The 60,948-nt window shown below is 39.4% G+C and overlaps 5 protein-coding genes and 1 non-coding gene across 7 annotated transcripts; 5 read left to right on the top strand and 1 right to left on the bottom strand.

The window, feature by feature from the left end:
* The first annotated feature begins 3,013 nt into the window (after nucleotides 1-3,013).
* Nucleotides 3,014-5,429, top strand: LOC116209179. Its single transcript, XM_031542742.1, has 3 exons — nucleotides 3,014-3,426; nucleotides 4,371-4,586; nucleotides 4,833-5,429. The coding sequence occupies exons 2-3, from the start codon at nucleotides 4,416-4,418 to the stop codon at nucleotides 5,235-5,237; spliced, it is 576 nt and encodes a 191-aa protein (XP_031398602.1). The 5' UTR covers nucleotides 3,014-3,426; nucleotides 4,371-4,415; the 3' UTR covers nucleotides 5,238-5,429.
* A 1,350-nt stretch (nucleotides 5,430-6,779) lies between these two features.
* LOC116207335 (GDSL esterase/lipase At5g45960-like) lies at nucleotides 6,780-8,757 on the top strand. Of its 2 annotated transcripts, none has more exons than XM_031540241.1 (5): nucleotides 6,780-7,093; nucleotides 7,251-7,381; nucleotides 7,682-7,897; nucleotides 8,017-8,284; nucleotides 8,406-8,757. In XM_031540241.1, exons 1-5 carry the CDS (start codon nucleotides 6,802-6,804, stop codon nucleotides 8,606-8,608), a joined length of 1,110 nt encoding a protein of 369 aa, XP_031396101.1. In that variant the 5' UTR covers nucleotides 6,780-6,801; the 3' UTR covers nucleotides 8,609-8,757. The 2 variants fall into 2 exon arrangements, with proteins under 2 accessions (XP_031396101.1, XP_031396100.1); XM_031540240.1 differs by having other exon boundaries at nucleotides 7,664-7,897.
* A 10,054-nt stretch (nucleotides 8,758-18,811) lies between these two features.
* LOC116208716 (GDSL esterase/lipase At5g45960-like) lies at nucleotides 18,812-21,330 on the top strand. The gene is made up of 6 exons (XM_031542264.1): nucleotides 18,812-19,129; nucleotides 19,291-19,353; nucleotides 19,543-19,673; nucleotides 19,968-20,201; nucleotides 20,321-20,588; nucleotides 20,875-21,330. Exons 1-6 carry the CDS (start codon nucleotides 18,901-18,903, stop codon nucleotides 21,075-21,077), a joined length of 1,128 nt encoding a protein of 375 aa, XP_031398124.1. The 5' UTR covers nucleotides 18,812-18,900; the 3' UTR covers nucleotides 21,078-21,330.
* A 2,594-nt stretch (nucleotides 21,331-23,924) lies between these two features.
* LOC116209102 (GDSL esterase/lipase At5g45960-like) lies at nucleotides 23,925-24,919 on the top strand. Its single transcript, XM_031542659.1, has 3 exons — nucleotides 23,925-24,180; nucleotides 24,409-24,512; nucleotides 24,719-24,919. The coding sequence occupies exons 1-3, from the start codon at nucleotides 23,925-23,927 to the stop codon at nucleotides 24,917-24,919; spliced, it is 561 nt and encodes a 186-aa protein (XP_031398519.1).
* A 9,121-nt stretch (nucleotides 24,920-34,040) lies between these two features.
* On the bottom strand, nucleotides 34,041-34,147 carry LOC116209724. The gene has a single exon (XR_004157317.1). It is a non-coding gene; the product is annotated as a small nucleolar RNA R71 (small nucleolar RNA).
* A 15,487-nt stretch (nucleotides 34,148-49,634) lies between these two features.
* Nucleotides 49,635-54,822, top strand: LOC116209101 (GDSL esterase/lipase At5g45960-like). Its single transcript, XM_031542658.1, has 9 exons — nucleotides 49,635-49,658; nucleotides 49,863-50,030; nucleotides 51,456-51,497; nucleotides 51,614-51,689; nucleotides 52,751-53,032; nucleotides 53,162-53,292; nucleotides 53,454-53,687; nucleotides 53,834-54,101; nucleotides 54,224-54,822. The coding sequence occupies exons 1-9, from the start codon at nucleotides 49,635-49,637 to the stop codon at nucleotides 54,430-54,432; spliced, it is 1,434 nt and encodes a 477-aa protein (XP_031398518.1). The 3' UTR covers nucleotides 54,433-54,822.
* The last annotated feature ends 6,126 nt before the right edge of the window (nucleotides 54,823-60,948 follow it).

Genomic DNA, 60,948 nt, shown 5'->3' with positions numbered 1-60,948 from the left:
TGTTTGTCTTCTATTAGACACTACTTATTTTTATTTATTCAAATTCATTTCTAATATGTACATAACGTAAAGTAATACGGTATGTGCTATCTCAAATCATTGGATAAAGGCTATTTGACAGTATTTAACGTCTCATGATATTTTGATGTCAAGTAAATATGATATGTGCTATTAATTGTTTCTGTTTTAGTAGGTAGATAATGTTTCATAAGTTAGATTATACGCAATAGCAAGGTGGTAATTATTAAATTTTATGGCCCGATATAAAATGACAATTTCTTACACAAGAACATGAAATTATAAGATGACAAAGCAAAAAATCCTTTATATTGTTCTCTCACGGTCAACACATCATGCACTATCGTCCTCCTAATTATATCTCTAGTATTGTCTATTTCAGTATAAAAAATGTGGGATATATATCATTATCTTGATTCGCTTCAATAGAAAGGCTCCGTCTTTCCCCAGCCTCCTAATCAGATGAGTAATATGTACCAATAATAGCATCAACAATAGTAATCTACCTTAATTTAATTAACAATAAGTACGCTGATGGATAATGCACCTCCGCTGTGGTGCGGTATGAGCTATTTTTGTTTTAAGCATTGTAGGAATAAGAGAAATTTAAACCTCCAAAAATACCAAAAGCTAAGATATATTTGAGACCTTGTGGAGAATACGTTCCAAGACTAATGAAATAGAGCTTACCCTTCCAAGTAAGGGGCCTTGCAATAACTTGGTCTTCTAGTGTAGCAATAGACATTATAAATTTTAATTGACAAAAGCAAATAGCATGCAGATGTAGAACAATAGCAAAAAATAAAAATAATAGCATTTAGGTTCGAAGCCAGGATCAATAAGAGCAAGGTTGTTGGTTAATGTGTGGTTTTAGCAAAACCTACTTAGTTTAAACATCGTATTTGGTGAGTCACTATGTAATAAAATTCCGCATCGTGCAAAATGAAAAGTGAGATTCATAAAGCAACCTAACATGCAAACATAAAGGTTATACCGTAAGCAAGACCTGCAAATGATAGGAAAATCCTACTGCTGCCATCACTAAAGCGGTGTAGTAGGCCAACTGGAAACACGAAATCGCACGTAGAATCGAAACTTACCATCATTCGAGATATCAGGGTTGGCTGCGTCGTGGTCATGGGAAGGCACCGTGTTGCGGCGGGGCATGAACTTTTGCGCCTCCATACTGCCTGTAGACACCACGAATTCCTGGGCAGAAAACAGAACCCAGTTAAGAAGTACATCAAAACCAGGCTAAAGCATTTTGTCAAGCACACAGCGTTCATGGGAGTAAGACGATGTAGGAGCAACTTTTAAAGTTTTGCAAAGCTATATGTAATGGCAAGCAATTAATGGCAACCAATCAATCAATGACCTGTAAAAGAGTACAAGCAAATCTCAATGTCAAGGCAGAGTTTGTTCTTACATGATACAAGCGGTAGATCTTAGGTGGAGGTCCTCCCAAAGCGAGCACGGGCAGATTTGAGTGGGCAAGGATGGCGGGCACGGTGCAAAGCAACTTGGCCACGATGGTTCTTTGTAGCAACGTCTGTCTAAGCAAGCCAGGTGCGAGAGAAGAGGGAGAATTGAATCGAAATGTGACGCAGCATGGGAGAAGAGCAGAAGCTCAGACTGAAGCAGTATATACAGGGGAGAATGGAGGAGAAAGTATCGAAAAGGCAAAGGGAAACGTCAAGATTGGCTGTGGCGGGCTGTGAAGCGCGGGCGGAAAGATGAGGAAGAGAGAATGCACATCTAGAGAAAATATTGGTTGCCACATTCTAATTGCGTGTTACACTAACAAGTAGCTATATAATACTCTCCGAATATTTGTTCGCACATCTGCTGTCGTAAAAGCATGTCCGAGCATGAAAGGACTGTATTTTGGCGAGGAAATTTTCTTTTCTGTGTCTTTCTTTCTTTTATCTTTTTTTTTTTGGAAAAGTGTAAGACAATTTCTTTTAAGTCGAAAAGTCACAAAAAGGGTCCTTTTATGTGAAAACATACGCAAGAGCTTCTCTTTTTTTATATAGAGTGGCAGATTAGAGTAAATATTTGTTTGTTGTCATGATTCACCTCTTTTTTAATCTCACTAATAATTTATATTGATATGTATTAGTGGTATATACATTTTTTTCTATTTATATTTCTTAGTTGGATATGATTAGTCATTTACATTCAATTATACAAATTAAATATTGATAAATATTACCGCAAAACGAGCATGCATCAACTAGTTTTTAGTCTAAAAATTGAGAACACCTTACAAATCTATCTATATATAATACCAAAAGCCGGGATGATGCGTTGAGAAACGCCATGTAGGACGGACCGAGCTTCTCTTTACATGATCTTTCATGTAACCCCAATAGCAATGTATCAAGTGGCATCACAACACCATATTGTGATGCCACCTCAATTCTCAAAACCGAAATGACTTGCATTCATGAAAGAGGAAAAGACGTTAATGATGAACCTACTAAATTATCACATTGGGTCCTCCAAAATGCAAAATCCTTACAAATTTCTTGAGAAGTTAGAGCCACTTGCTTTCTAATTACCCCGATCCCTTTCCTAAGGGCCCAAATGGAAAAGACCCTCGATGCCCTACAGTTTTGCTGACAACGTCATCTCCGATAAGATAAGTTCGTTGTTCATTTCTTTCATTAATTCGAACCTGATCATTTTCAATGGTTTTCTTCGACTCTTTTGAGCTACAAAATCCCAAATTAAAAAGAAAAAAAATTGAAAATCACAACTCCCCCAATTCCAATCAATAAAAGCTTAAAGATACTTGGGCCTTGTTTGGGAAGTAAAATATGTTTAACTTTACTTATTGTTACTAGTATCAGGACAAAGTGACCCGTAGCCTTTGAAGATTGTGGGCCCCACCGTTTGACTTATTTGACTTGGACTTCAGATAATGTCACACGGTGCTTTGATATTTTTTTTTCTCCTTGGCCAATTATGACCGTTGGGTAGGGGCCATCGTCATACTGTGCAGAAAGCATCGTCCCCTTCTCCCTTTTTCCAACCTTTCCTCAGTTTTAGGGTTCTATTCAATCAGTCCCATTTTCCTCCCAAATCGAGCACATGAACCAACTAATTGAGCTCGGAAACTGCCAAATAGTGACAATCAAGACACTATTTCACAAATTCGTGGAGGTTCGGCAGTGATTTGCAGAGTCTACAGGCGTGAGGAAGATGGGAAAATACACAGTTCGAAGAACAGAGAAAGCTTGCCTTTGTTAGGAGAGATTCTAGGAGTTACTGAGGTCTGTCACTAAAGGACAGGGATTCCCCACTGAGGTCTTTGTCGAGGGCCCCCATCTCCATGGCTTGGTTCACCTGCACCGTTGTCTTTAAGAACTGGTCCACCTCTACTTCGGAGAGCCATCTACAGGCGAGGTAACTTCCCCTGCCCTTTTTCTTGATTTCTCCTTGTCGGTTGCATAATGATGTTGATGTTTTTTCTTCTCTGGTCACTGTGTGTATTTGTGAACCTGTTTTGTTTATCTATTTATTTTTATGGTGACTGTCACCACCCAAGTTGAACACCAGGTTCAATCTTTGATAGTCAGTAGGGATGCTTATCCTTGTTGTTGCCTTTGTGTTGCAATGAACTTCGTCTGAAATTTCGAAATGCTCTAAAGCAGTCAACATGAGTAGTATTTTGGACTGTAATGACTTGTGGTTTCTGCTTTCGGTTTTTTCCTTCTTTGGGTTAATCTGAGTAGGCATGGGCTTGTAATTTTGTAATGAGCCTGTAAGCCATGGGGTAAGTGTTGCCATATTTGGGTGGACCTGATTTGTACTATTTTGAGTCTTTCTTAGGTCTTGCAAATGCTTTATGGTATCAAATTATCGATGAAGAGTAAACGGTGGAGTTCATCCAAAAAATAAACTCTCAAAACTGTACACTAGTTTTTGTTGTATTGCTAAGTAATTCAAATCCAACGTCTAATGCCATTGTTCCCCACTATCTAAAGCAACGTTCCATAGAATATATGGGAAATCCAAACCCCTTATATATATATATATATATATATATATATATGCTCTTCTTTTTGGGGCACATGATGCTTTGCAAATGCAAGTGGCTTTAATTGTGCTAAATGGACACTTTATATTTGTGCTTTTTCTTAAGTTAATGTGAATGTGGTTGACTTCTTATAAATTGCATTATGTTTTGCTGCAACTTGTTTCTGTTGTGTTATTCATGTTGGCTGTCTGTTATGTGTGGAAGTTCTGCTTCGACAAGTGCATCCATCATGGCTCCTAAGGGTGATAATATCCTCGAGTGAACTAATCAGATGGAGTTGGCTTTCATTCATTTCATGCTTGACAAGTAGAAAAGGAGCAACACCACATCTTAGAAGCAAAGGGATTGGGATGAGATGACGGTGGAGATAGGAAAGCAATTTTCCGATGAGCATATGTACTCCCAGAAGATGAAGGAAAAGGCGACAAGACTGAAGACCATGTACAAGCAATCCATTAGAGTCAGATGGGATGAAGACACCAACACTATCAATGCGAGTCCTGATGTATGGGATATGTTTATCAAGGTACAATCTTCGTTTGCCGACTATGCATAACATCATATCAATCTTTTTCTTGTCTTTTGAGCGTGAACTTGAATTCCTAATAATATCAATTGAAAAATACGACAGGTCTTTTAAGGTAAAATGCCGACTATATCACTACTTCATTTTAATATATATATGCATGTCCTTTGTTTATACGTTCTCTTTGTATGGTTGCTTCGTATGTAATGAAGTGTCTCGTTCAATGATCATTTTTTCATCGTGCAGAAGAACAAGGCCTTCAAGACATTCCGAACTAGAGGCTGCAAGCACTACCGCCTGTTGAATGAGCTTTTCAGTGCTTCAACTGCTATCGATGCTCTCCGCATCTCCTCGACCGATCGACTGAGGACTTCAGATGAGGAACGACAGCTGCATGAGGAATTCCTATCAATATCCAAGAAAAAGCATAAACAAACTATCAACCTCGAAAAAGGCTCCGATGAGAGTGACGACCCTGTTCAGGTTCAAAAGCCTATTATATCTGGGTCCCGAAGTCGAGTGCGCAAAGGCCTTCATCGACAAGCGCACAACTATAGGAGTGCATGGACTTGTTCAAGGTCAGTTTCAAATAGAAGCCAAAGAGCACCCCACCGTCGTCAAAGAGAAGCAAGTTCGTTTCAAGTCTCTTGAGCAGCCTAAGAGGAATAGCATTGAGGAAGTCATGGCGGAGTTGGATAAATTGAAAGTGACAATCCCGCTTAAATCGTATATAGCTGGTAGCTTGGCTCTCCTTAATGACAAAATGAGGAGGCTTTTTATGTACTACGTGGAAGACACACGAAGGGAATGGCTACATATCATTTTTTTAACTTTATACTGTGTTTGGGAGTTTTTAGGGGAGGGAGAGGAGAGGAGAGGAGAGGAGAGGAGAGGGAGGGGAGGGAGGAGGAGAGAGAGGAAATGGAGGAATAATGCATAACTTGTTTGGGAGATTTTATGGAGGGAGAGGAATGGAGAGCAGAGTTAATGAAATAAAAGTATATTATAAGACAATTATACATTCATTAATTTTAAGTTACATTATTTACCTATAATTTAATTATATCAAAGGCCACTTTACAACTAGTATAAAGTTATTGATATATATATATAAAATAGTAGTGTATATATATTATAACGGTAGTATATACATACACTATTACTGCTATATATGTAAACGCCAGTAAATAACAGTAATATAAAGTTAAAAAAATTATTATAATAAGAGTTGAGTAGTAGAGAAGAGAGTCATAGCAAATAACACGAGTTCCTACAAATTTCTCCAATTTGGAGAGTTAGGAAATTTTATATCATGGAAGGAAATGGAAGAAGAGTATTTCCTTCCAAATCCCCCATTCTCCTTTCCCTCTCCCTCAAATAAATCTCTCAAATAAGAAAAACACCCTAAATTTTCTCGCTTCAAAATTAACTCCCAAACACACCCTTATAGCCATTCAAGACATTAATTATTATGCTTTATAGTTGTAGATTTAAACAAAAATACCCATTTATCTAGTCTCATTAAAGAATAGTTCTAGCCTCACAAAAAGCCAAATTACTATCTGTAAGCCAAATTAATGTCGTTCGATATCTGTGCTTGGGCAGTTGGCGTGCCTGGTAAGGTATGAAAGACAGTGGTAGGAAAATAAATGAGCATGTACAGTACGTACGAGATATATATGAATCATACGCATATATAGATGCACACGAAAATCACATGCATCTTATTAAGATTTCTCAAACAGCAGTGCGAGAGAGTTTTGAAACAGGAAATTAAAGAAAAATCAGCATGAAAATTTATTATAAAAGATAGTTAAGTTAAGTTATAAAACTACCGGGACAAGCTCTAGTATTACGGTTGGAAGATGCTCTATATTTTTTTTTTTTGTTACAAAGGAGGTATAAGGCTCAGTACAACGAAAGAAAATCTAAATAACTAATAAAAGGATACGGATAGTGTACTAAATATCAAACGTGCGACCTCTAAGTTAACAGGTGAGGGCGAGCGTTACTGCGCTACACCTCTTTTGATTTTGATGAAGACACTCTAATTTGGTTGTAAAACTAATTGCGGTTGTTGTTGTGATCTGTAATTTCATCCAATTAGGCCAAGATTTATTTCGAACATTTAATACTACAGGGTCCCAATGTTTACATATAAACGAGTCACTCACATCTGCTCCATGTATCAGCGGATCTCAGCAATCGACGAGAAATGAAGTCTTCCACGAGACAATATTTTCAGTTCGCTCACCACCACATCCTTCTCTTGACTCTCGTTTACTTCTCTGGTCGAGTTTTGGATGCTCATGCCGTCCCAAAGCAGAGGCCTTTCAACAACACGATCCCGGCCATCCTCGTGTTTGGTGACTCTACCGTAGACCCCGGAAACAATGACTACATCAACAGAGTCTTCAAGGGCAATTTCCCACCCTATGGCCGAGATTTCGCAAATCATGCAGCCACTGGAAGGTTCACCAATGGCCGACTCCCGAGCGATTATATAAGTAAGCTCTGCATTAATACATAGTACAATTTACTTGTGCAGACATTGTGCAAGAACTGAAGGGTTAGGAATGATCAATGATCACCTACCCGGGAAGAATTGGTCGATATGCAGTTTAGTAATTGATCATCATCAATGACTTGTGTTTTTCTTTTCAGTCTTGTATATGGGGATTAAGGACTATATACCTCCCTACCTGAACCAGAGTTTGTCCATAGAAGAACTGATTACGGGAGTTAGCTTTGCCTCGGCAGGTACGGGGTATGACCCGCTCACGCCCACATTGAGTGTATGTTCCCATGCCTATCTGCCTGTCCATATATTTCTGTCCATCACATCATATGGCTTTCCATGCTCTTCTTTTGATAAAAACATATGCTTTAAAAGTGCATCTACAATGACACGTGGTTCCCCATGTCGCCCGTATAGGCGCGCACATTTGACGATTAGGATGCGCGCGTCCTCATGACCATGTGTCATGCTAGAATTTTCCAAGCTTAATAATCAATTAATGATCTGTTATTTATTAATCCTGGCAATTAAGATCTCACATGGCTATTGAATGTTTCAGAATGTGGTATCTCTGCAGAAGCAGCTGGAGTATTTCCAGGAGTACAGGGAAAGACTTGAGGGCGCAATTGGAAAGGAAGAGACCGGTGATCTCATAAAAAGGTCGATTTTCTTACTTAGTGCCGGCACAAACGATTTCGCGCTAAATTATTTTACTGAGCAGTTACGAAGGTTGAGCTTCTCCGCCTCCAATTATGAGAAGTTTGTGCTCCAACATTTCAAGGGGTTCATCCAGGTAAATTATTACTTTTGACCGCTCAATCCCATTTAGAACAGAAGTTGGTCCAGATAGGAACTAATACAATGTGGCAACGACTTTTGTAATGTGTTGATCGACTATTTTACATTTGATAGGGGCTATTGAGCCAAGGCGCAACCAAGATAGCCGTGGTGGGTCTGCCTCCGATGGGTTGCTTGCCGGTCATAATAACCTCAAACACCATCCCCCTTACCGGAAGGCAGTGCGTTGAGAGGATTAACTCCGTTGCAAGAGACTACAATACACTTCTTCAGTCCGAAATGCGCCACCTGCAGAGCACCCAACTGAATAAGGAAACAAAAATCTACTATGCTGACATTTATGGTCCTTTGCAAGACATGATCCAAAACCACCAGAGATATGGTAAGTTGGATCCATTCATCCCCGTTGTTCGAAAATTGGAAGTCCTCAACGGTTTTATCCTTATGGAATATGATGTCATCCGGATTTCAACGGTATCTAATGCTGAAACATATACCTGCAGGATTCGAAGTAGTGAGCAGAGCATGCTGCGGGACTGGTCTTGTTGAAGCATCGTTTATGTGCAACGCGAAGACGCCAGTGTGCCCGGATGCTTCCAAGTACATATTCTGGGACGCAATCCACCCAACGGACAGGGCATACTACTTGATTTTCCAGGCATTTCGACCTCTCATTGATTTCATCATCAAGGACTCGACTAGTTAGAGTCTGTAACCCACTAATTATGGCCGAAAACTAAGATGTATCATATCATATATTAACTAATATGTCCTTGTTCCTCTCGTGTATATATGTACATGTCACGTAATTATCTCATTAGTGTGAAATATCTATGGTTGCTAAAGAAGCAAAGCCACTCAGACCTCAGACTTTCTAGTATTGGTGCTACTTGTAATAACGACTTCTAATTCGTAGAATTGTCCACAACATCTCTATATCTTGATTATATTTCTTTTCGGCATGCACCTTAGTATTCAGAAGTCGAACAAGTTCCGATTAATCTAATTTGAGCAGAGTCGGTCCACTACGAAGTAAAGTAAAAACAAGAACTGCTTGATGGGAAAAATGGAAAACAACACAGATGAAAACAATGCGCGCACAAAGCAGTCATATGAGCTAAAAAAGTGGATTGCCTAGGCGAAGGCTTGTGATCGAGAAGCAACGTACATCAGTTACATGCAGCAATTTCGTTCTTTTTTTAAAATCAATATATGTAACTTAATTTCAGTAAAATTTTATATTTTTTTTATTATAAGAGTGACGCATATAATTAATTGAGGATACAAAAAGAGAAAATAAAAGGATAAACATGTCAAGAAAATAACAATTTTTTCATTAAAAAAAACCCATGCATGACCCCAGCATAGTGTAAATCTAACTTAAATGTAAGCATTAGACTCACCAATTCGGTCAGAACACTTTGTAGTCTAACATGAAAAAAGAAGTCTCTAGCCTTATGAGGCCAAATTAATGTCATACATACATTACATGGAAACTCATAATTTCCGAAAGGAACTTCTGGTATATTTTTTTTCGAATATTTTCGTCGGACCTCTGGCCAGAGTTCCTTAGGGAAAAAGAAAGGTCATCTTTCGAGGGAATTTGCAACTTATAGGGGAGGACGAAATAAATGAAGATAGAATCAGAGATATTATTCTATTATTAAAAAAATGGTATTTCAAGTAATATCCTATCAATCATATAGTAATTGAGTGCCATTCATTGGACTTTAATAGGGATGGTACGCAATGGAATGGGTATAGTATGACTAGCTATTGTTAGATCCAAATTACTGAATCCCTAAGATCACACATGATGAATCCGTCGAGAAATCGATCAGTCGGAAGTGTACATGAAAATACAATGTGAGATTGTATCCGGTTTGTGGTTTTTCAAGCCGGTACGTTAAGAGTGTGGGATGTTCGATTCCTTGAGTAATGGGGTCTCGGGTGTTTCGCTATATTTAACGTACCGCTCGGGGACCATAACCCCTTATATTGCACTTTAGTGCATGAGATTTATGTAATTCTAATTGCGTCCATCGTAGACTTAGTAATTATACTTTTGGTATCTGCACATTAATCTCATCTTTTACCGAGATATTGAGAAGGCCAATTGTCTTTAACCTTATTAGATCACTCAATTCGGGGCCTATTAATAGGATAACACATAATTCCTCACGTGATATACATATGTCGGGCCACATCGTTGAAATAAAATTCAACAATGTCCCACTTAGGCCGACATATGTATTATCGAAGAGTTACGTATTACAATTTGCCTTATGAATACTCTTCATTGTATTCAAACAATCTAGTCCATTTAACATATCAACATAAGACCAAAGCGATCTTTGACACACATTTATCGTGGCTAGACCTATCAATAATCACGCATATTAATATATCTAATGACATAGATCAAATATGGGTGCACAGTATGAAAATTACATGCAATGTGATCCAAATGTGATTATTTCCAACTGGTCCACTGTATTTCTTAGTGAGATCAAATAATATTTTATTTAGAGTGAAATGCCCCATAAACTGTATTTTGAATAAACCATATAAATCATAATGTACTAGTGCAACCGGATGGTATCAAAATAAATACAACCTCCCACTAAACCATAGTGTCTTCACTAGACATAACACCCATACGAGGTACATGCCCGCAAAAGACCGAGGGTGGCAAACCTTTAGTGAGCGGATCCGCAAGCATGGAAGTTGTACCAATATGCTCTACAATTAGTTGGTCACTCTGAATTCTTTGTTTAACAACCAAGAACTTGATGTCGATGTGCTTAGACTTCGAAGAGCCCCTGTTGTTATTGGAATATAAAATTGCGGAGTTATTGTCATAGAATAGCCAGTGGTGTTTCAATGCTATCCAAAATTTGCATCCCTATGACAAAATTTCGTAGCTATATTCCATGATTGGACGCCTCATGACAAGATATGAACTTGGTTTCCAGGGTCGAAGTGGATGCAAGTGTCTGCTTAGCACTCTTCCAAGAAATGGCTCCTCCAGCCAGCAGATAGACATAGCCAGACGTAGATCTCCGACTGTCTTGGCATCCAGCGGAATGAGAATCAGAATACCCTATGATCTCCAACTGATCTGATCTCCTGTAAGTGAGCATGAAATGCTTTGTTCTTTGTAAATACCGTAGACTCCGTTTGACTACTTTGCAGTGATCCACACTTGGATTACTCAAGTACTTCTCCAACATCCCAACTATGTACGCAATGTCCGGACACGTACATACCTGCACAGACATCAGAATCCCCACTGTAGATGCCTAGGGAATCTTTTGCATCTCTTTTCTTTCAAACTCATTCTTGGGGCACTAGCTGAGACTAAACTTGTCTCCTTTAGAAATAGGGGTATCTCCTTATCTGCAATCCTTCATGTCGAATCTCATCAAAGCCTTTTCAATATAGCTCATTTGTGATAATCTTAGAATACTTCAAGAACAATCTCGATATATCTGGATCCCTAATATAAAATAGGCATCCCTAAGATCTTTCATCCCGAATTTCTCTTAAAGATATCTCTTGGTTTCGTGCAATAAGCCTATATTGTTACGTGCAAGCAATATATCATTGACTTACAAAGCCAGGAAAATATACTTGCTCCCACTGAACTTATGGTACACGCATTCATCAACAGCATTTATCTCAAAACTATATGAAATAATCACTTGATAAAAGTTATGATACCATTGACGAGATGCTTGCTTTAGCCCATAGATGTATTTCTTTAGTTTGCAAATCATCCTCTTTGGGTTTCCTGACACAAAGTTTTCTGGTTGCACCATATAAATTGTTTCATCAATGTCACCATTGAGAAACGTCGTCTTTACATATATCTGATGCAGCTCAAGATCAAAATGAGTCACAAGTGCCATTATAATCCTAAAAGAGTCTTTCGAGGAAATCGGAGAGAAAGTCTCTTTATAGTCAATGCCTTCCTTTTCAGTAAAGCCTTAGGCAACTAGACGAGCCTTATATCTTTCCACATTACCCTTTAAATCCCTCTTGGTCTTAAACATCCATTTACAACCAATGGATTTCATACCTTCGGGCAACGGGACATGATCCCAAAAGTCGTTGTTAGCCATAGACTTCATCTCTTCATTCATAGCATTGATCCACTTTTGAGAATTAGAGCTTTGCATGGCTTGATGGAAGTTGATCAGGTCATCTTCCATTAGTCCAAAGCCAACCTCATGCTCTTTAAGAAATACCAGATAATCATCCGGAATTGCACTTCTCTTCTCTCGAGTGTATATACTTAATGGCACCTATTCTTAAGCTTATTGAGTTTGTTCTTATGGAACCTCTTGAGGTTGAATGGGAAGCACTTCAATGTTGTCCTGATATTCTGAATTTACTGCCTGATCAATATCAGGAGCAACAACTGAAGGAAGAGAAACGATTTCCTCTTCAAAGACGACATATTTTACCTTATTATTCCCCCCTCCCCCCAAATTCAACATCCTCAAAGAATTGGACATTTCCCGTCTCAAAGAATGACCAAGTAATGGGATCATAAAGCTTGTAACCCCTGGATATTTTAGAGTAGCCAACAAAATAACAACTAAGCGTTCTTGAGTGCAGTTTCTTTTCATTTGGCCTATTTGACCTTGCCTCAACTGGATAACCCCAAATGTACAAATGCTTTAAGCTGGGCTTTTTGCCTGTCCAGACTTCATTTGGGGTTTTCGGTATTGCTTTAGATGACACAATGTTAAGTAAATATGCTGCGGTCTTTAGTGCCTCCCCCCAGAGGGATTCTAGTAAGGTAGAATGACCAATCATGCTCCTTATCATATCCTCAAGTGTCCTATTTCGTCTCTCAGTAACACCATTCATGCTAGGACTGCTCGGCATGGTGTACTGTGGGACGATACCACATTCCTCTAAGAATCTAGCAAAAAGTCCTGATCGTTGTTCACTTGATCTGTCATATCTGCCGTAGTATTCATCACCGCGGTCAGACCTAACAGCTTTAATCTTCCTACAAAGTTGGTTTTCAACCTCGGCCTTATATGACTTGAACACATCTAGTGCCTTAGACTTCTCACTGATTAGATAGATGTATCCATACCAAGAGTAGTCGTCTATGAACGAAATAAAATATTGTTGACCATTCCAAGCAGTCGTAGGGAAAGGTCCACAAATGTTCGTATGTATAAGTTCTAAGACGTCTGAATTTCAGTTGGCATCTAATCTTCTTATGTTTGTTTGTTTCCACTTTATGCACTCAATGCATGACTCAAAATCTGCCAAATTGGGAATATCGAGAATTCCATCTAACACAAGTCTCTCTATCTATTATTTGGATATGTGACCTAAACGATTGTACCATAAAGCGGCAAAATTCTCGCCATTTAATTTACGCTTCATACCACGTGAACTTATGGGTAAGGTTTCATTAAATGAGGCAACAATATCGAGCAAATGAAGGTTATAATAACCAAATAAAGGACCGGAGCCAACAACATTTGAACCAAGAAGAAGACTAAACTGACTATGTTCAAATGAACAAGAGTAACTAGATTTGTCAAATACTGAAATAGAAACCAAATTTCGTCTAAAAGACGGTACAACAAAAGTCTACTTTAGGTCCAAAAAACAACTGATCCTTAATAATAACTTGAATGTGCGAATGCCCTCAACTTCAACTGATTTGCATAGACACAATTATGTGAGTAGTAGCTCTTGAATCTATCCACAAAGTATGTCTAGGTACCGAAGTTAAATTAACCTTAGAACAAACTAAAGTGAGAAGTGTACCTTTCTTAGCAGGCCAAGCGTGATACTTGGTACAATCCTTCTTCAAGTGCCCACTCTTCCTGCAAAAGTAATAGGCACCATTAGCCTATTCCTTAGGCTTCTTTAGTTGTTGTGGGGCACCTGTAACTTCCTTGCCCTTTTTCCTTTTCTTGCTATTGTCCTTAGAGGTCGATACTAAATGAGCACTCTCTGTCTTATCATGCTTCAGCCTGTCCTCCTCTTTAACACAATGGGAAATGAGCACATTTCTCCTTCTGGCAGTTATAACTTAAGTTAAACTGATTGAACTATGCAAGGAGGGAGATCAGAACCAGATGCACAAGAACGTAATTTGTCAAATCTACCTTTAGTGCCTTAGGCTTGGAAGCAAGAGTTGACATCTCCATGATGTACTCCCTTTATGTTCCCCTTGTCCTTATACCTCATTAAGACGAGATTCGCTAAAAGCGTGCTTGACTCAGCCTTTTTATTTCTCTCGAAACTCTTCTCACTGGCAGCAAAGAACGATTTGGCATCAGTCTCTTTAGACATAGCGCCCCTGAAACTTTCTTGAATGGATCATTTCATGATCATCAAACTCAGGCGATTAGACCATTCCCACCACTCATATTCCCTTTTTTCCACAGGAGAATTTAGAGCTGTAAGAGCGGTAGGCTGATCTATCTAGAGTGCCAAGTCTAGATCCATGCAGCCAAGAACAATCTAAACGTTCTCCTTCCAAGCATTAAAGTTTGTACCATTTAGCATAAGAATGGAACTGAGCACAACATTCACAAAGGTAATAGAAGTATTGACAGAACAGAGAACAAAGAGAGGAAAAATAGAATGAACTCACAAAATCAATATAACCTTATGCAAACAGATAAATAATGGCATGTCCCATTACAAGACACCCAGCACAACATTGACATTCCATCTTTGGACAGGAAGTGTCAACTTGTTAGTGGTACTCTCAGTACAATAATCAAATACAAACAATCAATCCTGTCAATCAATATGCTTTCCATTGGGCTGACTTAATATTCACATGGAAAATCTTACGATAGTCTCGTTTTATTACCACAGGCATATATGGAATCCAGTCAAATAATAACCTTCCTTTGGGCCGATCACTACCCATGTGAAATTCCATATACACAGACATCATATATTCCAAATAAATTAATCTATACAAGAAAGCTCACTTTGGCGAGATGCTGCTTCAAGTAACCTTTTCATAATATTAGACATTTCATAAAAATGCCATTATTTATTTTCAGACCTAAAAACTGATCAAAATTAGATTTGAAATGCCTAAAATCGAGTCTGGAGCACCCAAAATCAGGCATAAACCAGAGTTAATTAATATGAACCGGACCATCCTGAAAACGGACTGGATGGGCTTGAACGGGTTTCAAATTCAATTGAAAAGGACAGATCTGACCGAATCGATCAAACAGACCAAACTGGTCAAAATCGCTCAGTTCGGTCAAACTTTGACCGGATCAGCCAATCTGGGCTGAAGCTTAATCGAATGGGCTTGAGCCCAGCCCAAGCCAGAATGACTGAAACGGGCCGAATCGCTTTTCTGTTGGACCAAAGCCCAAATCAAATTAAACTGGATCGGGTGAACCGAAATCGACCCGAGTCGGGTCAATTTCACCTTCTTCGCCCGACTCCTCACCCCCCAGCCTCGAAACCCTGGCGCCATTCCCTCCCTGGCAACCCCTAGCTGCCTCTCACCTCCCGAGACTCTAGCGCCCCTCCTACCACCGATCACGGTCGCCACTGCGCTGGCGATGGCTGCGCCAGCGTACTGCCGTGATTATCGATGCTCGAGTGGTCCGAAAGAGAGAGACAAACATAGAGAGGAGGAACGGGATGGGCGGGTTCGAGTAGGTATCTAGTTCCGAGAACACGATGGCTGGAGTCGAGGAGACCCAACCGTGGCCAGCAAGCGGCGACCCATGCCCAGAAGACACGAGCCACGATTGTTGACCCTCGATTCCATCCTGGCTCAGCTGAGTCCAATCGATGACGGGCGACCACGAGCCCGACTCGTTGGAGTCAGGATCAACGAGCACTAGCCAGCAAGCCGCAGCCCGCGACCACTACTGGTCGTTGCAGTGCTCTCGGTAGACCCATAGCAACGATCCACCACGATACCCGACAGCAAGAGTTGCTCTGTGGCCGCCTACCCCGCCCGAGGGCTAACCGCGACCAACAGAGGCTCTGAAAACCCTAATCCAGCTGATTAAGCCTGAATCACAGAAATTAATCACAAAACGATAGCAATCAAAACCTAATTTCACTGAATCAGCTTTAATCCGAATTGAAAACCACAAACCCTGATTTTATGAATGCTAATTTCTCAATGGTTCAAGCATGTGCCGCTCTGACGCCACTTGTTAGAACCGAATTGTTGAATCCCTAATATCACACGTGATGAATTTGTAGAGAAATCGATCAGTTGGAAGCGTACCTGAATCCATAGCGTGAGGTTGTATCGGGTTCGTGGTCTTCCAACCCGATACGTCAAGAGTGTGGGTTGTTCGATTCTCTGAGTAATGGGACATCAGTATATCGCTCTATTTAACATACGGCTTAAGGATTATAACCCCTCAAATTGTACTTTAGTGCACGAGGCTTATGTAATCAGTGTTTTCAGAACCGGACCGGATGATGAACCGGAAGGGGTACGGGTTCATGGGTTTATGGGTCCAACCGGGAGTTCGATGGATCGGACTGCACGTTTATTTAAAATAAAATAAATATTCATATTACTAAAAAAATTATGATAATTAAATTAAAAGTATGATGATTTTAAAGAAATATAACAATAGTATAAGAAAGTATCTATATTTAATATTTCTTACTTCAAAATAAATATTTTATTTTAATATGTACTTAAAAGTAGAGTTAAAAGAACAAAAAAGTGGTGGTGGCTTGGTTACTAGTATGCTAGTATGAGAAGCAAGAGGTCATGAGTTCAAATCCTTACACAACCAACTAATTTTTACATTAAATAGGAAACCCATAAAACCCATAGAACTGGCCGGTCAATGAGTTCGGCGGTTCAAAGTTGCAATTTCGATTTTCAAGAAAACCGGACCTGACATGGTGCCGGTTCTCGATCCGACTAGTCGAACCGGCCGGTCCGATCTGATTCTGATAACAATGTATGTAATTCTAATTCCGCTTAGTAATTGCCCTTTTGATATATGGAAATTAATCCGATATTTTACCAAGATATCGAGAAGGTCAATTATCTTTAACTTTATTAGATCACTCAATTCGGACCTATTAATAGAATAACACATAATACATAACCTGATATACATATATCAGGCCCATCATTGAAATAAATTCAACAGCTATGTCCTTTCCTATCCTTGCCCTTCGGTGAAAGTTCTTAATATTTTGAAGTGAAACTTCCAAACTGACAAATTTTATATGCGTGGAGAAGGAGGAGAATGTTGATAGTTCCATGGTGCCCAAAGATCGAACGCACAGGAGTAGGAGATAATGACTCTATGGAATGTGTGTTTGGATTTTGAATATTTTTTAACTCAACTCAACTTAACTTCACTTATCTTCAATTCAATAACACAATTATTATTTAATCATTACTTTATCTCAATTATTCATTACTTTTTCACATTTTTTCTCATAATTCAATAACACAATCATTACTTAATTATTACTTTATCTCAACTATTCATTATTTTTTCATACTTTTTCTTATAATTCAACATCACAATCATTACAAACTAATTAAAACCAAAACTCAACTCAACTCAATTCTAAATTCAAACACATTCTAACAAATTACAGTGGACTGCTTTAATTATTTATGAGCTAAGTGGTAAGAATATTTTTTGTAGGGGGAATGGAATGGAACAGTCTCTCTTTCAACTCCATTTTATTATTTGGTTGCACATGTAAAAATTGAAGTCGTCAATTCATTTGGATGATCATTTTTCTTAACTTGATGGAATGATTATTTCTTGAAAAAAGTTGAGGAATATTCATTTTATCAATGCAATTAATTTTTTTTTTTGGATGAATGGTGAAACTTTCATTGATAACAAATGAAATTACATTAGAGACCAACACCATTTACCCCTGTTCAAAACGATCAAATCCAGAAGTCCCAAAAAACTAAGCCAAATCAACTATGGGCAGTATCATATGCCTCACTATGACAGAATGTATAATGCAATTAATTTAAACATAAAATGAAAAAAGATGAATTGCATGCTTTATTATTTGGAATAATATTTATTTTAATCCTGCGTAAGATTTTAATTATATTTCTTCATTTATACTATTTTATTAAAAATCACAAATTTCTCTCAATCTCCTTATATTCCGTTCTATTAAACTCATTCCATTCTATTCTTCCTTTTTTTCCATTTTCTTTTTCTCAAACTCATTCTATTCTATTCCACCATATTATATGGAACCCAAGGGAAAAAAAGAAATAAATTAATTAATAAACACTCCCAATTGATATGATTCTAAGATAAAATCAAATTTTAATCTCCAAAATTTAAGCCAATATAATCATTCGATATTAAATATAATTTTTTCTAGACAAAATATTATCTCCAACACAAATCTTTCCCACTCATTTAATGGGTACCGACTAAAAGGCCATCTTCCACCCTTTAATAGAGATATTATTTTTCTTTCAATTTTAATGGAGGATTAAAGGTGTAGTAAAAGAAAATGTAAAGTTAAATAAAGTGGCACATTTGGTGCTACTGATAACTGAAACATCTTATTTACTAGGTGAGGGTGTGTGGCACTGTATTATATTCCTTTTCTTAGAGATATCATTTCATTATTAAGGAAAATAGGATATTTCGAGTAATGTCTTGTATCACTTATCAATCATATGTAGCAGAATGCTACTTATTGGACTTTTACTTTTATGAATTGCAAGTATGGATGCACGAGAGTTGCATGCATCTTATTAAGAAAGACAGTTCTGAAAGTCGAAAGATAGTAACGCTCGGTTGTGAAAGTAATTGGGGTTGGTGTAGCGATCTGGAATGACATCCTTTTAGGCCTATATTTATGATTTATGATCATCCATTTAATACCACACGGGTTCCCACTTCCAGTCCATATGTGTTGCATATATGAGCTAGTCACTCTCTAGGATAATACGCGCAATATTGTCTGCTCGATCTATTTATCGATCATAGAGAAATGAAATCTTCCGCGAGACAACATTTTCAGTTCGTTCGCGACTACCTCCTTCTCTTGTCTCTCCTGTACTTTGCTGGGTGCGTTTCGAATGGTCATGCCACTCCAAAGCAGACACCTTTCAACAACACGATCCCGGCCCTCCTCGTGTTTGGCGACTCGACTGTCGACCCCGGAAACAATGACTACGTTAACACAGTCTTCAAGGGCAATTTTCCACCCTATGGCCGAGATTTTTTTTTTTTGGATAAATGATGAAACTTCATTGATAACAGATGAATTTACATCAGAAACCAATACCATTTTCCTCTATACGGAGTAAAATAAAAAATACCCAAGAGCTACTCCCAAGTCAACTAGTTGCAGTATCAAAATGGTGAAACAATGGCCGAGATTTCACCAATCGTGTAGCCACTGGAAGGTTCACCAATGGCCAACTTCCTACCGATTATATAAGTAAGGCTTCTGCAATTTATACATATTAAAGCCAGACTCTGCACATTATTATGAGTTTCAAGTTTCAGACAAATGCCTACATTGTCCTATACTAATTGGGTTCAATTTAATTGCGTAAAGTACTTTCCGGTTTGAAGACTATGATCATCAATTACTTGTGTCATTTCATTTTTATTTTCTTTTAAACAGTTTCTTATATGGGGGTCAAGGATTACGTGCCTCCCTATCTGAACCAGAGTTTGCACATAGAAGAGCTGATGACGGGAGTTAGCTTTGCCTCGGCTGGATCGGGGTATGACCCGCTCACGCCCACATTGAGTGTACGTTCCCATGCCTATCTGCCTGTCCATATATTTCTGTCCATCACATCATATGACTTTACATCCTCTTCTTTTGATAAAAACATAAGCTATAAAAGTGCATCTACGGTGACACGTGGTTCCCCTGTCTTGGAAGCGGATGGGGCCTGCGTAGACACGCGCATCTGACAATCAGGTTGTGCGTATCCTTATGACCATGTGTCATGCTAGAATTTTCCATGCTTAATAATCAATTGATCTGTTCTTTTTTTTGTCCTGGCAATTAAGATCTCACAAGGCTATTGAATGTTTCAGAATGTGGTACCTCTGCAGAAGCAGCTGGAGTATTTCCAGGAGTACAGGGAAAGACTTGAGGGAGCAATTGGAAAGGAAAAGACAGATGATCTCATAAAAAGGTCGATGTTCTTACTTAGTGCTGGCACGAACGATTTCGCTCTGAATTATTTTACTGCACAGTTACGAAGGATGAGCTTCTCCGCCTCCAATTATGAGAAGTTTGTGCTCCAACATTTCAAGGGGTTCATCCAGGTAAATTATTACTTTTGACAGATCAATCCCATGTAAAGCAGAAGTTGGTCCAGATACGAACTAATACAATGCGGCAACGACTTTTGTAATGTGTTGATTGACTATTTTACATTTGATAGGGGCTATTGAGCCAAGGCGCGACCAAGATAGCCGTGGTGGGTCTGCCTCCGATGGGTTGCTTGCCGGTCATAATAACCTCAAACACCATCCCCCTTACCGGAAGGCAGTGCGTTGAGAGGATTAACTCCGTTTCGAGAGACTACAATACACTTCTTCAGTCCGAATTGCGCCACTTGCAGAGCACCCAACTGAATAAGGAAACAAAAATCTACTATGCTGACATTTATGGTCCTTTGCAAGACATGATCCAAAACCACCAGAGATATGGTAAGTTGGATCCGTTCATCCCCGTTCTTTTTTTTTCGGTTACAATAGAAGGCTCATGACCTAGTACAAGGAAATGAAAAGAAAATCTAAATAAAGGGGCACGGGTAGTCCCACTGATGAAAATCGAACCCGGAACCTCTAGGTTACCAGGTGAGGGTGTTAGTCACTTCAATACACCCCATTTCTCCCGTTGTTCGAAAATTGGAAGTCCTCAACGGTTTTATCCTTAAGGTATATGATGTCATCCGGATTTCAACGGTATCTAATGCTGAAACATATACTGCAGGATTCGAAGTAGTGAGCAGTGGGTGCTGCGGGACTGGTCTTCTTGAAGCATCGTTTTTGTGCAACGCAAAGACGCCAGTGTGCCTGGATGCATCGAAGTACATTTTCTGGGACGCAATCCACCCAACGGACAGGGCATACTACTTGATTTTCCAGGCTTTTCGACCTCTGATCGATTTCATCATCGAGGACTTGACTAGTTAGAGTCTGTAACACCCTAATTATGGCCGAAAACTAAGATGTATTATATCATAATGTTAACTAATACGTACTTGGTCCTCTCGTGTATATATGTACATGTCACTTAATTATCTCATTAGTGTGAAATATCTATGCTTGCTAAAGAAGCAAAGCCACTCAGACCTCAGACTTTCTTGTATTGGTGTTACTTGTAATAACGACTTCTACTTCGTAGAATTGTCCTCAACATCTCTATATCTTGATTATATTTCTTTTCGGTGTGCACCTTAGTATTCAGAAGTCGAACAAGCTCCGATTAATCCAATTCGAGCGGAGTCGGTCCACTATGGAGCAAAGTAAAAACAAGAACTGCTTAACGGGAAAAATGGAAAACAACAAAGATGAAAACAATGCGCGCACAAAGCAGTGACATGAGCTAAAAAAGTGGATTACCCAGGCGAAGGCTTGCGATCGAGAAGCAACGTACATCAGTTATATGCAGCAATTTCGTTCTTTTTTTCTAATCATTATATGTAACTTGATTTCAATAAAACTTTATATATTTTTATTATAAGAGGGATGCATATAATTAATCGAGGATACAAAAAGAGAAAATAAAAAGATAAAGTGTTGAGAAAATAACAAATTTATTATTAGACTCGCCAATTCGCTCAAAACACCTCGTAGTCTAACAGGAAAAAAGAAGTCTCTAGCCGTACGAGGCCAAATTAATGTCATACATGCATTACCTGGAAACTCATAATTTCCGAAGGAAACTTCTGGTAAATTTTCTTTCGAAAATTTTCGTAGGATCCTTCACCGGAATTCCATAGGGAAAAAAAAGGTTATTTTTCGAGGGAATTTGCGACTTATAGGGGAGGACTAAATAAATGAAGATAGAATATTATTCTATTATTAAGAAAATACGGTATTTTAAGTAATATTCTATCAATCGTATAGTAATCAAGTGCCATTCATTGGACTTTAATAGGGATGGTACGTAATGGAATGGGTATAGTATGACTAGCTATTGTTAGAAGCAAATTACTGAATCCCTAAGATCACACATGATGAATCCGTCGAGAAATCGATCAGTCGGAAGCATACCTGAATCCATAGTGTACGGTTGTATCGGGTTCGTGGTTTTTCAAGCTGGTATGTTAAGAGTGTGGGCTGTTTGATTCCTTGGGTAATGGGGCCTCTGTATATCGCTCTATTTAACGTATGGCTCAGGGACCATAAACCTGCAAATTGCACTTTAGTGTATGAGGTTTATGTAATTCTAATTCCGGCCATCGTAGAATTAGCAATTACACTTTTGATATCTACACATTAATCTTATATTTTACCGAGATATAGAGAAGGCCAATTGTCTTTAATTTTATTAAATCACTCAATTCGTGCCTATTAATAGGATAACACATAATACATAATGTGAATACATATGTCGGACCACATCATTGAAATAAAATTCAACAGCTATGTCCTTTCGTATCCTTGCCCTTCGATGAATGTTCTTAAAATTTTGAGGTGAAACTTCCAAACTGACAAAATTTTATATGCGTGGGGAAGGAGGAAAGTGTTGATAGTTCCATGGTGGCCTAAAGATCGAACGCACAGGAGTAAAAGATAATGACTCTATACAATGACTCACAAATTACAGTGGACTGATTTAAATATTTATGGGTTAAGTGGTAAGAATATTTTTTGTAGGGGGAGTGGAATAGCCTCTCTTTCAACTCCATTTTATTATTTGGTTGCACATGTAAAAATTGAAATCATCAATTCATTGGGATGGTCATTTTCTTAACTTGATGGAATGAATATTCCTCGAAAAAAGTTGAGGAATATTCATTTTATCAATGCAATTAATTTAAACATAAAATGAAAAAGATGAATTGTATGCTTTATTATTTAGAATAATATTTTTTTTAATCTGGCATAAGATTTTAATCATATTTCTTCATTTATACCGTAGTAATTAAAAATCACAAATTTTTCTCCTAATCTCCTTATATTAAATTCTATTAAACTCATTCCATTCTATTCTTCTTCTTTTTTAAAATTTTTTTTCTCGAACTCATTCTATTCTATTCCACCATATTATATAGAACCTAAGGTGAAAAAAAAGAAATAAATTAATTAATAGATACTCCCAATTGATATGATTCCAATATAAAATCAAATTTAAATCTCTAAAATTTAAGCCAACATAATCATTCGTTCTTAAATATAATTTTTTCTAGACAAAATATTATCTCCAACACAATTCCATCCCACTCATTTAATGGGTACCGACTAAAAGGCCATCTTCCACCCTTTAATAGAGGTATTATCTTTCCTTCAATTTTAATGGAGACTTAAGGGCGTAGTAAGAGAAAATAGGAAGTTAAATAAAGTGGCACATTTGGTCCCACTGATAAAATCAAATCTGAAATATCTTATTTACCATGAGAGGGTGTGTGGCACTGTACTGTATTCCCTTTCTTAGAAATATTATTTCATTATTAAGGAAAATAAGATATTTCAAGTAATGTCTTTCATCACTTATCAATCATATGTAGCAGAGTGCCACTTATTGGACTTTTACTTTTATGAGTTACAAGTACGGATGCACGAGAGTTGCATCTTATTAAGAGAGACAGTTCTGAAAGTCGAAAGATAGTAACAATCGGTTGTGAAAGTAATTGGGGTTGGTGTAGCGATCTGGAATGTCATCCTTTTAGGCCTGTATTTATGATTTATGATCAACCATTTAATACCACACAGGTTCCAACTTCCAGTCCATCTGTATGATATATATGAGCTAGTCACTCTCCAGGATAATACGCACAATATTGTCTGCTCGATCTATTTATCGATCATAGAGAAATGAAATCTTCCACCGGACAACATTTTCAGTTCGTTCGCGACTACCTCCTTCACTGGTCTCTCCTGTACTTTGCTGGCTGTGTTTCGAATGATCATACCACTACAAAGCAGAGGCCTTTCAACAACACGATCCCAGCCCTCCTTGTGTTTGGCCACTCGACTGTCTACCCCGGAAACAATGACTACGTTAACACAGTCTTTAAGGGAAATTTTCCACCCTATGGCCGAGATTTCGCCAATCATGTAGCGCTGGAAGGTTCACCAACAGCTAACTTCCTACCGGTTATATGAGTAAGGCTTCTGCAATTTATACATATTAAGCCGGACTTGGTACATTATTATAACTTTTAAGTTTTAGACAAATGCCTACATTGTATTATACTAATTGGATTCAATTTTATTGCGTAAAGTACTTTCAGGATTGAAGGGTATGATCATCAATTACTTGTGTTTTTGTTTTTTTGTTTTTTTTCCTTTTAAACAGTTTCATATGCAGGGGTCAAGGATTACCTGCCTCCCTATCTGAACCAGAGTTCGCACATAGAAGAGCTGATGACCGGAGTTAGCTTTTGCCTCGGCTGGATCGAGGTATGACCCGCTCACGAGTCACGTCCGCATTGAGTGTACGTTCCGCTGCCTATCTGCCTGTCCATATATGTCTATCCATCTTATCCTATGAATTTCCAATGTTTCCATGCTGTTCTTTTGATAAAAGCATTTGCTTTATTCCTTAATAAATCAATCAATTACATGTTCTTATTATCATGGCAACTAATTAAAATCTTATGTTTCAGAATGCAATACCTCTGCCGCAACAGCTGGAGCTTTTCCAAGAGTACAGGAAAAGGCTTGAGGATGTAGCTGGGAAGGAAAAGACTAATGATTTCGTAAAAAAGTCAGTTTTCTTAGTTAGTACCGGCATGAACGATTTTGCTTTGAATTATTTCACTGCACAGTTACGAAGGTTGGACTTTTCCATCTCCTATTACGAGTAGTTTGCGCTCCAACATTTTAAAGAGTTCATTCAGGTAAATTATTCGTTAGGCAGCATACAGCCATGTAGAACAGAAGTTGGACACACCGAATTAATAAACCATTTACACATGAGAAGACTGGCATGTGATAATTTTGTGATTCAACGATGATCTATTCTTTTCCAAGAACTATTGAACTAAGGAGCGATCAGCATAGCCGTGGTGGGGCTGCCTCCAATTGGTTGCTTGCCGTTCATAATAACCTTAAATACAATCGCCCTCACCGGCGGGCAGTGCAATGAGAGGATTAACTCTGTTGCGAGAGACTACAATGTGCTTCTTCAGTCGGAATTACGCCGCTTGCAGATGGGCAGCCAGCAAATCATGAAAAAAAAAAATCTACTATGCTGATATTTACGAGCCTTTGCAAGGCATGATCCAAAACCACCAAAAATATGGTAAGTCATCAGATTGCGTACCGCATTACTCCTCTTTAAAGAAATATTACAGCAAATTTTGCCAATGAACAATTAAGTGTATCTATCTCCTAAAAGTTTAAACTAGTACAGCAGTTTTGTTATAACTCAAAACTGATAACTGCTTCTTGGCCCTATGCCAACTTCCCAAGGGCAATTGATGCTTAAAGGTTAAGACGCAAAACTAGTCCGACCCGTTCATTGGCGGGCTTGAGCAGCAGCACACTGGGCCTGCCACATCGGGACCAGATAAAGTTCTGAGTAACGATTGAATTTCAGGTCCGTCCTATAGTCTCCACTAACAGGACCAACCTGGGTCCTGGATAAGTTTATATATGTATGGTATTTCGACCAGCCCATTGTTAGAAGACCTCAATGGTTATACAAAGAAGTATATATGATTCTTTATCCAGATTTTAATCGGATTTTATGCTGCAACAAATATACAGGATTTGAAGAAGTGAGCCGTGGATGCTGCGGGACTGGTCTTACTCTGGGACTCAATCCACCCCACGGACAAGGCATATTACTTAATTTTCCAAGCTTTTCGTCCTCTAATTGATTTCATCATCAAGGACTTGGCTAGTTAGAGAAAGCATGTAACCCGCTAATTATGGCCGAAAATACGTATCGTATATATACTGACTGAAACATTCAAACATTTTAGCTATGATATCTTGCATCATCTTATTAAAAAATAAATTTCTTTTCATTTAATAAATGTCATTTTTCTTTTTATTGGGAGACAAGCCCCTTTGTCATTTAATAACAATCTTTTTATATTATAATCATTTTATAAAGTTTCATGATGTGTCACGTTTTATTGGACTCTATCATGTGCCCCACCAATCCCACATTAGTTGTCTAAGGGGGAGATTTGGGATTTATATGTAAGGCCTAAGGACCTCATAAGCAGCCAGCACTTTTAAGTGACGGGCCCGACGAAGACGTTACATATACTGTCAAAGTCGACCCTTGCCCACAATTATGCAGGATTGCGGGTAGGCGTTCTAGGGGCTACCCACGAGCCCGAGTCCGTGGGAGGTATGTGTTGGACTTTGGCCCAGAGACCAGCGAGGACGCTGAGGCTAAAATGGGGAGTTTACATATGGTATCAAAGCATTTATGGAGTGTCCTAATAGAAGTTTATATCTATCTTTATTTAATGGACCACAACTTTTTTTTTTTGCCTCAATTTTGAGTCAATACTTTTTGTATGCTGTTCCTTTATAATATTTTCAGAAATAAAAAAAAATCAAATTTTATAATAAAAAACATGGATTTATCATAAATGGGGAAAAGTACAAGAAACGCTTTGTAGTTTAAGCTTGAGACAAATTGGACTGTGTGATTTTTCAATAGACAAATAATACCATGTGGTTCACTTCGTGAGACATAATGTACATTACCATTAATTTTTTCGTCACTTTTGGTACTCAAACTTCTCTTTTTACCATTATTACCCTTAAACTTTCAACTTTTTTTCAATTTGGTCCTAAACTTCGAGGGAAAAAAAAAGGGGGAAGGGGCTAGAGCCGTCGGTTGGCAACCCCGACCCCATCACCGAGGTCGCATGCACCCACAGAGGATGTCGGCGACCATAGAGGTGGGGTCGGAGTCGACAATCGGAGACCCCGACTCCACCCTCAAAGTTTCTGACGTCCTCAATGGGTGTCAGCAACCTTGGTGGTGGGGTCGAGGTCGCCGATCGATGGCCCAAGCCCAAGCCTCTTCCTCCCTTTTTTTTCGAAATTTAGGATCAAATTGCAAAAAAGTTAAAAATTTGAGGGTAATAATGACAAAAAGAAAAGTTTGAGGACCAAAAGTGATGAAAAATTAACGGCGAAATCCATTATGTCTCACGAAATGAACCACAAGGTGTTATTTGTCCTTAGAAAAATTACATGGTTCAATTTGTCTCAAACTCAAACCACAAGGGGGATTTTTGTACTTTTCTCTTATAAAAAAGATGGATTGAACTTCAATTGGAGAGAGGGGCTACGCTAGCTTGTTCACCGGCCACCATAACAACGGTGAGGTTGCTGATAGACTCTGTGGTTGCCCATGACTTCGCTCGGGTTACGGTGTGATGAGCAACAATAGCCTAGATCTCCATCCTTCTCTTGTTCGACAAGAGAGAAGGTGAAGGAGAACTATGCTACAGTGGCTCATCTTGAGCCACCACAGTGCAGTGGAAATCATCAAAGACCACAGAGAAAGAGGGAAGAAAATGGGAGTTGCAGTGGCTTGCTGCTGGCCTCCGTAACCTAAGGCGATGTTGCCAACCACCTTTATGGTCATCGACGACCTCACTGAGACGGTGGCACGCCAACGAGCCATTATAGGCCCTCTTCTTCTTTGTTGTCCTCACAATGGTAACTCCTCTCTCTATCTCTCTCTGGTTCTCTTTGTAGTCCCTTCTATGAAATGGAGACTATCTATGATTTTAAGAAAATAAAACTCGGTATATTGGGTGCAAATAAGTAGTAATCACATCTTAGTTGAGTGAATTAGCTCGAAATAAGTAAGTTAAAGAGGCCATTGACCTAGTATAATGAAAGAAAAATCCTAAATAACTAATAAAGGGACACATGTAGTCTTACTATGTATCGAACCTGCGATATTTAGGTCCATGGGCGAAGTCGAGTGCCACTACACTTAAACAAGCTTAATTCAATTAAGTTTTAAAATTTCCATTTCAACAGTTAATTGAAGTTATCAAAAAACACTTTACTTTTCTATTATAATCCATTTTTTTTATGCATCTGATCCTTTACCCAATGGTTCCTTGTTTTAGTCATTTTCCTTTTTCTCTATTGGTGCTCATCCTGTACCTTAACTTATTCTTTTATTTTCACCTTTTTTTTTATCGAATTCTCTATTACTGAAAATTCAGGTTTTAGTTCTCAAAAGTAAGTTATTCTTTTTATTTTCATCTTAATGCTTTCTTTTTTCGCTTTCAATAATGTCTTTAAACGTTACATATTATGTTTATCTTAGTTTTTGTATAATCTAATTCAAAAAGCATAGCATGATATCTTTGAAATAATACTTTCTTTCAAAATATTAAAAGTAATAGAAAAAAGGACAGAAACTAGAGAGGGAGAAAGGGGTGATGCCAATGATTGGATCTTAGCCAAGCATTGTCTCGAGTGAGGTTGGCGGCAACTTTTCTTGCGACGCGCTATATATTTCGATTGGTCATTGCATCTACATGTGTTCCCCGACTCTCTCTTAGTGAAGAGAGGGATGGGGACATAATGAAATATTGTTGGTGGTCTCATTTGCACGTTGGTGTCTGCCTTTATGCTCACTATTGAATATAACCCATGCGATGCACGTGAATTATACAATCGCACAGGAATTATACATTACAATATGAGATTTTATTTGATATAAATCAATGTAATCAATTTATAGAAGTCAATTCTGAATATACAATTAATTTTCTCTACCTAATATTGTATATTGAGGATTAAAAATTGATTAATCATTAATAAGTACATTCAGTATGTCATGGTGTTAATGATAAATTTCAAAATCAAAGAAAAGTTAAGCTCATGTGTAGCAGCTTTGTCAACAAAGTAATTTTAAGAGATAAAGTAGAGAAATTTATTTATCATGTTACATTCACAAGAAAGGGTATTAATTTCTATAGTAAAAAATTAACATTTCGATCGCTTTGCATCTCACCAAAATAAACAAGTAAATAAATAAAAAAATAATTCAAAGTAAAGTGTATAAATAACATTTTAGGGAAATGACAGTGTATTAAGTGTGGAACTTAATCAATTTGGCAGTTGATAAAATGAAAATCGTGTGAGAAATGGAATGTCATGAAAGAGGTATTCAACCCATGGAATTGTATTAAATTTTGGTGCTATTTATTAATTGATTGATATGAAACTTATGCAAGTATAATTATATGAAAATAAAGAGGGGTAAGTTAATATGATATATATAATCTTTTTATAATTGAATTAAATATACTTTAATGGGGTTGATGTACTATATAGGATATTTTTAATATTGACTTAAAGTACACTATGCCATGTGGATGGCTCGAGAGGACTCCATTGTTACTCTCTTTTAGCTTAATTATATAGATATGGGGCCGCATCCTTTTCTAGCCTCAGTCCTTTTAATTTAAATATTTTGTAAATTTTGATTTGTTATATATTTTTTATTTGAAAAAAGTTCAATATTAGTGTTTTTGAGGGGAAAAATATAAAACTAAAGGGAACAAACAAAATGATGGGATTGGTCTCATGAGGACAAAATTATGGGATTGGTCTCAAGAGGATGTTACATTTCTAGGTATGCATCTTACTATCTAAAAGTCCAACGAATCCTAACTAATCTAATTTAAATTAAGTCGGTCCATTAAGGGATAAATCTGTCCCAATTGTTGATTTTTCCATTCACAAAATTCAAATTCGAAACCTTATTTAAGAGAAATTAGCGCAAATTACCATTTAAACCAACGATGGTGGTCTCATAAGTTTTAGAAGAGCTTTAAAAACAAACTATCTTTCGCCGAACAAAATTTTTAGAGCAATCTCAAAGAATGGAGCATAGTGGCGTACGTTTTATCCTAGTAACCAAGCGGTTCTAGATTCAAGACCAAGTGTGATTATTCATGCCCTTTTAATAAGCTGTTAGGATTTTTATTTTATTGTACTAGGTTTATGAGCTCCCTTGTGACCGAAAAAAATATTGAGAGATAAGACCAAGCTTAGGCCAGATTCTAACATAAACTATAATATAAATTAGCAGTATCGTTTTCACTAATAAAGCGATGAATTTTTTTACGAATGAGATTAGGTGTGTTTTGAAATAGAGTCATGCAACAATATCAATACAAAAAAAGCTCAAAATAGAATACCAGATACAAGTTTTCTGAAAACTTTGTAAAGACAAGATTAATGGACAATTCTCTGTCAAATTGTATTACTGATAAGAACATGTACATATAGGCCAAGTGCCAGCTATTAACTAGGAAACTATAGATAACTAGCCTAAAATATGTATATGTACATAATGACGCAAGATACTCAGAATATTCTTGCTTGATTGTCAAGAATCGTAATATATCGTAATACTCCCCCTCAAGTTGGAGCGTGAGGATTCCGAACGCCCAACTTGCTGAGGAGAAAACGGAATCTATCTCGACCTAAGGCCTTAGTGAAAATGTCCGCCGGTTGATGCTTTGTGGAGACGTGAGCGGTAGTGATGATGTTTGAGCGAATATGATCTCGAATGAAATGGCAATCAATCTCAATGTGCTTGGTCCGTTCATGGAATACCGGATTGGCAGCAATATGCAAAGCTGCTTGTTTGTCGCAAAAGAGTTTTGTAGGCCGAGATGAGTGAACACCGAGAGAAGACAGTAGACTGCGTAACCAAATTACTTCACTGACTGTAGCAGCCATTGCCCTGTATTCAGCTTCAGCAGAGGAACGAGAAACAGTGGTCTGTTTCTTTGTCTTCCAGGATATAGGACTCCCTCCAAGAGTGATGAAATAGCCAGTCAGAGACCGTCGTGTCATGGGGCAACTGGCCCAATCAGAGTCGCAGAAGGCAGAGAGCTCAAAAGAATCTGGCCGGAGAAAAATGCCTTGTCCAGGCGACTGCTTGATATAGCGTAGTATTCTAAGAGCTGCATCCCAATGATCCTGTCGAGGGTCTTGCATGAACTGAGTTAAAATTTGAACAGAATAACTAAGCTCCGGCCTTGTTATTGTGAGATAGAGAAGCCGTCCAACTAGGCGGCGATAACGACCCGGATCGGAGAAAACGGCCCCTGAATCGGACGCGAGATGATGATTCTGCTCCATAGGGAAATCAGAGGGCCGTGATCCTAACATCCCGCATTCAGATAAAATATCTATGGCATACTTGTGCTGGTAGAGAAATAACCCCGAATTCATGCGAGAGACCTCAATGCCAAGGAAGTATCGCAAAAAACCTAAGTCTTTGATGCGGAAGCATGACTTGAGATATTCCTTGAATGAGGTACAATGTCTAGACGAGTTCCCAGCAATGATGAGATCATCCACATAAACAAGTACCGAAAGGAACACCGTACCTCTAGAAAAGGTGAAAAGTGAGTGATCTGCTCCAGATTGTTTGAAGCCGAAAGCATACAAGGCATCAGTAAGTTTAGAAAACCAGTTTCGAGATGCCTGGCGAAGTCCATATAGAGACTTATGCAGTCGACAAACTTGTCCTGGTTGAACAGTACCGAGACCAGGTGGAGGAGACATGTATACTTCTTCGCATAGATCACCATGAAGAAAGGCATTATGGACATCCATTTGGTGGATCTCCCATTGCTTGGCGACTGCTACAGCAAGAAAACAGCGGACTGTCACGAGTTTGGCGACTGGAGCAAAAGTTTCGTGAAAATCGATCCCTTCAACCTGTGTGAACCCTTTCGCTACAAGGCGAGCTTTGTAACGCTCAATAGATCCGTCAGCTCGCCGCTTAATCTTATAGACCCATTTACAACTGATGGGTTTCTTGCCCTGAGGTAATGAAGAAAGAGTCCATGTTCCATTTAACTCGAGTGCTCGTAGTTCCTCGTTCATTGCTGCCTGCCATCGAGGGTCTCTGACAGCATCTTGATATGTCTGAGGCTCTGTATCAGAGTCTATAGCCGCCAGAAAAGAAACATATTTATCAGTAGCACCTGAATAAGACAAATATTGCTTGATTGGATAGGACGTACCTGTGGAGTATGATGGAACAGGTGAGGCCAAGTGTCGAGGGGGGTAATGTGTGACAGTGTTGATAAGGGCATATTATACTCATATTTTATTGTGCAATTCATGTTAAATTATTATTAATTTTATAGAAATTATAAGAAGTCGGTGCTTAATTATGTGTAATTTGATATTGTAGGTCTTTGAGGACTTAGATGGAATTACGAGCAATATTGAGGAGTTTTGCGCAATTTGGAGCCAGCATATATCTTTCGGAAATCTTTTTTTTGTTGTGGATATAAATACTCCTCATAACAAGATTAGGAAACCCTAGGGGGGGAGCCATCTTTCACCATTCTTTTAACCTAGAGAGTTTTTGGAGAGGGTCTTGTCTGGAGCCGTCACCTGGATCAATTGATTTGAAGCGAAGAATTGTGGAAGAGATAATTCCTTAAAGGAATTGTTGGGTTTTTGTTTTAGGATTCAATATCTTGAGTTTACTGCTGAATATGAATTCTATTGCAATGACTCCTTGGAATTATAATTGTGTTTTCAATTCCATGATATTCTAAGCTTCTTTTGTGGGAATATGATGAAACCCTAGGTAGCTAATATGATGATTGTCGCCATGTTATAGGATTAATAGATGTGTTGATGATTCATTATTGCAATTCCTATAATTTCAATTTTAATTCTTAATTGGTTATAATTGTTAGAAACACTATTGATACGGGAGTTGATATAGTGTTTGTTAGGAATTCTTGATTAGACTAATTAGTTAAATGCGATAGCTGCGTTAATTAGTTTAATTAGAGATTATCCAGGGATTAATGCAATGTTTCTAGTTAGTTATTCGCTAAGACATTAGGGATAATTAATTTAGGGCATTAGACAATCATAGCACTGGAAGGTGTATGATTATAATTTAGAGTCCACTATTAATTAGAGATGCGGGAGCTGATTGATTAATTAGAGGTTTAAGACTTTAATTTTAAAGGCTTGATAAACTCACTTGAATAATCACATAGCTATCAGTCTATATAACATGATGGCAATCTGATTAGTGAAACTAGGGTGGATTCTGTTTTTCCCACTTTCAATTGATATATTTTCGTACAATTCTCTTTCTGCTCTTTGTGACGATTTAGGTTGATTAGTAGTTAATTAGTTAATTCTCTTAATTTGATTGCTTAGATAATAATAGAATCTAATATAGGTTTAGTACTTAATTAATCCTTGTGGGATCGACACTCTATTCATCACTATATTACTTGATCTGACCCAGTACACTTGCTGGTAGAATTTGAGCTTATTTTTATATATATTTGCAAAGGGATCAAGTTTTTGGCGCCGTTGCCGGGGATTAACTTAATATTAGACCACCTTTAGTTCTATTGTTAATTTAGGCGCACTTTACTGTGTGTTTATTTCTTGTTCTCTTTGCAGGTATTCTATGCGCAGGAGTAGAAGTGCTGAACTTCTACCATTAGATCCTGAGATAGAGCGCACCTTGCATCGGTTGAGAAGAGAGAACAGAAGAAGGGAAGAATTGCAGGTAGTTGAGATGGCAGATGATGACATCAACCGCCAAATACAGGGTGCTGCCAGAGCACTTCGAGACTATGCAGTACCTACTATTATGGGTTCTGCGATCAGAAGGCCCACTATTCCAGCTAATAACTTTGAACTGAAGCCAGCACTCATCCAGATGGTTCAATCAAATCAGTTTGGAGGATATCCCAACGAGAGTCCTGATGAGCATATTGCAGGATTCCTCCAATACTGTAACACGGTAAAGATGAATAATGTCACTGATGATGTTATTAGATTACAGCTTTTCCTTTCTCGCTTAGGGATAAAGCGAGAGCCTGGTTCAATTCACTGCCACAAGAGTCCATCACCACCTGGGCTGACCTTTCATCTAAGTTTCTCAGGAGATTTTTCCCACCAGCTAGGACTGCAAGATTGAGGAACGAAATCACTAACTTCACCAAGTTCAATGGTGAATCACTTTATGAGGCATGGGAGAGATTCAAGGAGGCAATCAGAAAGTGCCCACATCACGGATTGCCAGATAATCTCCTAATTGAGGTCTTCTATCTTAGCCTGGATGATACATTGAGGTCTCTAGTAGATGCTGCAGCAGGAGGCGCACTGATGGGTAAGAATTATGATGAAGCAAGTGCTTTGATAGAAGAGATGGCCTCCAGTGCACATAATTGGCAGAATGAAAGAAGTAAATCAAGAGTGGCATCAGTCAATGACATGGACACTATTGCTAATTTGACAACCCAGATTTCAGCTCTCACTACCCAGGTAAGTAAACTCACCTCAGCACATTCTTTTAATACTAATCAGGTTGCTTTTTGTGAGTTGTGTTCAGGACCACATTCGACTCTTGAATGCATGTCTGGAAATCCCTCGGCTTCACCCAATGGAGAGCAAGTGAACTTTGTGAACTTATTCGTCAACAACTTCCAACGGAGTAATCAAGGGCCTTATTCGAACACTTACAGAATCCAAGGGTGGCGTAAATTGAGTAATAGACCATCAGGGTCTTTACCCAGCAACACTGAAGAGAACCCCAAGGGTGTCAATGCTATAATGCTGAGGAGTGGCAAGGAATTGGAAATAGTCAATAGAAAAGCTCAAACTCAGGAGGAGAGTCCGGAGAAAGACAAAGGTAAGCAAAAGGTGGAGGAACCAAGGCAGAAGTCACTAGGGGTGAAACCGTATGTTCCTCCTGTCCCTTTTCCAGGAAGATTGAAGCAACAACAGTTGGACGCCCAATTTGCTAAATTCCTAGATGTTTTTAAAAAGCTGCAAATCAACATTCCATTTGCAGAAGCACTCCAGCAGATGCCTTCATATGCTAGATTCATGAAGGATCTGCTCACTAAAAAGAGGAAGTTTGATGGGAGTGAGCCTGTGATGCTTACAGGAGAGTGTTCTATGATTCTCCAAAAGGACTTGCCTAACTTACCACGCAAACAAAGAGATCAGGGGAGTTTCACTGTTCCTTGTACTATAGGGAATTTTCATTTTGAGAACGTTCTTATTGATTCAGGTGCAAGTATAAATTTAATGCCTCTGTCTATTTTCAGGAAACTTGGACTTGGAGAATGCAAGAAAACTCATATTACCTTGCAACTTGCTGACAGGAGTATCAAATATCCAAAGGGTATTGTTGAGAATGTCCTGGTGAAGGTAGACAAATTCATATTTCCAGTCGACTTCATAGTCTTGGAGATGGAGGAGGACAGAGAGGTGCCCATGATCCTTGGCAGACCGTTCCTTGCGACAGGTAAAGCATTAATAGATGTGGAACAAGGTAAGCTCACTTTAAGAGTTATGAATGAACAAATAACTTTTAATGTTTATGACGCCATAAAGAAATTTGATGATGGCAAATCATGTTACACCATTGATATTATTGATGAGCTTATCTCTGAGTCTGTGGAGGAGAAAGCAGGTGTGGATACAATGGAATCAGTCCTTAGGGATCTGGACGATTGGAGTGATGATGATGAGCATGAGGAAGAATCTGTGGAGAAGGTATCAGAAATCAAGGCTCGCTACTATGAGGAGCTGGGCACTAGTGCGACAAAACCAGTATCATCTTTGACACAGTCCCCGGTGCTAGAACTTAAACCATTGCCTAGCCATTTAAAATATGCCTATCTTAGAATAGATGATACTTTGCCAATAATTATCTCTTCTTCCTTGACAGGTGATCAGGAGCAACAGCTCCTAAGCGTGCTGAGAGAGCACAAGGAGGCAATAGGATGGACTATTGCAGATATCAAAGGGATCAGCCCTTTGATTTGCACTCACAGGATAATGTTGGAAGCTGAGTGCAAACCCATAGTGCAACCACAGAGGCGACTTAACCCAACTCTCAAAGAGGTAGTGAAGAAAGAAGTGCTTAAACTGTTGGATGCAGGTATTATCTATCCTATGTCAGATAGTAAATGGGTTAGTCATGTTCAAGTAGTGCCCAAAAAGGGTGGTATGACTGTGGTTAAAAATGAGGTCAATAAATTAATCCCGACTCGTACTGTGACTGGGTGGAGAGTTTGTATAGATTACAGGAAACTAAATGATGCTACCCGTAAAGACCATTTCCCCCTCCCCTTCATTGATCAGATGCTAGAAAAACTTGCAGGGCATGATTATTATTGTTTTCTAGATGGTTATTCTGGTTACAATCAGATTCATATAGCACCCGAGGACCAGGAGAAAACCACATTTACTTGTCCTTATGGCACTTTTGCCTTTAGGAGAATGCCTTTCGGTCTCTGTAATGCACCTGCCACTTTCCAGAGGTGCATGATGTCTATATTTTCTGACATGTTAGAGAATTTTATTGAAATATTTATGGATGATTTCTCTGTTTTTGGGAAGTCATTTGAATCTTGTCTGACAAATTTAGGCTGTGTGCTTAAAAGATGTAAGGAGACTAATCTGCTTCTGAACTGGGAGAAATGTCATTTTATGGTAAGAGAGGGTATAGTCTTAGGTCACAAGGTGTCAAAGAAAGGGATTGAAGTTGATCGAGCAAAAGTGGAGATAATAGAGAAGTTGCCACCACCCACTTCAACAAAAGGAGTAAGGAGCTTCTTAGGACATGCTGGCTTCTACAGGAGATTTATCAAGGACTTTTCTAAAATCTCTAGACCTCTTTGTAATTTACTTGAAAAAGATTCTGCTTTTGTTTTTAATGACAATTGTTTGCAGGCATTCAATTTATTGAAGGAGAAACTCACTTCTACACCAGTGATCGTTGCACCTAATTGGGAGCTTCCGTTTGAGCTGATGTGTGATGCCAGCGACTATGCTGTAGGAGCAGTACTTGGGCAAAGGAGAGGTAAGGTATTTCATGCAATATACTATGCTAGTAGAACTTTAAATGAGGCCCAAAAGAACTATGCCACAACTGAAAAGGAGCTTTTAGCAGTCATATTTGCATGTGACAAGTTTCGGCCTTATCTGATAGGTTCTAAGATCATAGTATACACAGACCATGCTGCCCTGAAATATTTGTTTGCCAAAGCTGATGCTAAACCTAGGCTAATTCGTTGGATTCTACTGCTACAAGAATTTGACCTGGAAATTAGAGACACAAAGGGAACTGAAAATGTAGTGGCTGATCACTTATCCCGTTTGGAATCTGATTGTTTAGATTCACCCATTAATGAAAAGTTCCCTGATGAACAATTGCATGTAGCAGAAATCCAAGGATTACCTTGGTATGCTGATATAGTCAATTACATGGTTAGCAACATCACACCATATGGTTTGTCATCTCAACAGAAAAAGAAATTTTTGCATGATGTGAAATACTATTTTTGGGATGAACCATATCTGTTTAAATATTGTGCTGACCAAGTAATTAGACGCTGTGTGCCTGAAACTGAACAACTTAGCATAATACAACACTGTCATTCTAAGGAAGCAGGAGGCCACTTTGGTGTGGAAAGAACTGCAACTAAGATCTTATCTTGTGGATTTTATTGGCCTAGAGTATTTCATGATTGCAGGAATTACATTATGTCTTGTGCTCCATGCCAAAGAACTGGCAATATTTCTAGGAGACATGAAGTACCACAAAATAGCATTCTTGTAATTGAGCTTTTTGATGTGTGGGGAATAGACTTTATGGGTCCTTTTCCCTCTTCTTTTTCAAATAAATATATTCTTGTGGCTGTTGATTATGTTTCAAAATGGGTAGAAGCAGTTGCTCTACAAAGTAATGATGCCAGAGTTGTAATCAGATTTTTGAAAAAGAACATCTTTTCAAGATTTGGGGTACCTAGAGCCATTATAAGTGATGGGGGATCACATTTTTGCAATCGGCAATTTGAAAAATTATTATCAAAATATGGAGTTACTCATAAAATTGCCACCCCTTATCATCCACAGACTTGTGGACAGGTTGAGGTGTCCAATAGGGAAATAAAGCGTATCTTAGAGAAAACAGTCAATGCATCTAGGAAAGATTGGTCTTTAAAACTTGATGATGCATTGTGGGCTTACAGGACAGCTTTCAAAACCCCCATAGGAATGTCCCCATACAAGATTGTTTATGGTAAATCATGTCACCTACCAGTAGAGCTTGAGCACAAAGCATATTGGGCCATAAAATACCTTAACTTTGATTTACAAGCTGCAGGTGAAAAGAGATTGCTCCAATTGAATCAGATGGCTGAGATGAGAGAGGAAGCATATGAAAATGCTAGGATATACAAGGAGCGAGCCAAGCGATGGCATGATAGGAACATCCTAAAGCGAGAGTTTTTGCCTGGTCAGAAAGTCCTATTATACAACTCTCGCTTGAAGTTGTTCCCAGGTAAGTTAAAATCTCGATGGTCTGGACCATTTGTTATTTCTAATGTTTTTCCCTATGGTGCAGTTGAGCTGAAGTCAGAAGATGACCGCACTTTTAAAGTAAACGGTCATCTTCTCAAGCATTACTTTGAAGGGGAAAATATTGATGGTGATGCCACTACGGTGGATCTAGCAAATTCGGTTGAAGAATTGGAAAAGTCGAACTAGCGACTATAAACTAAGTGCTTCATGGGAGAGCTAAAGTCCCTGTTGGCTCTCAATTCTTTTGCTTCATTTGTTTTATTTTGATTTGCTGTTGGTTTGTACTTTATCAAGCACCCACTCATTGGGTAGACTTGGGATATTTGCTATTTGATTGTTTTAGTTAAGATGGATTATCTGCTATTTTTGTTCTTTTTGTTGTTTTCTTTTTGTTTTTGAAGCCAGGGTGGATAACAACTGCTGACTCTCTCTATTGCTATACCAGTTGGAACTCCAATTGCTTCAACTTAATTTTTCGAAACCGGGGAAGTACTAGTATCTCTTTTTCTCTTATGTTCTTTATTTTTATTTTCGTTTTACTAGAGCTACATTAGGAACAGTGAGGACACTGTTTAATCTAAGTGTGGGGAAGGGAGATACTAAACAGATGGAGTATAAATTGAGTATAGTGTTGATGTCTGAATTCTGTGATTTAATTTGTTACTCATGACATCTGATGCCTGTCTTTGTTGATAAATAGTTATACTTCCCTGTCACCTTGAATTATAATTGTCCTTAAGTTATCTGGCAATTGTTAGGCCAAATTCTTTTTTTTTTTTTTTAATTTTTTTAATTATTGAAATCTAGAGATTGTATGAAGAATACTGTTGATAGCATTTGTTCAGGAATTGTTTGAAAAAATTGACTCACTTAGGCGCCCTACTCACCACTGTTGTGATTTTTGTACTTAGTTAAAATTAATTAGTCAAATCTTTAGAAATCAAATTTACCTAGTTTTTAGCCCTAGAGTTTGAAGTTTAAGAGTCGGTCAAGTCCTTAAGTGAAAAATAAACAGGTCTACTTCTAAGCAAAGTTAGTTAGTATATCCTCTTTTTAATTATTCTAATAGCACTTTAACATTTAGTGAAAGAGGTAGAAGAAGCTTTGTACTTAGTGATTCCTATAAAAGAAGTCTGAAAAGTGTTAGTGAGCATTCAAAAAAAAAAAAGCAAGCATAGCCTTTACTCCAATGACTCAAGAATTGAGTTATGAGTATCCTAACTTGAATGTTAGAGTGAGGAAGAGTTCGTAGGGGTCCCTTTAAAACCCGGTCACTTGGGTGATGAGCCCGGGATGTGCCGACTCAATGAACTCACTATAACGAGAAGAGCGGAAAGGCACAAGTTCAAACTAAAATTGGACTTGAAAAAAAAAAAAAATTGCTTCTTAAACAGAAAGGAAAAATTGAATGCAAAAACAAAAAAAAAATTAAGACTTGTAATAAAAAGGAAGAAAACCTAGGGACGAAGCAGATACCATATGCTTTCACTACCTTGTTGACTTGCTTAGAGGGAAAATTAGAGGGATTATATGCCTGCTAACAGCTATGAAGTTTAAATGTGTATTTTTCCTTATAGGACTGAGTATTTACTTTTGAAATAGAAATCTTAGGCTAAACGCTTGGATTAAAATTTGCTTTCTCTAGATTAGCTGGTTAATTTCAACTGTAGTACTCTGATCACATGTTTCCAGTTTGGTTTGAGCAGTGGGCACCACAAAATAACGAGTAATAAATTATGAGATATCAAATGCTTAAATCAGTGAATATGAAAATTTGTACTCTCTCTGATAGATTTCTTTCCTTGGTCTTATTTATTTTGCTTGAGGACAAGCAAAAGTTCAAGTGTGGGGAAGTTGATAAGGGCATATTATACTCATATTTTATTGTGCAATTCATGTTAAATTATTATTAATTTTATAGAAATTATAAGAAGTCGGTGCTTAATTATGTGTAATTTGATATTGTAGGTCTTTGAGGACTTAGATGGAATTACGAGCAATATTGAGGAGTTTTGCGCAATTTGGAGCCAGCATATATCTTTCGGAAATCTTTTTTTTGTTGTGGATATAAATACTCCTCATAACAAGATTAGGAAACCCTAGGGGGGGAGCCATCTTTCACCATTCTTTTAACCTAGAGAGTTTTTGGAGAGGGTCTTGTCTGGAGCCGTCACCTGGATCAATTGATTTGAAGCGAAGAATTGTGGAAGAGATAATTCCTTAAAGGAATTGTTGGGTTTTTGTTTTAGGATTCAATATCTTGAGTTTACTGCTGAATATGAATTCTATTGCAATGACTCCTTGGAATTATAATTGTGTTTTCAATTCCATGATATTCTAAGCTTCTTTTGTGGGAATATGATGAAACCCTAGGTAGCTAATATGATGATTGTCGCCATGTTATAGGATTAATAGATGTGTTGATGATTCATTATTGCAATTCCTATAATTTCAATTTTAATTCTTAATTGGTTATAATTGTTAGAAACACTATTGATACGGGAGTTGATATAGTGTTTGTTAGGAATTCTTGATTAGACTAATTAGTTAAATGCGATAGCTGCGTTAATTAGTTTAATTAGAGATTATCCAGGGATTAATGCAATGTTTCTAGTTAGTTATTCGCTAAGACATTAGGGATAATTAATTTAGGGCATTAGACAATCATAGCACTGGAAGGTGTATGATTATAATTTAGAGTCCACTATTAATTAGAGATGCGGGAGCTGATTGATTAATTAGAGGTTTAAGACTTTAATTTTAAAGGCTTGATAAACTCACTTGAATAATCACATAGCTATCAGTCTATATAACATGATGGCAATCTGATTAGTGAAACTAGGGTGGATTCTGTTTTTCCCACTTTCAATTGATATATTTTCGTACAATTCTCTTTCTGCTCTTTGTGACGATTTAGGTTGATTAGTAGTTAATTAGTTAATTCTCTTAATTTGATTGCTTAGATAATAATAGAATCTAATATAGGTTTAGTACTTAATTAATCCTTGTGGGATCGACACTCTATTCATCACTATATTACTTGATCTGACCCAGTACACTTGCTGGTAGAATTTGAGCTTATTTTTATATATATTTGCAAAGGGATCAAGTTTGGCATATAAAATCTTTAAGATGAGCCGGCGGTCGTCGAATGCGATCTGACCGTCGTACGTGTGAAGAATGAGAAGGACTGGTGATAATGGGCTCAGCTGTAGGTTGAGGCCCAGACGAAATGAAGTTTTCTGGAGCCAAAGCCGGCCCAAGTTGGGAGAAATCCACGGACTGAGGCCCAGGCGGAATAAAGATCGGGTCGCGTGTCCGTTCTGTGGGTATCGGGTCGCGCGCGAGTTCGCGAGTCGAAGCCTTGAAACTCGGGTCGCGCCTCATGTCAATGGACTCCTGATGCTGGGCCATATTTGGGCCACTGATTGGGCTGTGTATCAGCCCAGTGGGCATCTGTCTTGGTGCAACTGGACTGGGCGACTCCCCCTGTCCAATAGCCGGCTGGTAATTTAACGAGGACGAATCAATGAAGAACGGTGTATCCCGAATTCTTACATCCTGATCATTGTCGTACTGATCAGCAAAAGGAAAGATGTCCTCATAGAATTTGACATCTCTTGACGCAAAAATTCTTCTTGCCTCCAGATCATAAACTCGCTACCCTTTCTTTCCATAAGGATAGCCAACAAAGACACACTTCCTTGCTCGTGCCTTGAATTTATCTTTGGGCATCGGTCTGATTTGTGCATAACACAGGGACCCAAAAACCCGTAAGTGCGAGTAAGTTGAAACCTTTCCAAAAATTACTTCATATGGACTCTTTCCATCAAGGAGCTGTGTCGGGGTGATATTAATAAGATAGGCTGCCGTTAGGATGCACTCTCCCCAAAAATGAACTGGTAGTGATGCTTGGATCAATAGAGCCCGTGCCACATTGAGTATATGGCGATGCTTCCTTTCTACACGCCCATTTTGTTGAGGCCTATCGGTGCAAGAAGTCTGATGTATAATACCGTGTTGCGAGAAGAAATCCTGCAATTCTCGAGATAAAAACTCCGCTCCATTGTCACTACGAATGATTTTCGCGACCCGATTAAATTGATTTTTAATGAGGTTGCAGAAATTAATTAAATATCGCTTAGCTTCTGATTTCTCTCGCAATAGGTAAACCCACAATCCTCGGCTGAAATCATCAACGATCGTCAAGAAATAATAAGCCCCGGAATGAGACTGTGCTCTATACGGTCCCCATATATCCACATGCACTAGTTGGAATAAAAAGCTAGCTTTATTCATACTGTTTGGGAAATAAGATCGAGTCTGCTTAGCCTTGTGACAGACCTCACATTCTTTATTCAAAAGTTCATTAACTGGTAGACCTCGAAACGGAACATGACGAGACGGATGTCCGAGCCTTCTATGCCACACATCATTCGTCTTGACAGCTGCTACTAGATCAACGTTAATCTTCAATGCCACACATTTCATATAATAGACCCCCCCTCGACGCTCACCGATTCCAATCATCCTCCTCGCACGGTCCTGTATGAGACACAATTCAGAATTGAATTTTATTAGACATCCCATCTCATCCGATAGTTGAGACACAGAGATTAAATTGCAAGTGAAATCTGGAATCCATAATACTCCAGACAGATTAATAGCTCCTCCAAGATGCACTCTGCCAACTCTAACGGCTTGGGTTGTCTTTCCATTTGGGATGAAAACGGGGGAACTCCCAATAATTAGAGATGCCTCAATTAAATAATCCGAGCAGCCCGTCATATGTCTAGAGGCTCCAGTATCTATAATCCATTCATTGTTGCAAATAACAAAATCATTAAATAAGTTACCAGTCTGTATTTCAGCTTCGTCATCACCGTTGTTCATTGCTAATAACCGATGAATCTGCTGAATTTGAGCCTCCGAAAAAGGGAACGTAGACTGGGCTTGTGTTCCTCCTAAATTGCTGTTTGTTGCCGTTTGGACAACGTGGGCCTGATTCGCACGGCCCGGCCCAGCAAATCTCCCAGTCTTCTTTCCTGTCTTGGGCCTATTCATCCGGTTCTCCCAATTCGTCCGGTTCTCCCAATTTCTGGGTTGCCCCTGTTCCCAGCTTCTGTTCCGCGATTCCCAGGAACTAGGGTTTTCCGCCGCTTGATGTTTGCGAGCAGAGGCGTGCTGAAGCTCTCCAGATGCCGGTCTTCCGTGAAGCTTCCAGCAGGTATTCCTCGTATGCTCGATTCTATTACAAAAATCACAGTGAGGTCGCTCGTTTCTTTCGCTTCTCTGATCTGTCACCTGCTGGATTTCTCTGCCTCCTCTCGCCATGTACGCAGCAGCCTCCGGTCCTGTCTCTTGGGCACGGATTACAATCCTTTGCCGCTCATCATGGATCACCATCTGAAATACTCGACTGAGAGAAGGAAAAATCTCGAGATTGAGTATATTTGACCGGACTGTGTTGAAATTGGAGTTCAAACCCATGAGAAATTGATGAGCTTTTTCTCTCTCTCTTTGTGCAGCTCGGGTCGCTCCAATTCCACAAATGCATGCACAAGTGCAGCCAGTTTCTTCGAGCAATTGATCGAGTTCATCCCAGAGACCCTTGAGCAGTGAGTAATACTCTGAGACAGGTCTGCCATCCTGCTTCAACTGATAAATTTCGCATTTTAGTTGATAAATTCGGGTTTCATTACCTTGGGAGAACCGTTGTTTTAGGTCGTCCCAGAGAATTCTTGCATTCTCGCTGCGCGAAGTGATATCCGCATCAACCGGGACCATGTGAGGTAATTGTCCCCGTTCAGCTGAACCCCGGTGCCATCAGACGAAGTGACGGTGTAGGGAGAAAGTAGTGCAGCCAATTGTGGCTCATTCCCTCCGCTTCCTGCAAGAGGTGCAAGTGTCTGATCACCAGACATGATGCAGAGAAGGTACGTGATGAGCTTGCCCTTAGGCCAACTGCTCTGATACCATGAAAAGCTCAAGCTAATAAGTGGTGGTACCCAAGTCTCATATAAACCCATGGATATTCTTTTTCTTTTCCGATGTGGGATTTATCCCATTTTTTACTCCTCAACACCCGCCCTCACGTGCAACGTGTGGTCTATTTTTGCCTACACGTTGTCACGTGCCCTTAAACACCCGCCCTCAACAATTGATCTCAAGCCGGGCTCTTCTTCCGTGCTCGGGCAAGGGGGGACTAACACGAGGCGCACACTTTGGTTGCACTCGGACATACTGGGCCTGGCGTAGTGTGAGTCCATGCGCATACGCGCGTAGGCATGCGGAAGCATAACCCGCTCTGATACCATGAAAACTTTGTAAAGACAAGATTAATGGACAATTCTCTGTCAAATTGTATTACTGATAAGAACATGTACATATAGGCCAAGTGCCAGCTATTAACTAGGAAACTATAGATAACTAGCTTAAAATATGTATATGTACATAATGACGCGAGATACTCAGAATATTCTTGCTTGATTGTCAAGAATCGTAATATATCGTAATATTTTCTACAAATCATGCTATAGTTTTTGATTGATATATGGCTACAAGTTTCTAACTTTGCCAGCAAATTTGATCTATTAATAATGTATTATTCCAATATGAGCCAACAGAGCTGAATTCTTTGAATTATTCTTGTTATTTTCAAGGTCCATACCTACGAGTCATCATTTATCTAAACCAATACCAACTTTGGAAATTGGTTAAACTAATCATTTTAGAAAATATGTAATAGATAAATCGGCCATGCATATCGTGCCATAAAAATAGTATCATTTATATTGTATTGCATATGATGAAATTAATGCAAAAAATGTATTAAACTCACACATGCACTACAATGCACGTACTCTAGCACTACGATAATAAAAAGGAATTCCTAATAGAAATAAGCATAACTAATTTAAACTAGGCTTGAAGGAAATAACATTATCATGCAAATTTCGATTAAGGAATGTTCGAGAACTCTAATAATCTCCCCTCTTAGAATATATTAACTCCCACATTATATATATATATATATATTTGGTTATAAATGAGGTGCATGGATTTAGATAGAAATCTTAACAGTTAATAAAAGGGAGAATGACACTAGTGGTCCCATATGTTTGTCAATTTTTGACATCGAGTCCTAAATGTTTCACTTCGGAAAAACAAGTCCTAAAAAGTTTGGAAAAGTGTCAGTATTGGTCCTATCCGTCACCGCCGTAACGGAAGTGCCAGCTAGGCAAACGGCGCGTCCAACTGGCCGTTAAGTGCTGACATGGCACGAATGGCCTGACTGCACCCGACCCGACAGCCCGAATTTTGAATTTCAACCCGGTTCATCCTTATTCCCCTCCTTTCAGCTCTCTGTCTCGTCTTCCTCTTCTTCCTTCCGCTCCCTCTCTCAGGCACCGCCACCTCTGCTGCTTCAGCGCCAGAGGAGACGAAAGCTCCCAGACCAGCTGCTAGTGGCTCCGGTCGAAGGCTCATAACTTGCCGGAGATCTGCGACCGGTGTCGTCGCCTGATCAAGACAAGGAGTCTCCGAGTAGCAATTCCCTGGGTCGGTTGCCGGCGACACCGAACAAGTGGAACCCAAACCCAAGTGGCCGCCCACCGCGCAATCTTCTTCCTCTAGAGCCCGGACACTGCGCCGTGAAGTTAAGCGGAGAAATGGACGCCAGACTCTCTCTAATAGGGATCTCGACGGAGGACGACTCGCTGCTACAACAGATCCCGAACGACGACACCTACAGATACCCGTGTTCTGTTGCTCCTTTATGAACGAAATTTTGGAACTTCGTACCGATTTTGTTGGACAGCTTTGTATGTTGAACAGCTTTACATTGAATTGAATTGGCGATTTCGGGGATTTGGTCAAAGGTTGCCCAGTGAATGGCTAAACAATTTATTCTCCAATCGTGTAGATGCGATTCATATTTGCGAATTACGTTCAACTAAGGGATCATTTCTTGTTGCCACTTACATTAACATTCCTTCGTTAAGTTCCATTTCCAATTACACAAAAGGAACAACGACGAACAACTCCGATTTGGGAATTTTGGGTTTTCCGGTCGATCCATGGTGCCACCCCAACGACGAACAACTCCGAGACTGACCGGATCCAATAAAGGCACAGCCCTTCCTGTGTTCAAACTGTCGGAGGGCTTTGGATGAATAAGACCCTGATGGAGATTTTGCAGGGAAAAAGAAGAAGAAAAAGCACAAAGGGATTGACTTTGGGGGTGGAGCTTTGGGCTGGGAGGGGGCAGCCCGTGACAGAAGAAGAAGAAGAGCAGGGACCCGACCCGATTCTGGGATAGCAGGGAGCCGATTTCGGGTTTTCCATTCGGATCAAGGGTGCCACGTCAGTATTTAACAGACACGTCGATGAAATTGACGGCGTTAACTCCACGCTGGCGGTTCCGTGACGGCAATGGATGGATAGGACCACCTCTGTCACTTTTTCAAAACTTTTAGGACCGACATTTTTTGAAAACTTATAAGATCGAATTACTTTTTGTAAAACTTTTAGGACTTAAAGTCAAAAAATACCAAACATATAGGACCAATAGTGTCATTTTCCCATTAATAAAACTTAAAGGGGCACGGGTAGTCTCATAACGAATATCGAATTGGTAATCTCTCAGTTAACAAGTGAAGAGTGCATTACTACACTACACTCCCGTCATATTTAAAACAACATAACCTGAATCAATCATCAACCTGATAACATGAAATAGTTAATTCATAATAAAGTTATAGTAAAGTCAATGGAATTACGGAGAACAGAGTCCTTTTATTAATAAAAAAATGCCCCACGCTTTTTCGTCCAGTTAATAATTAGAATAGGATATGAACAATAGACCAATTTGATGGTCTAAGTAACTATTCAGCCTGTAAGACAGTCAAGAAATGAGGGTTTGAGTCACCCCATCTATGAAGATTATGATTAGATATGGACCATTAGCAATGAATTGGTATTGGTATTGATAGGATTCCCCAGTTTCAGGCCGAATATGCGGAAATATATGTTCATCATAACTTAAGTCCGAAGTAATATATGAGAAGGAGAGTGCAGTGCAGTACCGTATACGTTCGTCTGATAATAAAGAGATTTCAAGTTTGATTTTCATTATGGGATTACATGTAGTCTCTTGTTAGTTATTAGTACTAGGTATATGGACCTCTTATATAGATATTCAAAATCCCAAATATATAAACTAATAGAAACAATATAATATATATATATATATATATAAAGTAATATAATTAATATAATGTTATTTGTAAATATTCAATTTCGTAAATAGTGGCAATATCTCTTAGAGACAGGCACCATTGCCATATCTTTGATCCTAACACAATTACAGGACCCGTCATGGGTCTTGCTATATTGTCCTTAAGGGTAAGCATGGTAAAGATCATTAATTACCGAAGTCCATTTTCACTTGACGTGTTTTGTTAGGAACCGCGTTATTTCGGAGGACTTATTAGGGCAGAGGGAGGAAATTATATGCAGCATATGCTAATTAAAGAATTATCACCTACGAATTGAGAGACTTTGGAAGGATTAATATAAGTTTCTTTCCTCTAGATATTCTTCTCTAACACATATAAGTAGTAGCGCCAATGAAAATTAAACATAAAATCTCTTAATTGCTATAAAATTATATACACAGGTAGGTCCCGACTCCCCCTTTAATTTAACGTTATATATGTGTATATATATGTGTGTGTGAGTCACTCTCCAAGATAACATTACGGGTGTTTTTGATAACCAAAATTAAGTGCTGAAATTAATTTTTCAGCACTTAATTAGGTTTAGCTTTTTTGATAAAAGTAACTTAGGGTAGTGATGTACACAATTGTCTGTTGATTTAGAGATCATAAGTTCGATACTTAGTGGGAGTACTTATACCCCTTTATTAGTTATTTAAGATTTGTGTTTCATTATATTAGATCTTGTGCCTCATTTACAATCAAAAATGATTTAATTAATTAAGTAAAGTAAAAAACTGGTCTGAAAAATTAAGCAGAAAATATATACTTTTTCTCCGACTGAATGCGCTCAGTCGGAAGGCAACTTATTCGTTATTTTCAGCGTTGCCCTATTATTTTATCAAATTGCCCTTGTGGTGCATGAAAGTAAGAACACGGGTTTATGGGCCCGTGTGGTGCGAGAAATGTAAGAACACGGGTTTGTGGGCCCGTGGAGCAGAGAAAGTAAGAACACAGGTTTGTGGGTCCGTGTGGTGCATGAAAGTATGAACACGGGTTTATGGGTCCGTGTGGTGCGAGAAATGTAAGAACACGGGTTTATGGGCCCGTGCAGCAGAGAAAGTAAGAACACGAGTTTATGAGCCCGTGTGGTGCGAGAAAGGTAAGAACACGGGTTTATGGGCCCGTGTGGTGCATGAAAGTAAGAACACGGGTTTATGGGCCCCTGTGGTGCGAGTAAGGTAAGAACACGAGTTTATGGGCCCGTGGGGTGCGTGTAAGGTAAGAACACGGGTTTATTGGCCCGTGTGGTTCATGAACGTAAGAACACGGGTTTATGGGCACGTGTGGTGCGAGAAAGGTAAGAACACGGGTTTGTGGGCCCGTGTGGTGCGAGAAAGGTAAGAACACGGGTTTATGGGCCAGTGTGGTGCATGAAAGTAAGAACACGGTTTTATGGGTCCGTGTGGTGCGAGTAAGGTAAGAACACGGGTTTCTGGGCCCGTGTGGTGCATGAAAGTGAGAACACGGGTTTATGGGCCGTGTGGTGCGAGAAAGGTAAGAACACGGGCTTATGGGCCCGTGTGGTGCATGAAAGTCAGAACACAGGTTTAGGGGCCCGTGTGGTGTCAAAAAGGTAGGAACACGGGTTTACGGGCCCGTGTGGTGCATGAAAGTAAGAACACGGGTTTATGGGCCCCTGTGGTGCCACAAAGGTAAGAACACGGGTTTATGGGCCCGTGTGGTGCGAGAAAGGTAAGAACACGGGTTTATGGGCCCGTGTGGTGCATGAACGTAAGAACACGGGTTTATGGGCTCGTGTGGTGGGTGAAAGGTAAGAACACGGGTTTATGGGCTCGTGTGGTGCGAGAAAGGTAAGAACACGGGTTTATGGGCCCGTGTGGTGCCTGAAAGTAAGAACACGGGTTTATGGGCTCGTGTGGTGCGAGAAAGGTAAGAACAGGGGTCCATGGGCCCGTATGGTGCGAGAAAGGTAAGAAAACGGGTTTATGGGCCCGTGTGGTGCGAGAAAGTAAGAACACGGGTTTATGGGCCCTTGTGGTGCGAGAAAGGTAAGAACACGGGTTTGTGGGCCCGTGCAGTTGAGAAAGTAAGAACACAGGTTTATGGGCCCGTGTGGTGCATGAAAATAAGAACACAAAAGTCCCTTTCTCTAACCTATCTCTCCCATTTGCAGAGAGACGACCAGGGTGCGAAGGAGAGTGCCGCCAATGGCGATCGGCTGAAGTACGAGTCCTCCTACTCCAATTCATCCTCCTCCTTCTCTTCTCATTCTTCTCCATCCATTATTGCACCTTTAATTGCAAATCCGCGTTCTGATCTCTTTCGTTTTAAAAGGAACAGGGTTCACAGACACTCAAATCAATTTTTCTCTTCTTAATCGTTCTGATTAGGAGGCGTTGTGGGCAATGATCGAGACATTTGAACTATGTAATATGAGTATGGGCTTGGATTTGATGACTTGTTAATGCAGCCTTTTGAGTTTTGTCATTGATGTGCACATTTATTATTTCTAATTGTTGAGATATGTTGTCCTACATGGAAAAATTGAGAAAGAAACCATATGCTTATATGAGGCTTGAGTCCAGCAACCTATTAGCTTAAGCTTTTGTGTTCCAGATGGGCTCAAGTCTGTGTAGGCCCAAGTAAGAATTTTATATGGTATCAAAGCGGATTATACTTCTGCACGTTCGTGTGGGCTCACACTATGCCAGATTCTGTTTCGAGACAGTCAAGAGTGCGCCTCATGTTAATCAGGCCCGAGAGTGGCTCGGTCCAGTTTCGAGGCACCTAAAAAAGTGCACCTCTAGTTAGGCCCGGGTGTGGAGCTCGAGGCTAATTTGGTATTTGTCCCCCCTTACCTGAGCACGGAAAAGAATGCACAGCTCGTGGTTAGTTGTTAAGGACGGGTGTTTAAGGATATGTGGTACGTGTTAAACCACACGTTACCACGTGAGGACGGGTGTTAAGATATGTTGTCCCACATGGAAAAATTGAGAAAGAAACCCTTATATGAGACTTGAGTTCAGCAACCTATTAGCTTAAGTTTTTGGATTGCAGATGGGCTTAAATCTGTGTAAACTCAAGTGAGAATTTTACACTAATCAAGTTACTCGAGATATCATTTTGAATGTGAATAGTTTATTTGTGAATTTGTTTTTATTAATTATTCATATATTCTTGTTTATAGCATGTTAACGGATAAGAAAAGAGATGCTCTTAAAATTCTAGCGACCTTATTTATTATCGAGAAAAGGCGTCGTAGAAGAATTAAGGATACAACTTCATCTCTCACCGGCCAGAGATACCTTCAAGAGTTGATTACGGGGAATCCATGTCGTTCTCAAGAAATTCTAAGGATCAATGTAGATTCGTTCTTATGCTTATGCAATTACTTCCGAGATAAAGGGTGGTTGAAGAGTAGCCGGTTTTATTAGCGTGGAAGAGAAGATGGCTATGTTCTTAATGACAATAGGACATAATGTTCGGAATCGCATTATCTACAGAAGATTTAATCATTCAATGCAGACAATTCACTTTTATTTTCATGAAACTCTTAAGGCAATGCTGAAATTTGCTAAAGAGAGGATTGTTCCGTCAACATTCGATTGTGATTTGACTCAAGTTCAATGACATCGCAAACTAAGAGAGATATTTAAGGTACGATTTAATTTAATCTTCCTTACAAGTTGAATGAATCTGTAAATGTTCAATTTTATTGTATCATGTAGCTATTGTTGTGACAGCTTTTTCTTTTTGTTTTTGAAAGGTTGCTGTTGGTGCGCTTGATGGGACCTTAATTCATGCTGTGGTACAACAGGATAAACAAATACCTTATAGAGGACGAGGTCGAGGAGATTGTTATCAAACGTTCTTGCAATTTGTGATTTTGATATGATTTTCACTTTTGTCTTGGCTGGATGGCAGGGAGTGGCACATGATTCAAGAGAGCTAACGGAAACCATGCGAGATCCTTCGAATAATTTTCCATTTCCGCCTGCAGGTGAGATGCATAAAAATGCAATATGCTCTCTTTTTTTTCTTTTTTTTTTTTTTGGTGCAACATAGGGTCTCTTATTATTTGACTCTTGTTTTTCGATGCAGATAAACATTATCTTTGTGATGATGCTTACACACACACACACCCGTAGATTCATGGCGCCTTATAGGAATGTGCGATATTGATTGTCTGATTTTCATCGTGGCAGTCGACCTCGTAGCAAAGAAGTTTTCAATCATGCACATGCAAAATTGTGTAACATGATCCAACGTGCATTTGGAGTTCTCAAACGGCGATTCGCCATTCTTAAAAGGATGCCATCGTATCCATTCAGAGTGCAAAGAGAGTCATTGCTTCCATGGCAATACATAATTTTATTCAGAAAGGCAAAGGGCGAGATCCTTGGTTTGAGCAATTCAATGATGAAGAGACTATCGTGGATTGATCGCATCATCAATCTAACTCAGTACCCTCAGTAGGTGAATCGCAAGCCGATCAGATATATATGGGAGATTTGCGTGATCAAATAGCAAATGTTTTATTTCGTGGATGTGTTTAATTTTATGTGTAATGGATGTCAAACAATGATTTCACTATGAATAGTTCTATCGTTCTTGTCGATTTTTGTTTTAGTAAAGTTTTGCTCTAGTAGTTTAAATTATGTCGTTTTTTCAACATGTTAAGAAATTACACCGTTGAAAAATGTTGAAAATTTTTCTTCTAGCTCCCTACTTGGTCTGCTAGTGAAATCTAAAAAAGATGCGCGGTCAAATTTTGAAAAAGATAAAGTTTTGTTATCAAATGATTAATAATATCCAAACAACTTAAAATTTTCAGCACTCAATATTAGTCATGTCACCAAACAAGTATCAATTAATTGATGAAGCACTCAATAAAATTTCAGCACATAATCGTGAGGGCTCAATTTTAAGTCAAAACAAACACACACTAAGATTGTCTTCTAAATCTATAAATCGGCCTTAGGAATATTTTCAGAAATGAAATCTTCTATAAACCACCTCCTTCTCTTGTCTCTCATCTATTTCTCTGGGCTAGTCTCATAGGAATATTTTCAGAGATGAAATCTTCTATAAACCACCTCCTCCTCTTGTCTCTCATCTATTTCTGTGGGCTTTTCTCGAATGCTCGGGCTATTCCAAGGCAGAGGCCTTTCAACAACACGATCCCGGCCCTCCTCATATTTGGCGACTCGATTGTTGATCCCGGAAACAATGACTATGTGGGCACAATATTGAAAGCAAATTTTCCACCTTATGGCCGAGATTTCGCCAATCGTGCAGCCACTGGAAGGTTCACCAATGGCCAACTTCCTACAGACTATATAAGTAAGCTCTGCGTTCATAATTACTAAGCCAGGCTAGTCCCCTGTCACTCCATGTATAAATATGCATTGAATTGCAATGAAAGTATAAAGTGCTATATTTGATCAACTATATGTGTTTTTTTCAATATAGTTTCGTACGTCGGGATCAAAGATTACGTGCCTCCATATTTGAACCGGAGTTTGAGCATAGACGAGCTGATGACTGGAGTTAGCTTTGCCTCAGCCGGCTCTGGATTCGACCCTCTCACGCCCAGACTCTTTGTACATACCCTTCCCGTCTGTGTGTCTAAAGGAATCAATTATGAGTCTATATATATCGTTGGCTTTCCAATTATTGTTTCCATGGCCTTCTCTCGATTAAACATGAGCTTTATTCCCTAACCAAATGATCCATTCCTTTTTTTAATTTTTCGATGTTTCAGAACGTGACTCCTCTGCAAAAGCAGCTTGAACATTTCCAGGAGTACAGGAAAAGGATTGAGGATGCAATTGGAAAGGGGAAGACCATCAATCTCATAAGAAAGTCAGTTTTCTTAGTTAGCGCCGGCATTAACGATTTTTCTTTGAATTATTTCACCACACGGTTACGAAGGTTGAACTTTTCCGTCTCCGATTATGAGAAGTTTGTGCTTCAACATTTGAAAGAGTTCATTCAGGTAAATTATTCTCGTCTGACGACACAGTTCCATATAGAACTGAAGTTGGTCATGACACTAATTAATGCACCAAATTTTTGTACATGGAAGACATTGGCGTGCAACGTCTTTGTAATACGGCGATGTGCTATTTTTTCTTTTGACAGGGGCTATTAAACCAAGGCGCAACCAAGATAGCCATGGTGGGGTTGCCGCCATTGGGTTGTTTGCCATTCATAATAACCTCAAACACAATCCCTCTTACCGGAAGGCGGTGTGTCGAGAGGATTAACTCCATAGCGAGAGGCTACAATGTACTTCTTCAGTCCGAATTGCATCGACTGCAAAACACAACACCAGATAAAGAAACAAAAATCTACTATGCGGACTTCTACCGGCCTTTGCAAGACTTGATCCAAAACTACCAAATATATGGTAAATTGGCAAGGTTCTTCCCCACTATTCACAAATCGGAAGTCCTCAACGGTTTTATCCTTATGGATGTATGATCTTATCCAGATTTTTACAGTATTTAACGCTGAAACATATATGTGTAGGATTCGAAGAAGTGAGCAGTGGGTGCTGCGGGACTGGTATTCTTGAAACATCATTTCTGTGCAACCCGAAGACACCTATATGTTCGGATGTTTCCAAGTACATATTTTGGGACTCAATCCACCCCACTGACAGGGCATATTACTTCGTTTTCCAGGCTTTTCGTCCTCTGATCGATTTCATCATCAAGGATGCGGTCGCAACTAATTAGAGATTACCCACATGTGGCATGCTAATTATGGCCGAGAACTATGCGTCATATATTTTTATATACTTGGTGCTCTCTTGTCTATTATATTATATATACATGTCTAAAATACCTCGTTCGTGGGAAATATATGTGAATGGTTGCCTAAGAGCAGAGCAACCACGGGCGTTCTTGTCCTCGAGTTTTTTTTTTCCCCCTTATTCGGAACTACCAAGCTACTAATTATGTGTGTAATGTTGGGTAAAAGTTATCAATATCAAGCGGTCACATAACGAGTGAGTTATCATACAACTTCAAAATTAGTCTTCGCTAGAACGAGTTTAAGGAATGATTTTCTCCTTGAAATGGGGAAATAGCCAACGAACAGTCATGAAAGAGACAACAATGTTAGGTTCGCCCTCAAAGAAATTAATCCAATCAGGATGAATTTTTCCGTACCAATTAAGGCAGTAATAAGTTCCCTGTCGTCATCATCTGAAAGATGTTGACAACGTTGTTCCCATGATCGACGCTCAAGCCTCCAAACAGTAAACTGTGTTGGATTATTTGTCCCAGTCAACTTCCACAGTTTAATTAGTGAGATCAACGTTAATTGCTGATCCGATGAGCAATGGTCTCAATGCCACATTGCCATGAAGGAAAAGAAATTATTCACCAAAAAAAAATGAAGGAAAAGAAGCAATACGACACTAATTCTTTCTCTCACCATTTCTTGGGACCAATGAGTTAATTGCTTCATTTTTATGGCCATAAAAAAGGAGAAAAGGAAATTGATTTGCATATTGTCAGAAAATTAAAAGGTTGTTTCAGAATACGGTTGACGTGCATGCGCACAAATAATAGCGACCAGAAATTCACGTGGAGTTGATATCATTTGTTTTCTTTCACGCTTACACATATATATGTAAATATTGTTAGGCACCAACGAATCGGGTTAAATTCACATGCGGTTCCCGTGCTCTCGATCAACCTGCAAAAGGAGAGGATACGGATGGTGGCCCAATTCCCTCTCCGAAACCCAAGTCAACAAGGGTTTTCACAAGAGCAAGATGTACGTAATCTCGTAAACAGTGGACATACCTTGGTATTTATAGATGATCGTAGGAATATCAATTGCCTTATTTCATGGGATTCTCGATATATTTATTGTATATCAAACCTTGGTAAATTAGGAAACAAATATCACACCATACAGGCTGCCCGAGTAGTTTCTGTTTTGAACCCTTCGCACCACCTCAAACAACCGGCATGCTTCGTTGGGCCAGACCGGGCTTCGCTAAGTCAAGCCAGGCGTTGTCTCTTAATGAGCTTCACAGGACTATACAACCTGTAAGATCTTAGGCCCAAAACCCAGTCCCTAACACTGCCTCTTACTCGGGCACGTGCTTTGAGCGTGTGCGAGGTTAAGATTGCCAAGAGTCACACTGTGACTCATTGGACATGCCCCACAGGAAACACAAAGCCCCCACTCCTTGATCGTTGTTTCAAATTCATCTAACCCTTCGATCTAGGATCGATTCACATCATAGTCAGTCAATGCCCCCTAGCCATCAGATCAAAATCAAGAAAGAAACCCTTAGCCATTCGATCTCGTGTCGCTTCATCTTCGCGAATGTCAAAGACCTAAAGATGATAACCGTTGCTATCACATCTTTAATCCCATGCGAACCCTTCGACTTATGGGGCTTATAAATACCTTCGTCTCCTTCCTTCCATTCTCAGTTGCAATCCAGCAAATAAACTCTACCAATTTGCTCTCTCTCTCTCTCTCTCTCTCTCTCTGACGAGGAGTCCAGCCCAAAGTGACGGCCCATATTCTAGAAGACTCTGGCTGCTACTAAAGGAGAATATTGATATAATATAGTTTCTCTTAATTAGATGTTATTTCCTATATTAGCTTGAGACATGAGTCAGAAGTTTCCTATTTCAGATTATTTCCTTGTTCTATTTTAGGAAAGTAATCTAGAAGAATTAGATGTCAGTTTCCTATTTTATAGTCAATGGAGGTGTCTTCCTTTTTTATATAGGCTATTCACCTCATTGTAAAAGGATAGATCTCAGAAACTCTATATTGTTTAATAATACTTTGAATTTGCACAACTCTTGGTTTTCAGCATAACGTTAGGGTTTAGACGTGTGTTATACCCTTCGAGTCTAAATTCGGATTTAGGCGTGAGAAACCATGATCCGCGCTGCGTCAGTTGGTATCATAGCAGGAGTTACCTAAATCTGATCATGGCGGACGAGATGATTCACAACTACCCTAATACCGAAGAGCATGAGGTGGACTCGATTCAAGCACTGGAGCAGAGGATCAAGAGGATGGAGCGGACTCTCGAGCGGAGGTTTGAGTAAAGACTAGACCAGAGGTTCGAGGAGCTACATACCATGCTTGGTGCTCTAGACTTGCGTGCTGACTAGAATGCGGTAGATGGCGGTCAGGCACTGCGAGTTTTTCCTCGTGAGCCACCCGTTGTTCAACGTGTTCCCCATAGGATCCAATATTATGAAAATTCAGATGAGGAGAGTGGAGTTGCATACGATCGATTTGCTCATCAACGAAGGAATCACGGAAATCGCCAGGATGCTGGAGACTTTCGTTTGAAGGCCGATATTCCCATTTTCAATGGATGCTTAAATATCGAGGAATTCTTGGATTGGCTATCAGAAGTCGATCGGTTCTTCGAATACGTCGAGGTTCCCGAGGAGAAGCGTGTGAAGCTGGTGGCATACCGATTGAAGGGATGAGCATCTGCTTGGTGGGATCGTGTGCAAGAGAATCGAGGACGTGTAGGGAAGCAGCCCATCCAAACTTGGGAACGCATGAGGCAAATGTTAAGGGCTGGATTTCTTCCTCTAGATTATGAGCAATATTTGTTCATGAAGTACCAGAGATGTGTGCAAGGGTTGAGGTCCGTCCATGATTACACGGTGGAATTCTTAAGGTTGGCGGAGCGTAATGCATTAAACGAATCAGAGAGCCAACAAGTTGCCTAGTATATGGAAGGTTTAAAAGCCAACTATTCGGGACAAGATTGGCGTGCAGATGGTTGCAACGGTGGATGATACTCGAAGCTTAGCTCTCAAGGCTAAGATGATGGCGCAAGATAAGGGAAATCCATACCGCAGGAATTTTGCAAAATCGTCACAAACCTCTGCAGAAAGAAGCCAAGTTACTAAACCACCCGGATTAAACAAGCAAGGTCAAGGGAATTCCGATAAATCAACTGGCAAAAAGATGGTGACAGAGACTGGAGCTTCAAGGAACCAAAATTCTCATACCAAACAATTCATAGCAAAGTGCTTCAAGTGCAACCAGCCGGGTCATTGATCAACTGATTGTCCTTGGTGAAAGGCTATAGCTTTGGTAGAGCATGAGGAAGATGTTGAAGATGTGTTTTGCGATCCTAAGGAAGAGGAAGAGGAAGAGGAAGAATACAGCGGTGAGGATGATTATGAGCAGACATACATGGTTCGGAAGTTGATGCTCGCACCGAAGACCAATCCCAGAGAAACAAGCTATTTCGTACTAGTTGCAACATTCATTCGCGCACTTTCAACTTGATTATTGACAGCGGAAGTCAAGAGAATATCGTAGGAAGAGCTGTGGTCGAGAAACTGGGGTTGCTAGTTGAGAAGCACCCAAATCCTTATTCGATTGGCTGGATAAAGTCAGTGGGTGATATCTGAGTGACCGAACGATGCAAGGTTCCTTTCTCCATTGGCAAATATCGAGATGAGGTGTACTGCGACATTGTGGATATGGAAGCTTGCCACCTATTGTTTGGGAGACCTTGGCAGTATGACACCGATGCAAAACATCATGGCAAAGAGAATGTGTATCGGCTCGTAAAGGAAGGGGTATGCTACACCCTAGTGCCCTTATCATAAAAACTTAAGCCCAAAGTTGTCCCAAAAGTGGAGGGTAAAGCGTTTTTTATAGAGACTCATTCGGAGCAGGAGATTGAAGCTGATTTTAAAGAGTCAAAGGAAATGCATGTGTTGATTGTGAAGGATTTACCATCGGAGAAGCAAATCATGGAGGTGCCAGAGGAAGTGAAGCCCCTACTTGATGAATTTGAAGAGATTAGTCCTGAGGAGTTGCTAGATGGGTTGCCTCTAATGAGAGATATACAACACCAAATCGACTTGATACCTGGGTCAAGCTTACATAATCTGCCCCATTATTGCATGAGTCCACACGAGAGTGCTATACTGCAGGAGAAAGTAGAGGAACTGCTATGAAAAGGTCATATTCGAGAGAGTCTGAGTCCTTGTGCCGTGCCTACATATTGACACCGAAGAAAGATGGGAGCTGGTGTGGGTGTGTTGATAGCAGGGCAATCAACAAGATTACGGTGGGATACAAGTTTCCTATTCCAAGGCTTGATGATATGCTGGATCAATTATACGGGGCGGTGGTGTTCTCCAAGATTGACCTTCGGAGTGGGTACCACCAGATACGAATTCATCTAGGAGATGAGTGGAAGACTGCATTTAAAACTAGAGATGGGCTTTATGAGTGGTTGGTAATGCCATTCGAGTTGTCGAATGCCCCCAGTACGTTTATGCGTTTGATGAATCAGGTACTCAAACCTTTTTTTGGCCGATTTGTAGTTGTCTATTTTGATATATAGCAGATTGACCGATGACCACCTCAAGCATCTATGTAAGCTATTGACTATGCTGCGGAAGAATAAGTCGATTATCAATCTTAAGAAGTGCAATTTTATGACGTCGCGCTTGTTGTTCCTTGGGTATATAGTAAGCTTAGAAGGCATTCGGGTTGATGATGAGAAGATCAGTGCAATTAGAGATTAGCCTACTCCAAAAACGGTTGGAGAAATAAGAAGTTTCCATGGCCTAGCTACATTCTATAGATGGTTTATACGCGACTTCAGCACGATCATGGCCCCAATCACCGAATGCTTGAAGAAGGGGAGGTTTAATTGGGGAGAAGAAGCAGAAGCTACTTTCGCATTGATCAAGGAGAAGTCATGCTTAGCTCTAGTTCTAGCCTTGCCATGTTTTGAGAAACTATTTGAAGTGGAATGCGATGCAAGTGGTGTTGGCATTGGAGTTGTTCTATCACAAGAGAAACGGCTAGTCGCATATTTTAGTGAGAAGCTTAGCGATGCCCGTCGGAGCTGGTCAACCTATGACAAGGAATTTTATGTTGTTTTCCGCGCCTTGAAGTATTAGGAGCATTATCTTATAGGCAATGAGTTCATTTTGTACTCTGATCTCCAAGCATTGAAGTATTTGAATAGTTAGAAGCGAATCAACAGTAATATGCATGCTTGGTGGACTACATTTCTTCATACGTTCCCTTTTAAGCTAGTACACAAATCGAGGGTGCAAAATAGGGCTGCCGATGCATTAAGCAGGCGGGCAACATTACTGATGATGTTGAGAAGCGAGCTTATCGGGTTTGAAGAGCTGAAGGAGCAATATGTGGATGATGAGGATTTTGCCAAAGCTTGGTCCAAGGTGCAAAATCGCCAAGCGGCTGGAGAGTTTCACAACCATGAGGGATTTCTGATGAGAGGTAACGAGCTTTGCATTCCTCGTTCATCCCTCCGAAAGAAACTGATTAGGGATTTACATGGTGGAGGACTAGCTGCACATCTTGGACGTGACAAGACCGTAGCTGCTATTTCGGAGAGGTTTTATTGGCCTAAATTGCGTCGTGATGTGGAGAAGTTCGTGCGGAGGTGCCATACGTGTCAGACTTCTAAAGGACAGAAGCAAAACACCAGTCTCTATCTACCGTTGTCGGTACCTGAAGATATATAGGAGGATTTGTCCATGGATTTCATATTGGGGTTGCCTTGTACTCAACGGGGTATGGATTTCATCTTTGTTGTTGTGGATAGATTCTCGAAGATGACACACTTCATACCATGCCGAAAAACTACAGATGCTTCAAGTGTGGCTCAATTGTTTTCCAAAGAGGTGGTTTGTTTGCACGGTGTACCAAAGTCCACCGTTTCATATCGTGACACCAGGTTCCATAGCCATTTTTGGCTTACCTTATGGAGAATGTTTGATACCACATTAAAGTTCAGTAGTACAGCTCACCCGCAGACAGATGGTCAAACGGAGTCGATGAATAGGACCTTGGCAAATATGATTCGAAGCATTTGTGGAGAAAATCCAAAGCAATGTGATTTCGCTCTTGCTCAAGCTGAATTTGCCTACAATAGTGCAGTTCATAGTACTACTGGAAGATCTCCATTCTCGATAGTTTGTCAAAAGGTTCCAAGGCATGCTATCGATTTAATCAAGCTACCAAAGACATACAGAGGCAATGCTGCAGCTGAAAGCATGGCAAAGGAGGTGCAATCAATGCAGCAACAAATTCATCGAAAGTTGGAAGCTACCAATGCGAAGTACAAGAAGGCCGTTGACAAGCATCGTAAGGAGCGACTCTTTCCATAGGGGGATATGGTGATGGTGTTCCTTAGGAAAGAAAGATTCCCTGTTGGAAGTTATAACAAGCTGAAACCGAAGAAGTAT

Source organism: Punica granatum, chromosome 5 (genome assembly GCF_007655135.1).
Source record: "Punica granatum isolate Tunisia-2019 chromosome 5, ASM765513v2, whole genome shotgun sequence".
Taxonomy (NCBI): domain Eukaryota; kingdom Viridiplantae; phylum Streptophyta; class Magnoliopsida; order Myrtales; family Lythraceae; genus Punica; species Punica granatum.
The sequence above is the reverse complement of the archived record's forward strand: the minus strand, read 5'-3'. Positions and strand labels throughout refer to the sequence as shown.

Excerpts from the sequence above, each read along its gene's own strand:
- LOC116207335 (XM_031540240.1), top strand. The coding sequence starts at position 6,802 with ATGAAGTCTTCCACGAGACAATATTTTCAGTTCGCTCACCACCACATC. Across the intron at positions 7,382-7,663 it reads CGCTCACGCCCACATTGAGT|AATGTGGTATCTCTGCAGAA; the intron begins GTATGTTCCCAT and ends TGAATGTTTCAG. Across the intron at positions 8,285-8,405 it reads CCAAAACCACCAGAGATATG|GATTCGAAGTAGTGAGCAGA; the intron begins GTAAGTTGGATC and ends ATATACCTGCAG.
- LOC116209179 (XM_031542742.1), top strand. The coding sequence starts at position 4,416 with ATGACGGTGGAGATAGGAAAGCAATTTTCCGATGAGCATATGTACTCC. Across the intron at positions 4,587-4,832 it reads TATGGGATATGTTTATCAAG|AAGAACAAGGCCTTCAAGAC; the intron begins GTACAATCTTCG and ends TTCATCGTGCAG.
- LOC116209101 (XM_031542658.1), top strand. The coding sequence starts at position 49,635 with ATGGGCCCGTATGGTGCGAGAAAG. Across the intron at positions 51,498-51,613 it reads GGACCTTAATTCATGCTGTG|GGAGTGGCACATGATTCAAG; the intron begins GTACAACAGGAT and ends GCTGGATGGCAG. Across the intron at positions 51,690-52,750 it reads TTTTCCATTTCCGCCTGCAG|GAATATTTTCAGAGATGAAA; the intron begins GTGAGATGCATA and ends CTAGTCTCATAG.
- LOC116209102 (XM_031542659.1), top strand. The coding sequence starts at position 23,925 with ATGAAATCTTCCACCGGACAACATTTTCAGTTCGTTCGCGACTACCTC. Across the intron at positions 24,181-24,408 it reads CAATCATGTAGCGCTGGAAG|TTTCATATGCAGGGGTCAAG; the intron begins GTTCACCAACAG and ends CCTTTTAAACAG. Across the intron at positions 24,513-24,718 it reads TTTGCCTCGGCTGGATCGAG|AATGCAATACCTCTGCCGCA; the intron begins GTATGACCCGCT and ends CTTATGTTTCAG.
- LOC116208716 (XM_031542264.1), top strand. The coding sequence starts at position 18,901 with ATGAAATCTTCCGCGAGACAACATTTTCAGTTCGTTCGCGACTACCTC. Across the intron at positions 19,674-19,967 it reads CGCTCACGCCCACATTGAGT|AATGTGGTACCTCTGCAGAA; the intron begins GTACGTTCCCAT and ends TGAATGTTTCAG. Across the intron at positions 20,589-20,874 it reads CCAAAACCACCAGAGATATG|GATTCGAAGTAGTGAGCAGT; the intron begins GTAAGTTGGATC and ends CATATACTGCAG.